The sequence below is a fragment of the Camellia sinensis genome, chromosome 13 (genome assembly GCF_055761805.1).
Source record: "Camellia sinensis isolate YWXY chromosome 13, ASM5576180v1, whole genome shotgun sequence".
Taxonomy (NCBI): domain Eukaryota; kingdom Viridiplantae; phylum Streptophyta; class Magnoliopsida; order Ericales; family Theaceae; genus Camellia; species Camellia sinensis.
In genome coordinates, this window is record NC_138973.1 from 55086798 (window position 1) to 55158886 (window position 72089).

The window sequence follows — 72089 nt, forward strand, 5'->3', positions numbered from 1 at the left end:
CCAGCAGGCTATGGGCGCTTTAGCTCGAGAGATAGCAGGGGCATTCAGGGAGTCAGTAGGCATTCTCAGAGCTGAGAATCAAGCTCAGGTTGTTGCTGCTGATGCAGGACCTTCCTTTCTAAAGAGGGAGTTCTTCCGGTCTAATCCGGATGAATTTGTGGGTGATCCTAAAGAGCCGCTTAAGGCAGATGAGTGGCTCGAACAGACAACGAAGACGTTTGAGATGCTTGGCATCGAAGACGAGGGGTTGAAAGTGACCTTGGCATCTTTCCAGTTGAAGGGGGATGCAGGTCAGTGGTGGAAATTTATTAAGGGGCGTATAGGAGGTACGTGGGAGGCGTTTGTTAATGCTTTCCCGGAGAAGTTCTTATCTCCAGCAGTCAGGGAGAAGCTGCGGGACCAGTTTTGTCAGCATAAGCAGGCGAGTTCTTCAGTGGCCGAGTTTGAGGCTGCATTTACTAGCTTGTCCAGGTTTGCACCTGAGTTGGTGGCGTTTGAGGAACGCCGCTGTATTGAGTTTGAGAAGAAGTTGAGGCGTGGCCTCAAGCTGAGAGTTGGGGGAACTATGATTCGGGATTATGGGCGTATGGTTGATGCTGCAGCCCATATGGAGATCATGATGCAGGAGGAGGAGGAAAGGCAGAAGGGCTCCAAGAGGAGTCAGCATAGTCAGAGTGATGGTAGGAGACAGAAAGGTTTTAATCCCCAGCAGTCTCAGGGTAGCTTTTCGAGATCGACTTTTCCTGTACCGAGTGCTAGTTCGGGGAAAGGCAGTCAGGGAGACATTACCTGTTTCAAGTGTGGCCAGCTGGGCCACAAGTCTCCAGTTTGTCCTCAGAGGGGAGGAGTGCAGAGAGCAGCATCATCTTCGGCTCGATCTCAGAGCCAGAGTCAGGGTAGAGGTCAGCCACTCTCATGTTATCAGTGTGGTCAGCCAGGGCACATGAAGAGGTATTGCCCACAGTTGGGTGGCACACCTGGTGCATCTGGTTTGAGGCCGATTCAGGGTCAGCAGCCAGCTCAGTCGGGTCAGGCCTTGAGGGCTAATCAGGGGGCTTCATCGTCCCAGACAGTGCAGCAATCTTATGCTCCTAGGGGTGAGCAGGTTGATCAGAGGTCGTCTGGGCGCGTGTGCGCTGTTACCGCGCAGGATCTTGTACCGACTCCATCAGTTGTGAGAGGTACCTTCTTGTTTTGCAACTCGGTTGCTAATGTTTTGATTGATACGGGTGCATCTCATTCCTTTGTGTCTGCTGTATTTGCATCTGTTTTGGAATTGGAGTTAGCACAGTTAGCATCTCCTATACGTGTAGTGTCACCTCTTGGGGGTGAATTGATTTTGAAACAAGGTGTTAGGGGTTGTGATATAGAGGTTGATTATCATAGAATCCCATTTTCCTTTGTCGTTATGCCTATGAGGGGTTTTGATGTTATTTTGGGTATGGACTGGTTATCGTCATACCGGGCAGTTATTGATTGCCACCGCCAGAGGGTCACTTGTTGTACCGTGAGCGGAGAGTATTTTCATTTTCTGGGGGACCGGGTTGGTGATGTGTTGCCACCGGGGTATGTTCGGCGGGGAAGGAGTGAGCTTAGTGGGCTACTAGCTAACCTTTTGATTAGTGAGGATAATGAGACTCAGATTGTGTTGCCAAGGGTGGTTTGTGAGTACTCGGATGTCTTTCCCGAGGATCTTGTAGGTTTGCCACCGCATCGGGAGATTGAGTTCTCTATTGACCTAGTGCCCGACACGGCGCCGATTTCCATGGCACCTTATCGTTTTGCCCCAGCCGAGTTAGTTGAGTTGAAGATCCAACTCCAGGAGTTACTAGACAAGGGTTTTATACGCCCTAGTGTTTCGCCGTGTGGAGCACCGGCCCTCTTTGTTAAAAAGAAAGGTGCTGCTTTGAGACTTTGTATAGATTATCGGAAATTGAATCGGGCTACGGTTAAGAATAAGTACCCTATGCCTCGTATCGATGACCTGTTTGACCAGTTGAAGGGTTCCCGTTGTTTCTCTAAGATAGACTTGAGATCGGGTTACCACCAGTTGAGGGTCAGGGAAGAGGATATTCCGAAGACGGCATTCCGTACGCGGTATGGCCATTATGAGTTTTTGGTGATGCCATTCGGGCTCACCAATGCACCGGCAGTCTTTATGGACTTGATGAACCGGATCTTCCGGGAATTCTTGGATCGGTTTGTAGTCGTTTTTGTGGACGACATCCTTATCTATTCGCCTTCTGAGGAGGAGCACGAGGCACACTTGAGGGTGGTGCTTGAGTTACTTAGAGCCCATAGGCTGTATGCCAAGTTTGGGAAGTGTGAGTTCTGGCTGAGAGAAGTCAAATTCTTAGGCCATGTGGTATCCAGTGAATGAGTGTCTGTTGATACATCCAAGGTAGAGGCAGTGCAGGATTGGGCACAGCCTAAGAGTGTATTTGAGATCCGCAGTTTTCTGGGATTAGCTGGGTATTACCGTCGGTTTGTGAAAGATTTCTCCAGGTTAGCATCACCGTTGACTAGACTGACTCGGAAGGGAGTCAAATTTGTATGGAGTGAGACTTGTGAAAAGTCGTTTCAGGAGTTGAAAGTTAGACTGACTACCGCTCCAGTATTGATTATTCCAGAGAGAGGGTTGGGTTATGCAGTCTATTGTGACGCCTCACGAGAGGGTCTGGGTTGTGTATTAATGCAAGAAGGGAAAGTAGTTGCCTATGGTTCACGTCAGTTGAAAATTCACGAGCAGAATTACCCTACGCATGATCTAGAGTTAGCAGCTGTGATATTTGCCTTGAAGATTTGGAGGCATTATCTTTATGGTGAGAAATTCGAGGTATTCTCGGATCATAAGAGTCTGAAATATTTGTTTACACAGAAAGACTTGAACTTGAGGCAGAGGAGGTGGATGGAGTTCATAGAGGATTATGATTTTGAATTGCATTATCATCCGGGAAAGGCCAATGTGGTGGCCGATGCCCTTAGCAGGAAACCTGTTGGTGACATAGCTAGTATAGCCATCCGAGAATGGGAGATGTTGGGTGCACTTGGGGAGTTTGATTTACTTCTGGGCGAATCCGTTGAGGCTGCGGCCTTGTTTTCTGTTGTTGCACGGCCTACACTTGTGACTCGAGTGTTAGAGGCTCAGAGGGGTGACCTTGAGGTAGAATCTCTCCGTGAGAAGATTTCCGGTGGGAAAGTTGAGAAGGGTTTGACGGTGTATTCCGACCTGAGTGTGAGATACCGAGACCGTCCGTTTGTGCCGGAGTCTTGCCGAGAGGAGGTACTCCGAGAGTTTCATCATTCACGCCTTGCGGTGCATCCGGGAGGCACTAAGATGTACCGGGATTTGGGTCGTCAGTTCTGGTGGCGGGGTATGAAGAGAGATGTGGCAGCTTTCGTATCTAAGTGCCTTACTTGTCAGCAAGTGAAGGCTGAACATCAGAGTCCAACGGGTTTGTTGCAACCCTTGCCTATTGCTGAGTGGAAGTGGGAACACGTCACTATGGACTTCGTTGTGGGTCTTCTGAGGACTCAGCGGGGTAGTGATGCTATTTGGGTGGTTGTAGACCGGTTGACTAAGTCGGCGCACTTTATTCCTATGCGCGTGAGAGATTCGCTAGATCATCTTGCCGACTTGTATATTCGGGACATAGTGAGGTTACACGGGGTTCCAGTGACGATCGTCTCAGATAGAGATCCTCGTTTTACTGCCAGGTTGTGGCAGAGTTTGCAGAGTGCCTTAGGCACTAGGTTGACCTTTAGCACGGCTTACCATCCTCAGACTAATGGGCAGTCCGAGCGTACTATTCAGATCCTTGAGAGGATTGGCGAGGCTGCTTATCGTTTAGCTTTGCCGCCGCAGTTGTCCGGAGTACATGACGTGTTTCATGTGAGTATGCTTCGTAAGTATGAGCCAGATCCATCACATGTGTTGGATTGGACCGATTTAGTGGTTGATGAGGATGTCTCGTATGAGGAGAGACCGGTTCGGGTCTTGGATAGGCGGGATCAAGTTTTGCGAGGCAAGACCATCCCTTTGGTAAAAGTTTTGTGGAAACATCATGGAGTGGAGGAAGCCACTTGGGAACGTGAATTGGAAGTCCGCGACAAATACCCGGACGTGTTTAATAATTTGTAATCTTGTATTTAGATTTTGTAATATTGTTGAACTTAAGAGCTTTACATATGTCTTAAGTTGTGAAACATTGAGTATGTTTTGGTAAATGGGTGCATTTTGAAACTTGCTTCACTATAGAAGTTTAGTGTAACATTGCATATGTTGATTGCATTGTTAAATGTGTTGTATATATCGTGCAATTGAATATGGTATGGAAAGTGCTAATATTGAAAGGGATAATGCATAATAGTGATGCAGGCTGAAATATGTGTTGTTTATATATATTGTGAGGTGCCTCTTGATAAAGAGTTGAAGTGACCAGTAATGGGTCAACTTGTTTATTATTGTTCTATAATATTTTTGGGAATTGAGAAAAAAAAACCTGTTTTCAAAAAAAAATTTATGCTTAATTTCGGGGACGAAATTCTTTGAAGGGGGGGAGGTTATAGCGACCCCGGTCTTTTCCCATTTGATTATTGTATCCGGACTTAGGTTCCGTAGATTCTGTCATTGAATAATTGTTGTTGTTGTCCTTTATTTTCTCATTTGGAATTATAGGATGTGTTGGGCAGGTTTGTTTCAGGTTGGTTGGGTTTAGAAACCAAGTGTTGCTGTCCAGGATTTTGGTTCTTCGCTCGAGCGAGGAGTTGGTCGCTCGAGCGAGAGATGGCGTCCAGTTTTGACCTGTAGCTCTGCATTCTTAGCTCGAGCGAGATTTTCTTTGCTCGAGCGAGTTAGTTTGTTCTTCGCTCGAGCGATGGTTCCTTCGCTCGAGCGTGAGTCTGTTTACAGACCTGAGGTTTTGAGTTCTTCGCTCGATCGAGCTTTCTTTCGCTCGAGCGAGCTTTTGGGTTATTGGCTCGAGCAAGGTTTCCTTGGCTCGAGCGTAGCTTTTCTGTGTCTGGTCGCTCGAGCGACAAAGGCTTCGCTCGAGCGAGCCTGTCCAGTATATATTTACAGCAGCGGGTTTTGATCAGTCCTTTTCATCTTCTTTTTGATTCCAAACCCTAGGTCCGACTTTTCTCTCTCCCTACTCACCTTCTCTCTTAGATTTGATCCACTTAGGGAGTGTTTCTACCCTAGATCCTTCATTAAAAAGATAGAGTGGGTCGAGGGCTTCCATTTAATCTGAACATTTGGCAATTTGGAGCACTTTGGTATTTGGGCACTCATCTCTGTCTTCACCATTTGGGTTGTTTTCTGTAAGGTAGGGATTTCCTACTCCATTTTATAAGTTTTGTTCTAAGTTTTGGTATTTTGATATGTTGGGGATACTTTGGTAAATTATGGGAAAAGCCCTAGTTGTATTATTAAATTAATTTGTATAATTAATTCATGGAGTTGGGAAAAGATGGTTTAATTCATGGAATTAGGGAATTCATTGATTAAATGGCGTAGTTGGTTAATTTGAATTATTTGTCTATTGAATTGTTGACATAGTTATTTTCAGTTTAGAAATAACTGTTTTGGGCTATCGGTGGAGGATAGTCGTGATTGTTGTAGACATTGCATGTGGATTAGGAATAACTGAAACTAATCACATTGGTTAAGTCATTAATTTTGACTGTGGCATTGATACAGAAAATACGTGTATTGATTGAGCATTGCATTTGCATACATTGTTTGTGTGTGGGAAGAGATAGGGGATGTACTCCACGGTTTAGGGGAAGATAGGGGATGGACCTCTAAACCGGATTTTGTTTGGGAGGAGATAGGGGATGGACTCCATTAGCATCACTTTTATGTGTGCTTATTTATATAGAAGTGTTTTATTGATACAGCACTAAAATGTGTATCAATCTGGAAGTATGAAGTGTTTGATTTGAGCTTGAGTCTCATTTGTTGTTAATATTGGAAGGATGTGAATATGATATATGTGATTCACTGTTATAAGTTTGGCCAGGTTCTGAGCCATGTTGATAAAACTGGAAAGTAAAACGTATCTTTGGCAATAATGTCATGAGTCTGTAAAATGAAGTAATTGATTATTTTGGTTAACCATCTGTTGAATGCTATTGCTTTATTCATTGCTTATATGTGGTTTAGTATATTCCTACTGGGCTGTGGCTCACCCTATATGGGAACATCATTTTCAGGTTCAGGTGATAAACTACCTCCAAGGAATTAGCTTGGGAGGGTTTGGCTTCTGGATTGAAGAAGACTACTTTTAGTTAACTGTCTTAAATTATTAGTACATGTAAACATTCAAGCCTAGGGCTTTTCTTGTATTGAGTTAGAACTCATATTTTTGTATCCAAGTGTTGGCTTGGAAAGATGTAAGCCAGTAGGGCATTTTATTCGATGATACATGTAATGCTTTATTTTGTAATACTCTGATGAATGAATTAATAGAATGTCAACTAAAAGTATCATCGAATGTGTATCAATCTGGAAGTATGAAGTGTTTGATTTGAGCTTGAGTCTCATTTGTTTGTTGATATTGGAAGGATGTGAATATGATATATGTGATTCACTGTTGTAAGTTTGGCCAGGTTCTGAGCCATGTTGATAAAATTGGAAAGTAAAACGTATCTTAGAAAATAGTGTCATGAGACTGTAAAATGAAGTAATTGATTATCTTGGTTAACCATCTGTTGAATGCTATTGCTTTATTCATTGCTTATATGTGGTTTAGTATATTTCTACTGGGCTGTGGCTCACCCTTTATGGGAACATCATTTTCAGGTTCAGGTGATAAACTACCTCCAAGGACTTAGCTTGGGAGGGTTTGGTTTCTGGATTGAAGAAGACTACCTTTAGTTAATTGTCTTTAATTATTAGTACATGTAAACATTCAAGCCTAGGGCTTTTCTTGTATTGAGTTAGAACTCATATTCTTGTATCCAAGTGTTGGCTTGGAAAGATGTAAGCCTGTAGGGCATTTTATTCGATGATACATGTAATGCTTTATTTAGTAATACTCTGATGAATGAATTAATAAATTGTCTTCTTTAAATAATGCATGTCGATGATATATAATGGGTTAATTTTGAGGGCGTTACATATCACGTTTGCGCGGTGGCCGGTTGGTCGGCAGAAGAAGGGGCGAAGCCAGGGTCGCCGCTGATCGTCTCTTGGGGGTAGTGAAAGATGCGGCCGTGCAGTCGATGGCGCGATTCACGGAGGCCGACCTCCTGAGAGGGTTCTACTTAGAACAGATGGAGGCGATGACCTTGGCGGCAGCCTTGCTGATTAAGGCGGAGAGCGCGAAGGTGGAGGTAGAGGCGCTAAAAACCCAGCTGGAATGGGTGAAAGCGTAGTTGCAAAACCTAAGGGTTGAGACGGCGGGCTGGAGAAAAGCCGCGTAGAGTGTCTGTGCAAAGGGCCTAGAGTATGCGCAAAGGGCTAAGAAGATAAAAATACTGGCAGTGGTGTAGAGCTACTTGGCAGAACGAGCTGCCTCCGAGCTCGCCGTGACCAAATCAGAGATGGAAGTGGTGCGCCACAAGGCAGTATCGCTGGAGTTTGAGTTAGCGGGTGAGCAGAAGAAGGTAGGCGAAGTCCAAGAAGCCTGCACCACTGCCATGGAAAGGTTGGAAGAGACCCTCGCTAACAACGAAGATCTGCGCAACTAGGCGCTTAAAGACAAGGAAGAAGCAGATGGGCGTATTGCGGAGTTAGAGAAGACGTTAGAAGAAGATAGGGCCAAAATGGCCTCTGAGAGGGCGGCATACCCCGACCTATGTGTGGCGGCTGTGGAGCAATTTAAGGGGTCTGCCAAATTCCAGATGGCCATTGATACGGCGGTCGCCAGGAGCTTGGTTAAGGAGGGGAAAAGGGGTGCTGGGCCATCGGGAGTAGCCGCTGGAGGTAGGAACGAAGAAGAAGTGATTCAAAGCTTTTAGCGGTCAGACTTCTATAAGCACGAGATGAGCCAGTACTAGGAAAACGGCTGGATGAGCTTCAAGTATAAAGCGCAAGAGTTGTTCTCAGATGTGGACTTTAATTTAGTGAAAGTAGGAGAAGACGACATTACCCAGACTCCCTTGGACGAGGGGGTAGAAGAGGAAGATCTCGCGTCAAGCGAAGGGGATGAAGGGCAGGGTATTTTGTTTTTTTTTTTTTTTGAAATAAATGTAATTTCTGTAATGAAGTGTACAATGGTGCAAATTGTTAATAAAACTACTAGTTCTGTTATTGTCGTTGTTGTTGTTGTTGTTTTTTTTTTTTTTTTTTGATTGGTAAAGTTTAAATGGTAAAAATGGATGAGTAAAATTGGATAAGTAAAGTGAATAAGTAAAATTTTGGAATGTGAAATTGGACAAGTAACCTAACTTATATAAAAGGTAAAAAATGGGCAAGTAGATTAACTTGTATGAATGAGAAAAATAGATGAGCATGAACTGAGATTTAACTAAGTCTGGCTGAGACTAATTGTGACTAATTGTAACTGCATGCTTTGTCTAGATGAGACTAGTTTTGACTCAGGTTGGCTGAGCTCTTCATACTCTGTCTGACGGAGATTTGGAGGGATTAGTCGGGCCGAGGTTTTGGTTAACTCAGTCTGGCCGAGCTCTTCATGCTCAGTCTAGCTGAGACTTGGAGGACTCAATCGGGCTGAGGCTTTGGTTAACTCATTCTGGCTGAGCTCTTCATGCTCAGTCTGGCTGAGACTTGAAGGACTCAATTGGGCTGACGCTTCGGTTAACTCAGTCTGGCTGAGCTCTTCATGCTAAGTTTGGCTGAGGCTTGGAGGGCTCAGTCGAGCTGAGGCTTTGGTTAACTCAGTCTGGCTGAGCTTTTCATGCTCAGTCTGGTAGAGGCTTGGAAGGCTCAGTCAGGCTGAGGCTTCGATTAACTCAGTCTGGCTGAGCTCTTCATGCTCAGTCTGGCTGAGACTTGGAGGGCTCAATCGGGCTGAGGCTTTGGTTAACTCAGTCTGGCTGAGCTTTTCATACTCAATCTGGCTGAAACTTGGAGGGCTCAGTCGGGCAGAGGTTTTGGTTAGCTCAGCATAATCTGTCGATCACAACTTTACATCATGTATGGAAAGGGCAAAAATGAACAAGTGCGTAGATCGGCAATAGAGAACGGACAGCAACTGAATGATACAAAAAAACAGGAGACGCCATTTTACTGGTAATAACGCTTCAAGTGCTTGGCATTCCATGGATGTGGGAGGCCTCTGCCTTCCATATCTTAAAAACGGTAAGTCCCCGGGCGAGGTCTGCCCTTGACAATATAAGGTCTTTCCCATTTGGTTGCTAGCTTGCCCTCGGTCGAATTTTTAGTGGCGAGGGTTGCTTCGCACAAGACTAGGTCTCCCACTGTGAACTCTCGAGGTCGGACTTTGCGGTTATAATGTGTTCTCATTTTTTGCTGATATGATGCCCGTCTGACAGCAGTTGCCTCTTGGAGCTCTTTAATTAGGTCTAGGTCAGTTCGACGCAACTCTTCGTTAGTTCTGGATTCGAGTGTAGAACTCGAGGGGTCAGCAGGCCGACTTCCACTAAGATGACTGCCTCGACACCGTATGTTAAGCGAAAAGGGGTCTCCCTAGTAGGGGTTCGAGCGGTCGTCCTATAAGCCCAAAGTACGTTCGGTAATTCCTCAGCCCATAGTCCTTTAGCGGCTTCCAACTTGGTCTTGATGATCTTCAAAAGGGAGCAATTGGTGACTTCGACTTGGCCATTAGCTTGGGGATGGCCCGGGGAAGAGAAGCATGGTCTAATGTTGAGCTCTTCACAGAATTTTCTAAATTTGGCATTGTCGAATTATTTGCCATTGTCTGAAATGATGGCCTAGGGGATTCCGAATCGGCATACGATCGACTGCCAGATGAACCTTGTAGTGTATCGCTCAGTGATTGTAGCAAAGGATTCTGCTTCCACCCATTTGGTGAAGTAGTCAATGGCAACCACAGTGAACTTGGTTTGGCCCCAACCAATGGGCAAAGGAACAACTAAGTCGATTCCCCACTTAGCGAATGGGTAGAGACTACTAAGTGTAATTAGTTCTGTTGGTGGAGCATGGGGGATGTTGGCAAAACGCTAGCATTTATCACACTTAAGCACAAATTCGCTGGCATCTTAATTGAGAGTAGGCCAGAAGTAGTCGGTACGGAGGATTTTATGGGCCAGATATCTTCCAGCTGAATGATTACCACAAATGCCCTCGTAGACTTCTCTCATCACATAGGTCGCTTGATTAGGACTGAGACACCTGAGATATGAGCGCGAGAATCCTCGTTTGTACAGTAGGCCGTTGATGAGGATGTAATTTGACGATCGGGCTCTAACTTTGGCGGCCTGCTGTTTATCGTCTGGCAACTCCCCTCGTGTCAATAACGGAAGGATGTCTGTAGCCCATGGGATAGGTTCGTTTTGAAGGCAGTGAACCTCCTGTGGGTTTGGCGAAGTAGTCGGATGGGTCAGGTATTTAATGCGGATGCCATGGCTAAAGTCTGACTAGTCGGCCGAGGCTAATTGGGCTATTTCGTCTGCCTTGGAGTTTTCTGACCTAAGGGTGTATCTAATCTGGAAAGTGTTGAAGAGGCGAACAAGAGGAAGGACAATGTCCCTGTATGCCCGCATCGTCTCTTCCTTTGCGTCGAACTCCCCAGTAATCTTCCCGGCAATCAATTGGGAATCGCTGAATACTTGGATATAGCTTACACCAATGTCTCTGGCCAGTCGAAGACCTACTATCAAGGCCTCATATTCGGCCTCATTATTGCTTGCGTCGAATAGGAAATGGAGGGCACACTTGAAATACTCACCCTCTGGGGTGGTAAAGATTAGACCGGCTCCACTGCCCTCTTTGCGGGATGAACCATCAACACTAAGGGTCTAGGAGTGGGGGTCTTCTGCATCAGTGGTGAAGTGCGCTGGCGGAGGGGGCACGTTCGGAGTGAGATTAGGAAATTCCAAGACAAAATCGGCGACAGCCTAACCTTTGATCGTTGTTCGAGGTCGGTAGGAGATTTCAAATTGACTTAGCTCGATGGACCATTGCATAAGTCTGCGTGACGATTCTAGTTGTTACATGACCTTTTTCAAACGCTGGTCAGTGAGGACCACTATGGAGTGAGCTTGGAAATAAGGTCAGAGGCACCTGGAGGCTATGACCAAGGCGAGGCCATTTTTTTTAGCAGAGGGTAGTTCTGTTCTGCCTCCCTAAGAGCGCGGCTAATGTAGTAGACTGGACGTTGTACTGAGCCATCTTCCCTGATGAGGGCGACACTGACTGCAGTGTTTGACACAGCTAAGTAGAGGAAAAGGGTTTCGCCTGGGAGCGCTTGAAAGAGGAGGGGGGTTGGCCATGTACTACTTCAGTTGTTGAAAAGCCTCCTCGGATTCGGTGCTCCACTCGAACGCCTGTCGGAGGACTTTAAAAAAAAGAAGACATTTGTCTGTTGCCCAAGAAATAAAGCGGTTGAGGGCGGCAACTCTGCCCATGTTGAACCTCCTTAACCGTTTTGGGAGACCACATTTCTATCAAGGCCTTGATCTTTTTGGGGTTAGCCGCAATGCCCCGTTGGCTGACCATGAAGCCCAAGAACTTCCCAGATCCTACGCCGAATGTGCACTTCTCGAGATTCAGTTTCATCTGATATTTGCGTAAGGTTTCGAAAGTCTCTCGCAGGTTTGCTAAATGATCGGAGGAGAGTTTACTCTTGACTAGCATGTCATCGACGTAGACTTCCATATTCCAACCTGTTTGGTGTTGAAAGACTGCATTAACTAGGCGTTGGTAAGTTGCTCCGGTATTTTTTAAGCCGAATGGCATAACACGATAGTGATAAGTTCCTCTATCTGTGATGAAGGAGGTGTATTCCTGATCGACCGGGTGCATCAGGATTTAATTGTAGCCGGAGAAGGCATCCATGAAGCTAAGCATCTGATGCCCGATAGTTGTATCGACCAACAGATGTATCTTGGGGAGGGGATAACTATCTTTGGGGCAAGCCCGATTAAGGTCAGAATAGTCGACGTAGAGTCGCCATTTACCATTATTTTTGCAGACCAAGACTACATTGGACAGCCACCTGGGGTAGTCCACATTTTTTATGAACTGCGCTTTCAGTAGTTTGTTTACCTTAGAGGCGATAAGGGTATTGCGTTCCGGGTAGAAGATACGCTGCCTCTGTCGGAAAGGTCAGAAGTGGGGCTCAATACTAAGATGATGAGTGATGAAAGAGAGATCGATGCCCAGCATGTCTGAATGGGTCCAGGAAAAAACATCGTTGTGCTCGGCTAAGAGAGCTGTGAGGTCGGCCTTGGCCTGAGAGGATAGTTGGTTGCCAATCTTGGCTATTTTGGCTGAGTTGGTGGAATTGATAGGCACTTCGACAAGTTCCTCCATTGGTTCCCCTTTTACTAACTCTTCCTCGTCTCTAACATCGAGACCTTCGATGATCATAGCCTCCTTCAGCTTGACCCCCTTTAGTGAGGCGACGTAGCATTCTTTGGCCATTGTCTGCTCGCCCCTTATGGTGCCGACCCCAAGGTCGGTAAGGAATTTCATGGCTAGATCGTATGTAGAGGTGATAGTTTGGAAAGCGTTGAGAGCCGTGCATCCAAGGATTATGTTATAAGCAGAAGGACAATCGACGATGAGGAAAGTGAGTAGCTTGATGGTCTGCCATGGATATTCTCTGATGGTGATGAGAAGATCGATGGAGCCTATAGAGGTCACCTAATCGCCAGTGAAGCCGACTAGCGGGGTTTGGAGAGGGGACAACTTTTCTTCTCCGACTTGGAGTTGGCGATAGGCGTTCAGGAAGATGATGTCTGAAGAACTGTCGTTGTTGACAAGCACCTATTTGACTTTGTAATTAGATAGGAGAGTGGAGATGACGAGGGGGTCGTCGTGGGGGTAACGAATGCCTCTACAGTCGGCCTCCGTAAAGGTGATGGGTTCAAACCATTACTTGGGTTGTTTGAAGGGGGCAATCTAATGTCGTGACTTCTTTGTCGGAGCCTTGTTTAATTTTTCTGAGCTCGGCTCACTGGGCCGAACGGGATATACCTCTGCATGCGAGGCCGCCAGCAATGACTCTGATCTCCCCGACAAGGGGGGCAGGGTTGCCTTGTGCTCGGGGTTATGGTGGAGGCCGATCATTGTCTCGCTTAGGTTGTGCGGGTTGTCTAGGAGAGGTATGTTGGTGGTGGTTCCTCGGCGGGGCAGTCCTTGGTCGTTGCTGGGGATGAGCTGCCGTGAATTGACTGAGGCGCCCCTGGTGTATCAAATCATCTACCTGGTCTTTAAGGTTAACATATTCCTTTGTGTTGTGGCCGTGGTCCTGCTGGAAACGGCAGTACTTGGATTGATCTTGCTGGTTGAAGGGAGACTGTGATGGTTAGGACCATTTCAGGTTGTAATCTCGTTGGATCTGGTTCAAGACTTGCTCCATGGGAAAATTGAGGGGGATGTATCGCTTGAACTGACCGAGCGGTCTGGTATGGCCCAGTCGGTCGGTCGGTCGGTTCGAGCGAGACAATTAGTATATTGAGAGGATCTGGTTTCGAATTCCTTTATTTTGTCCTTAGGGGTTGGATTTTTAGGTGTAGTATCTTGGCAAGCTGCCAAAGAGTCTTCGGCATTCATATATTTTTAGGCTTTGGAAATGAGGGTGGCTATGGTGGTCAAAGGGTTTTTAGAAAGGGAGAAGAGGAAATCGGATGGTCGTAAGCCGGCCGTGAAGGCTGTGAGGATGACCTTGTCGTCGTTTTCCGCCACTTGTCAGGCCTCATTGTTGAAACGGGTGACAAAACTACGTAGTGACTCCCCTTCCTTCTATCAGATATTAAGCAGTTGGGTTGCCGAGCGCCGCTGGCACTAAGCACCAATGAAATGGCTCAGGAAGGAATCACTTAGGTGTTGGAAAGTAGAGACAGAATCCGGCGGTAGCTGACTAAACAATAGTCGAGCCGACCCCTTAAGCGTCACGGGGAAAGCTCGACACATGATCTCGTCAGGAAAAGCATTGAGGATCATGAGGGTTCTGTAGGTCTCCAAATGGTTAACTGGATCCGTTGTGCCGTTGAAGGAGTCGATCAAGGGCATTTTGAACTTGGGGGGTAGGGGTTTGTCCCTGATGGAGGCGACAAACGGGGAGTTAGCTGTTGTAGAGGGTTTATTCGGTATGTTCTGCATAACTCCTTGAAGCTGGAGTTTCATGGCTCGGAGTTTCATATCCCAAATAGAAACATTGTCCACTCCAGAGTGCAGTGAGGGCTAAACACTTCTAGCCTCTCCTTCAAGGGCAGGCGCTTGAATTGATGGATGTAAACCCCAAGGTGGCGGGTTCATGTCTCGAGGTGGGGCTTGCGGACCCTCTAAGTTCGAGAGGTGGACTTGTTGAAAAGGATGGCTCGAGGTCCGTTCTCGATTATGAGGGATATCTTTTGGTGGTTGAGAAGGTATAGGGAGGTTTTGCTGGAGCAAAGCGTTGATCAAAGCCTGGTTTTGCTCGGCCAAGCGGTTAATGCTGTTGGTGAGCTCTGTGAAGTACTAAGGTGGGTTATTTGGGTTGTTTGGGTTGGAAGGGTCTGCTTGGGGGTCGACGACGTTGTGTTGAGAAGCCATGGATCTCGTTGTAACCATCCACCTCGATGGCAGGTGAAGAGAAATTATCGAGAACGGGTCACCGGCAACAATGAGCATAACAGTTACCCGGAGTAATGTTCCCACAGATGGCGCCAAATGATGATACTGTTGATCCCTGATGAGTGTGCGAGTCGGGTCGACCCACCCTTCCAATACCTTTCGCCTGTCTCGGAGCTCATTGGTGGTGCCTGCAAAAAGGTCCAACGGGGAATAGGAGTCCCCCAGCGGACCCGCCAACGACCAAGTTAGAAGAGATGAGATTTACTGTGCAGAGAGAGAGAATAATGGAGAACTTAACCTTTGATGTGTCTTAGAAACCTCCTTATACCCTTTTTCCATCATTTCCTTGTCTATTCCAACCTGTCGTGTTGGCCCAAAGTCTATACTCCAGCTTACATTGTTCATGGTGAGGCTGCCTATTCCGACGTAAAGGGGTTATCGCATTTAACACTGTGGGAGCCTCATTAATGGCTGATGTGTGGTGCAATAACTCTGCAGGATCTTTGTCTACTCACGTGGCTAGTTCTCTACTTGACATGTGTTCAGATGCCAATGGTTCCTAGTTCAATACTGGATTCTCAAGGGTGTTCGGCTTTAGTGCTTGAACTGTGAATTGGGCTCTAAGTGATGAGCCAAAACCTTTTGTGGGCCCAACGATGTCAAAGTGATTACATGAAGTGAAAGGATTATTTACTATGATGTATGCAGTTATTAATAAATGTTTTGAGTTGTATTTATTATATTATTTTGAGAGCGTTAAAACACCTAATCAAATAAATACAACTTTTCAAAACAAAAATGATTAATTTGTTCATAAGAAATTCTTAGAACTAAATGAATCAACATTCCACTATATGGGATTTATGGATAAATTTTCCTTTACAAAACTACATAAAAATTGTCATTATCTTAAATTAAATTTTATTATTTTTATAAAATGAGAACAAAATTATCTTTTCACTTTCAAAATTTGTAATCTCAACTCAACCCCTCATAGAAATACTAATCCAACACACCATGGAGGCTAAACAAACATGACAAGCCTTAGAAGATGATGCAAACCTTGTGTATGCACCACATGTTATTCGTGGCTTGCATGTTAGTCCAAGCGTTGGGTGGTCGTTTGACCAAGTTTTTTTCCATAAAATATCAAGTAAGAATTAGATCTTGTTAACCACCGCCATAAGGGTGTTAGTTAAGAATATAATTTTTACCATTAAAAATATAATTTGACCACTAAAAATATACTTGGAATCTATAAACTTATGACTTAATGTGACGATTATTTGTTAAATCTTACTGATAAAATAATACCCCTTTTACATGTTTTATTCATTTTTCAACCTTAACCAACACCCTAAAGGCAGTGGTTTGCATTCTCAATAAGAATTTTATAGGCAAGTCTAATCACAAAAGACAAAAGAATTTGTCAAAATTTTAACTGTAACTAAGTTTCCTATTTTACATATAATTTCTACACTACTTTGTTTTATGTGTGCTTGGGTCTCATACCATGTTTTGTGCATCACTAGAACAAACAAACTACCATTGCAACATTTTTGTCTTCCTCCACACATTTTAACGCCACAGCAACAAGTATTTGCATCCTAGGCACATCATATTTGCCACTTATCATAGGATCTACAATTTCTTCAATCCAAGACTCTATTGCTGCACCTGTACTCACATTCTCTCTCACCCATTTAACCAACCTCCTCTGCTCCATCTCACCAGCTGATGTTGGACTCTTTCCAGTCACCATCTCCAACATCATTACTCTGTAGCTATAAACATCGACTTTCGATGTAATGGGTAGATTAAAAATCCACTCTGAAGCCATGTAACCTCTCGTTCCTCTTATTTTTGAAAAGCTTGAATTATTACCATCACTGCTACTACCGCCACCACCTCTATTCAGTAGTTTGGAAAGTCCGAAATCCGTAACTTTTGGCTGGTAATTGGAGTCCAGCAATACATTTTGAGGTTTTATATCACAGTGTAGAACCCATTCCAAGCACTCTTCATGTAAATAAGCAAGGCCTTTTGCAGTACCCACAGCAATCTGAAACCTCGTGTCTCAATCAAGTGTTTTGGACTTCAAGTTATCTGACAAGGACCCGTTTGCCATGTACTCATAAACCAAAAGTTTATGCTTTCCCTCAGCACAGTATCCCCAAATCTCTATCAAGTTCATGTGGTTAAGCCTGCCAATGGTGCTTACCTCCGCTAGGAACTCTACCTCTCCTTGATTAGCTTCTCTGAGTCGCTTGATTGCCGCCACTCGACAATCTAGCAATACCCTTTATACACCACCCCACCACCTCCTCTTCCCACCTCATCACGAAAACCCCTCGTCACTTGCTTTAGCTCATTATAAGTGAATCTTTTGAATCCAATCGCAGCAAATATGTACCAACCACCCATGTCTGGATGGGTTCCATTTCTATTCAAGAAACACCAGACCAAACAAATGGTGACCACCCATGCCTTGTGCCGTCTTTCATAAACTCTGTCAAGCTGCTGCACCATATTAGCAGTCCCTGAGCAATCTAACTTATTCAAGAAGTCTTTGTTTAAAGCTGTTTGAGGCACTTTCACAAACAGGTCTCCTGCAAGACTCGGAGACCAGGGTTGTGAGGTGTAAGTTGTAATCTCCCTCCGGGATAATTCTATAGTGGATATTACTCCCGTGGACGTAGGCAATTGCCAAACCACGTAAATCTCTTTGTGTTATTGTGTGTGATTGATTTTTGGTGTCCCATAGTCCTAACAAGTGGTATCAGAGTCAAATCGGTTGCATTTCGGAACAAAAACAGAACGTTTTTCGAAACTACCCAGAAATTAAATTGCTCGAAATCAGGTTTTGAGTATACCAGGAGCAAGGTCTCGTCGAGAGGAGTCCCGAACTGCAAAGAAAAGCTCCGAAAAATGCAACACGTGCTCTCACGCGTGTCCCAAAGAAAGAGCGTCAGTCTCATGCTCCAACACGCACCTCACGCGCCAATCAGAAGAGCCGGCGCGTCAGACCACTCTTGCCACGCGCTCCACGCGTTTCTTAAGGAGGAAGAAGAGTGAGTGCGCGTGTTTGTGACTTCACATGCCATGTCACTGTCCGTGTGGCTACACGTCAGTGCCACGTCACTGATACGAGGCTAACACATCATCGCCAAGTCACTGCCACGTGTTTGACACGAAAGCGCCATCTCACTAACACACGTCTGCCACGTCAGCCAAAGCCAGGGCCACGTGGCTGACCACATCAGCACCCCCGTTGACCAGTCAACCTGGAGGCAGAGAGTTATCTACTACTGTGCGGCTATGGTACACCTGCAGATCTGAACTATCCAAACTATTTTGGCATGATATGAACCATTCTGAGTCCATTTTTGACAATCCAATAGTGGTTTTCAACTATTTGGAGTATTTTGGACACATCCGTATGATCAGATTTTTCATTCGAAGTTTTCTGTAAAAGGAAAGAATACGATGGAGAAATCCACATCAACTTTAGGATCTATGTTCAAGTTGAGTTCTTCCAATTATGCAATTTTGAAGTCACAGATGGAAGACATCCTGTTTTATAAAAACTTGTTTGACCCTATTTTTATAAAGGGGGTTAAACCTCAAGAAGTGAAAGATGATGACTGGATAAAGATGAATCGCAAGACTATCGGTTGTATAAGACAATGGATAGTCCATGGTGTGTACCATCATGTCGTCGAGGAGACAGATGCCTATTCTCTATAGACAATGTTAGACGACATGTACCAGTCAAAGACCGCTGGGAACAAAGCCTTGGTGATGAGAAGGCTTGTCAATTTGATGTTGAAGAATGGAATGTCTGTCGCCGAGCACACTAGTGAATTCAAAAATTCAGTGAATCAGCTTGCAACCGTCAAGATGCACTTAGACGATGAAATGCAAGCCGTACTACTGCTCAGTTCTTTACCAGACAGCTGCGAGACGTTGGTGGTTTCTTTCAGCAACTCTGCACGAGAAGGGAAGCTGATCATGAGCATGGTCACAGATGCCATGTACAATGAAGAGACAAGAAGGAAAGACATGGGAAGTAATCAGTCCTATGCTCTTGTCACAGAAGATAGAGGCAGAGAAAGAGGTAAAGGAAGAGGTAGAGGAAGAAGCAAGAGTAGAGGCAGCTGGAACAACAGGAGTAAATCCAGGGACAACAAAGGTCGAGGTAACTCCAACTTCACTTGTTTTCACTATGGCCAGGAGGGTCACATAAGGAGAAACTGCCCGAGCCGAAAAGAGAAAGGCCAAAGCAGTAAGTCAAAAGGAGACGAGAACACAACAGCCACAACAACTGATGAAATACTTCTTGCAGTTGGTGAAGAGGAAGATTACCTTCACGTGGCTGACCACAGCTACACAGAATGGGTGATGGACACAGCTGCATCCTATCACGCCACTTCTTACGGAGAACTCTTTAACTTGTACAACGTTGGAGATTTTGGCACTGTTCGAATGAGGAATTCTAGCTATTCGAAGATTGTGGGTATTGGCGACATTAGCATTCAGACTAATGTCGGGAACAAGTTGGTTCTAAAAAATGTGAGGCATGTACCAGATTTGCGCCTCAATCTTATCTCTGGAAGCGCCCTGGACTGACAGGGCTATACAAGTACATTCAGAAATAGCTGTTGGAAGCTGACAGGAGGAGCTTTGATAATCGCCAGAGGAGAGATATCTTTAACACTGTATAAGACTCAAACGAAAATCTGTCTGGAAAGTCTTAATGCAACAAAAGATAAGGAGTCACCAGACTTATGGCACAGAAGACTGGCTCACATGAGTGAGAAGGGATTGCATCTATTGGCGAAACAATCTAGAATACCCTTATCCAAAAGGAGTGCCTTGAAGCCGTGTGATCATTGCCTTTATGGCAAGCAACATCGAGTATCATTCAGTTCAACGAGTAGGAGGAAAACAGAAGTGCTCAATATGGCATACTCGGATGTTTGTGGCCCAATCGAAGTGGAGTCATATGGCGGCCACAAGTATTTTCTGACTTTCATTGATGATACATCAAGGAAGTTATGGGTGTATTTCTTGAAAACAAAGGATGAGGTATTTCAGCACTTTCAGGAGTTCCATGCAATGGTGGAAAGAGAGACTGGGAAGAAGTTGAAGTCTCTTCGCACAGACAATGGAGGCGAGTACATTTCCAATGCTTTTGCAGCATACTGTGCCAGCAGAGGTATCTGGCACGAGACAATAGTTCCCGGCACCCCACAACACAATGGTGTGGCAGAAAGGATAAACTGCACTATTATTGAAAGAGTCAGATGTATGCTCAAAATGGCAAAGTTACCAAAGTCATTTTGGGCTGAAGCCACTCGTACAACCTGTTTTCTCATCAACAGGTTGCCTTTAGTCCCGTTGAATTTTGCGATACCTAAGGAAGCCTGGTCCAAAAGGAAGGTATCATATTCTTACTTGAGAGTCTTCGGGTGTAAGGCTTTTGCACACATCTCCAAGGAAAATAGACAGAAGCTTAATGACAAGTCCACTCCATGTATATTTGTGGGCTATTTAGATGTAGCATTTGGGTACAAGGTGTGGACCCAGTGAACAAGAAGATGTTCAGGAGCAGAGATGTTGTGTTCTAGGAAAACCAGAAAGTAGTGGATTTTGAGAAATCTGCAAAGTCTAAAGATGTCATCACTCTAGACTTGTTTCCATCTCTCGAGCCATTACAAAATGCTAGATGTGATGATGTGCAACAAGAAGTGCCAGAGTTACAGGATCCTATGCCAGAAATTGAGGATCATGAGGAAAGAAATGAAGACCCAGATGAAGAGGGTGTTGAGTAGGGGGAGCAACCCTCTCAACCAGTGGCAACTGGGTCTCAATTGCGGAGATCTGGAAGAGCTGCCGTGCCATCAACCAAATATCCCGCTTCTTAGTGTATTCTGATTATTGATGAGGGGGAGCCCGAGAGTTTTTCGGAAGCCAAAAGTCATACAGAGAAAGACTGTTGGATGCAAGCCATGAAGGAGGATTTGAGTTCTTTGCAGAAGAACCACACTTATGAGCTTGTTCCACTTCCAAGAGACATGAGAGCCTTGAAGAACAAATGGGTGTATAAGTTGAAGAAAGATGGAAACGATAAACTACTACAGCATAAAACTCGTTTGGTGGTCAAAGGCTTTGGGCAGAAGAAAGGAATTGATTTTGATGAGATTTTCTCCTTAGTTGTGAAGATGACTTCCATTCGAGTAGCTCTAGGATTAATAGCTCGCTTGAATCTGGAAGTAGAACAAATGGATGTCAAGATTGCCTTTCTTCATGGTGATTTGGAGGAAGAGATCTACATGAAGTAACTAGAAGGATTTGAAGTTAAAGGAAAACAGAATCTAGTCTGCAAACTGAAAAAGAGTCTCAACGGCCTGAAACAGGCGCCGAGACAATGATACAAGAAGTTTGATTCATTTATGGTGGATCACGAGGACACAAGAACGGTAGCAGACTAGTGTGTATATTTCCGAAGGTTTTCGGATAGAAACTTCATTATCATATTGTTGTATGTCGATAATATGCTGATCATTGGACAGGATACTACTATGATCACCAAGTTGAAAAAGGACTTGTCTCAGTATTTTGACATGAAGAATTTAGGCCCAGCACAACAGATTTTGGGCATGAAGATTGTTCGTGACAGAAAAGCCAAGAAGATATGGCTGTCATAGGAGAAATATGTTGAACGGGTGATTGAAAGGTTTAACATGAAAGATGCTGAGCCAGTCAGCACACCACTAGCCAACCATTTCAATGTGACAAAATGTTTGTGTCCCACGACCGGCTCTGAAAGGAAAGAAATGGAGGCAATCCCTTATTCTTCCGCAGAAGGAAGTTTGATGTATGCAATGGTATGTACCCGGCCAGATATAACTCACGCAGTTGGCGTTGTGAGCAGATTCCTCGCCAATCCAAGAAAGGAGCATTGGGAGGTGGTCAAATAGATTATTCGGTACTTGAAGGGAACTTCAAAGATGTGTTTATGTTTCGGAGGAGCTGAACCAATTTTGGAGGGTTTTACAGATGCCGATATGACAAGTGATCTTGATGGTAGAAAGTCTACATCAAGATTTCTGTTCACCTTTGTATGGGGAGCCATCTCATGGCAGTCCAAACTACAAAAGTGTGTTTCTCTATTTACAACAGAGGCAGAGTACATTGTTACCGCAGATGCTGGAAATGAAATATTGTGGTTAAAGCGGTTTCTCCAAGAATTGGGTCTACAGCAGAAAGAATACAAGGTACATTGTGATAGTCAGAGTGCAATTGATCTGAGCAAGAATTCCATGTACCATTCACGTACAAAACACATTGATGTTTGGTATCATTGGATACGAGAAGTGATGGAAAAACAACTGATGAAGCTAGTGAAGATTCACACGGACAAGAATCCTTCTGACATGATGACCAAGGGTGTCACCAGAGACTAACTGGAAGTTTGCAAGAAGCTGACTGGGATGGACTTCAAGTGAGAAGTCAGTTATCCATGTGGGCGTGGAGAGGGAGAATTGTAGCTTCTAGCCCACACTCCACATGGTGTGGATGGCACCATATGCTAAAGAAAGGTGGTGGGGGCAACACCAACTCACTAAAGGAAGATAGTGAGGGTGGCACCACCTTGGCCAATTATGACTGTCCCTTCACCCACTCCTCTTCTCTCGGTTATAAATTGAGATGAGTGAGGAGGGGTTGTATATGGGAGCGACACATAGAGCTGAAGAAAGCAAACACAGAGTGTATAATCTGTGAGTGAGAGTGCATTCCATAGAGGGTTATGAAGTGCGAGTTGTAATCTCCCTCCGGGATAATTCTATAGTGGATATCACTCCCATAGACATAGACAATTGTCGAACCACATAAATTTCTTGTGTTATTGTGTATGATTGATTTCTGGTGTCCCATAGTCCTAGCATGTGGTGGAACCCTTTACAATCGCACGAGTCCAAGCACGTCTTCAAGCATCTCTGCAAAGTTTAGTTTAGCAAAATTTGGATGTCATAGCCATAGAAATCAACATTTGGGACCTTAAAAAAAGTGAAATTCTCCTCACTTTGATTGCAGGAAAGGTTGAATTCAGGTTCACATCTGCGAGACCAGTCAGTAGGATCTCTGATTCTGAACCCAGGTAAACACGAGCAATCTTGTCCAAACCCAGCACTATATCTACACGCTTTCGACTTAGTTTTAATACATTTATAATGAACACAATAAACTAAAGCAATATTATGAACTTTTTCTTTCATATTAGTAAATGAACCATTTAATTGAATATTCAAAGTTAATGCATCTAAAATATGTGGATCACAAAGACTAAGTGTAAAATCAGGAAAACAATTAAAATGTACTGGTCCTTTGTGGAGACCAGTTTCCATCATACCCATTAAACTATCATTATAATCAAGAAAACGTGCATCTCTTAAACATAATAAAACAGAAGTATTTCTACCTTGTGGAGTTAATTGTTTTATTCCAACTTGAATTAATTCTAAATGAATAAAATTATGACCAGTTTTTAAATGACGTTTAATTGTTTGAGCATCAAATAATTGACATGTTTCTTGAGGTTTAGCCAAGGCATAAACTTGTTCTAATGTTTTAACATGCAGATTCATATGAAAAGTATTTTGTATAAACGTAGTCTTATAAATTTCTTTGACAGATAATTTTGGTATATTCCAACTTAAATCAATTTTATCATTTTGTATTTCAACATCTTCTTCATTAATTACTAATCCTTAATTAGGTATTGTAGGTAAAGTTGCTGACCTAGAATTGACTGACGAGTTACTTCTAAATAATCGACTCATTTTTCTATTAATTAATTTGTTTTACAGGAATCTTAATACATTGTCTAAATTTATCATATTTTCACATACGTTGTGTTCATACATTCCCTATTCGAATGACCCATAAAATCCGACACTGCCTAAGCCAAAGGACTTACAAAGGATAGGGACGAAAGTGGGTGACTAGTAACAACGTGAAAAGACACAGATAGAATTTTGAACAGATTAAGATGACTGAAAACAGATTAATAGATAGAAAAGAGAGAAGGATTATACAGAATTAACCAGATAGTAAGTAATAATTATTCATATTTTACTTAGGCCAAGTTTGGGAAGACTAAATAAGTGCACTTTTTGTCTTTTTGGACTAAAAAATTGAGATTGAAAATATGGATGTTTGGGTTAACTTTTTGACTTTTATGGAAAAATGTGTAATAAAAAATTGTAAAAATTGGTTTGTAGAGGAAAATTTGAATTGGGAGTTGTGCAGCCGTAATTGTTGACTTTTGGTGAATAGTGTTAACTTTTTCACTTTTTGAGTAACTTTTTGACTTTTTGACTTATTTGAGACTTCCCAAACTTAACCTTAGTTTCATATATTTTTTTTTTTTTCTCTTTTAAAATTTCTTATCAAATCGCTCAATTAAAGGCAGGGTAAGGAGCACAATCCCAACAAAGATAAGATGACCGGTAATAATTGTGAACGAAGTAGCCAACGTACCAGAAATGAATGAATAGAAATTGTATTTTCAAGTCCATTCCCATAAAGTCAGTCTTGACTTTGGTTGCAATGCATTTAAAGCAAGAGACAGATTTTCTAAACATGTGGCGGGTATGATTAATCTAATTAACCTTCTTGTCAAGGCACAAGATCCTCTACATCCAAAATTTCAATTTCTTTGTAAATTAAGTCTCTTAAGTACCCTTGAGTTGTAATTTATAAGTCGGTTTTCAGGGTTAGATTCTACCCAAGAGATTTGCATAAATTAAATAAATAAATAAACTGAAAACTGAGTGAGTTCTAACAATTTGTATCATTCACAAGTTTTCAATTTGAATTTTAGGATATTAAGGCCTGGTTTGGGGTGTATCAAAAAAGTTAAAAAATTAAAAAGTCAAAAAAAAAGTAAAAAAGTTATCATTATTCACAAATTGAAAATATTAAAAAATTACTATACATAATATTTTGATCAAACAAAATTTATACAATTTTCGGGGCTAAATTGACCCTGTACTACCGTGAGAGGGAAAAAAAAAAAGAATTATATATATAAAATCACTAAGTTTGACGAAAATGTTGGGTCGTGGGAGCCCACTACGGGTCCTATTTTGATAATCTGAACCGTCAAATATGTAAAACTCGTCCAAAACTATATGCCTATAAAAAATCACGTTGATCGAAAATCAGTAATTATATGATCAAATTTTGTATAAAAAATAGATGGTGTTATAGTTAACAGTTAACAAGAAAAACTAACACAATCAGATAGCTATTGATATTCAATCAACGTAATTTTTTACAAGCATATAGTACTCGACGACTTCTACACATTGAACTGTCCCGATTAGTAAAATGGAACTCGTGGTGGGCCCCATGGGCTGAACAGCACCATCCAATTTATGCCCAAAAAAGAGAGAACCAATCTCCTACACTATACCCTCTGTCACGCTGGCCCATGCGTGTACTACCGTATGAGTTATTCCATCTACAACTTCTCCTATACACTTATTTATACAATTTTTTAATACACATTTTTTCATAAAAAGTCAAAAAATTAACCCAAACATCCATATTTTTTTCCAGAAAAATGACTTGGACCTCCATAAGGGGGCACCCCTATGACCCCCTCTCTCTTTGATTGGTCAGTTTTTCTTTTTTTTTTCCTTCTCCTCTAATCACCAGCCCCCACGTGTGTGTGGGAGTGGTGGGGGTGGTGATTGGAGGGAGTCTCAATTACTTCTTATTTTTTCTCTTAATTTTTTAATCTAAAAATATAAAAAGTACACTTATTTAAAACACTCTAAACAATTCCTAAAAGGCTTGGAAGATGCAACAGTAAATCCCCCGGGAAACCTTATTTCCTCGTGCACCACATGTTAGGGCCCATCTTGCATGTTAGTCAGAGTGGTAGGTAATCCTTTGAGCAAGTTTAGTTAGGTTAGTTAACCCTGTTAGTTTTTATAAATTAAAAAGTACTTTTTATTCAAATTTATTAAAGAGATTGTTCGATAATTCTCTTTTCTTTTCTTTTTTTTTAAATAAATAAATAGTTGTACCGTTTGTAAGTTATAAATGGGTTATGAGAAAAGTTAGGGATTATGAAAATTTTTTCATAAAAATGATCATGAAAAATTTATGATCTTTGGATTATCTTGATTAGTGTGTGGTGTTTTATTCTAAGTACAATCTAAGCGTCACAAAGTTTTCATGATTATTTTCATGGAAGATTTTTCATGATACCTAACATTGCTGATGTGTTATTATACATGTGCCAGCATGGTATTTCCATAACATATTGCAAGTTTCCAGACTGGCCATTTTTTTTCTTAAAAGGGTCAATCTCTTAATTTTCATAGTGTGTCTAGAATAACTGAACTCAAATATTGACATAGTTACAAAATGCAAATAATTATTTTACAACATTACATTATTGAAATACCTTCACAAGGCTCTAAATGTCTATGCAATTTAAAAGATGAGTAGTTCCAGAGTCCAAGCTGAGCCCTTCCCTGAGCAGCCTTTCCTTTCTTAGGCCATCATGGCATGGAGCGAAAAACTCGTGCCACAGCGCTTCCTCTGCACTTATCCTCGATCTCGGGTTCACCGTCAGGCACTTCTCCACAAGATCAAATAGTGATCCTGGAATAAACTCCAAGAATTCTGGTCTTTTTGTGTTCTGTTTGCACCAATCTCGCAATCTTGTGGATGTCAAAAATTTCACATCAAAAAGATCCTGTGACAGAACTGAAAGTCTAAATAAAATAGTCAACTAACATTATAGTACACTTGATTAGTTTATAATTCAAGTGATGAATACCACTGGAAATGAAGATTCACTGTCATGTAGCTTTGCCACTTCCCAGAGATCTTCACTGCCCTTTAACTTTACAATTTCCTTTATGTTCCTGCAAATGACAGCAATAATGTTGGCGAGATGGATAATGAGGATGTAAATCAGGGTGTGAGTTTAGTTTTCTTCGATGAATAGCAAGGATTCTCACTGTTCAGGTTCACCAGTAAATGGTGTTCTTCCAATCATCAAGTAAAGTCAGGTGACCCCAGCAGACCAGATGTCAACTTTGTGGCCTTGATGTGGTGACCTGAACAATACCTGCATAACTACTCAATATTATATACTAAATGATGAAAGTATAGCTTACAAAGCTTACAATCAGACTCAGCAGCAGCAACAGTCCAAACAGGTTCAAGTTCTGCAGCAGTTCAAACAGTCTTCATCAGCCACATCCAAGTGTGAGAAGCTACAAGCCGAGTCCAGTGATAACATTCCATATCCATTATAATATCTGTTAGATGTTGTTGTAACAGAATTAGTTCTACAGTTAGTTAGTTAGAGTTGCAGTTAGTTAGTTAGAGTTAGAGTTAGTATGATTAGTTAGAGTTAACTCATCATGGTTAGTCTTGGATAATTGTTGTATAAATACTCTGTATTCATCTGTAAAAGAGTACTGAAAATAAGATCTCAAATCTTCTTTATGGTATCAGAGCCAATATTGCTCTCATGAGTTTGAAGGTCCATCAATGGCGACCTTACCTTCTTCTCAGCTTCCCTCAAATCTTTCACTTCTTATCTCCAATCTAAATTCATTTGTTACTGTCAAGCTTGATTCTTCCAATTTCATTATCTGGAAAAACCAATTTCACAACATTCTCAGAGCTACTGGTTTGCTCTGTTATGTTGATGGCTCTACTGCACCTCCTCCTCAATACATCAGAGAGGTACCGAATGATGCATACACTCAATGGATGCTTGTTGATTCACATCTTCTGAGCTGTATTACAGCTACGTTATCCTCAACAGTGTTCACCACAGTGTTTCATTGCAAGACTAGTTATGAAGTCTGGAGTACACTTGAGAAACGTTTTACTTCTCTCTCAAGGTCTCATATTCATCAGCTCAAGAACATGCTTCATAATGTTGTCAAAACATCCTGTTCAATGGAAGAATATCTCTCTCAGATTAAAGCTTTGTCTGATCAATTGGCTATGGCTGGTTCACCAGTGGAAGATGAAGATCTGGTCCTTCTCACATTGAATGGCCTTCCTGCTGAATATAATGCTTTTAAAACCACAATTCGAGCAAGATCTGAAGCCATCTCCATGGAAAATCTGTCATCACTGCTTTGTTCAGAGGCAATTCATGTAGAATCTGTTTCCAAACAGAATTCTACTAATCTGCATGTGGCTTATTCAACTCAAGGTTCTTCTCAGAAAAATTCTACTTCGTCTCGAAATTTGTTTGGACATTCTCAATTTAGCAGAGGCCATAAATCTGGTGGTCGATATTTCTCACGAGGAAGAAGAGGTCGAGGTTCCTATGGCTATCAACATTCCTCTGGTTCTAACAACAATGCTTCTGGTTATATTTTCAATGACAAATCTTCTGTGGTTTGTCAAATCTGCGGCAAACATAATCATGTTGCTCTCGATTGCTGGTACCGAATGGATACTTCCTATCAATCTACCAACACTAAGACTTCTCCTATTGCATCTGACTTTCAGAATACTTACCAGGATAAGGCTTACCTTGCTTCTGGTTCTTCTCCATCAGACAATTGGTTTTTAGACTCTGCAGCCACTAGTCATGTCACTCATAATCTGCAAAATTTACAATCCTATAAGCCATATCAAGGTTCAGATCAGATTATGGTTGGAGATGGTAATGCCTTGCCTATTCAGCATAAAGGTACTGGTATTTTACCAACTCCTTCTAAACAATTTGCTCTTACACAGCTTCTTCATGTTCCTAAAATTTCTGCAAATCTCATCTCAGTTCATCAATTTGTGTCTGATAATCATTGTTCTATTACTTTTGATTCTTCTGGTTTTGTGATTCAGGACAAGAGTAACAAAGCTATTCTTTATAGAGGTTCTAGCTCTCATGGCCTCTATCATCTTCCAGCTGTTCTTCCTAGGTTTTCTTCTCATCCAGTTTGCCTCAACACCACTACTGCTTCTTCCACTTGGCATGCTAGCTTAGGCCATCCTTCTTTACATAAAATGAAATTGATTTGTAATAAACTGAAACTACCTCAGACTGTTTCTAGTTCTTCATTTCCTTGTAAGCATTGTTGTATGGCCAAAAGCCATCGATTACCATTTAGTTTGTCTACAACTTCTGTTAATAAGCCATTGGCTCTTATTCATAGTGATGTATGGGGGCCATTTCATTCTACTTCTTCCATTAAATACTATGTTTTGTTTGTTGATGATTTCAGCAAATTTACTTGGCTTTATCCTTTACATTTTAAAAGTGAAGTTTTTACAAAATTCATTGAATTCAAAGCTTTTGTTGAAAATCAATTTACTGTTAAGTTGCAAATTCTTCGCACTGATAATGGCACTGAATATCTGGGACTTAAATTTCAAGAATTTCTTCGCACTCATGGTATAGATCATCAATTGTCTTGTCCCTATACACCACCACAGAATGGTGTTGCCGAAAGGAAACATAGACACATTATAGAAACCACCATTGCATTGCTTCAGCAGTCTGGTGTTCCTCTTGCTTATTGGTTTGACATTGTTGCCACTGCTGTATATCTTATCAATCGCATGCCCAGCTCTAAGCTTCACAATCAGTCTCCTTTTGAAATGTTGTTTCATCAATTACCTGACTATCATTTTCTTAAACATTTCGGTTGTCTGTGTTTCCCTTGGCTCAAGCCATATGCTCATCACAAGCTTCAGCCCCGATCTATTGCTTGTGTTTTTCTTGGCTATATACCTTCAGTCAAAGGATATAGGTGTCTTGATTCCAGCACTGGTCACATTTATGTTTCTAGGCATGTTGTTTTTCATGAGAATACCTTTCCTTTTCTTGATTCCTCTAGCCAGGTTCCTTCTTCTTCCTTGTCTCAGTATAAATCTTTCTTTTGGCCATCTTGTTCTCATTCCACATCAGCTATACCTTCTCCTCCTCCATCAGCTACACCAGCACCAGTTCTTTCTCCTATTTCTTTATCCACTGCACCAGCAGTAGCACCTGTTTCTTCCACATCTCCATTGCCTGGTTCTTCTCCATTATCTTCTTCCTCTTCACCTGCTATTCCTATTGATTCTTTGGTTGTTGATCTTCAGTCCTATTCTCTTCCTTCTTCTCCTATTGCTCCTTCTCTTAATATTCATCCAATGGTTACTCGGTCTAAGGCAGCTCATCCTATCTTATCTGCCATTACTTCTACTGCTTCTACTGATTCTGAACCAAGTTCCTATAAAGAGGCTGCTTTGTCTTCTGCCTGGATCAAGGCCATGAATGAAGAGTTTGCAGCTCTTCAATCACAGTCCACTTGGACCTTGGTTCCTCTACCTCCTACTAAACAGGCTATTGGATGCAAGTGGGTATTTCGTCTCAAACGTAATTCGGATGGTACCATTGCTCGCCATAAAGCTCGTCTTGTAGCTAAAGGCTATCTTCAAGAAGCAGGTTTAGACTATCATGAGACATTCAGTCCCGTTGCTAAACAGCCCACAATCCGTATTTTACTTTGCTTGGCTCTTCATTACAATTGGCTGATTAAACAACTTGACATCTCAAATGCATTCTTGCATGGTGTCTTGGATGAAGAAGTTTATATGACTCAACCTCAAGGTTTTGTTGACAAGTCTAAACCGCAATTTGTCTGTAAGTTGACTAAAGCATTGTATGGTCTTAAACAGGCACCTCGTGCTTGGTATTCTACTTTTTCCAGCTATCTTCTTACAAATGGATTTGTTGTTAGTTCATCTGATTCTTCTCTGTTTATTCAACACACTGCCACTACCATGACTGTGTTACTCGTTTACGTTGATGATATCCTTATTACTGGAAATAATTCTGCTCATATTGCCTCTCTCATTGCCCATATGCACTCTGCTTTTTCAATGAAAGAATTGGGTCTTATCAACTATTTTTTGGGTGTATCTGTGACTTCTTCTTCATCTGGCTATTTTCTTTCTCAATCTAAATATACTGCGGAAATTCTTACTAAGGCTGGCATGGCTGACTGTAAATCAGCCCCTTCTCCCATGTCTGTCAAGTCCTCTTCTCTGTCTTCTGCAACTATGGCTTATTCCAATCCCTCTCTCTATCGTAGTATTGTTGGTGCACTTCAGTATTTGACAATTACTCGTCCAGATATCTCCTTTGCTGTTAATCATGCTTGCCAAACTATGCATGCTCCTACTGAGGCTGATTTTGCATCTGTCAAACACTTGTTGCGGTATCTTAAAGGCACCCTTCATCAGGGTCTGTCCTTTACTCCTGGTCCTCTTGAGCTTCATGCTTTCTCTGACTCCGATTGGGCAGGTAGTGTCCATGATCGTCGCTCTACTACTGGCTACTGTGTCTTTTTAGGTCCTAACCTTATCTCTTGGTCTGCCAAGAAGCAACCTACAGTGTCTCGTTCATCCACTGAGGCTGAGTATCGAGCTCTTGCTCAGGCCGCAGCTGAGTTGAGTTGGCTTCAAATGGTTCTTACTGATTTACACATTGCTCATCCATGTCCACTTCTCTGGTGTGATAACTTGTCTGCTATTTCCTTGAGTTCCAATCCTGTTTTCCATTCTCGGTCTAAACACATTGCTGTTGACTATCATTATATCCGTGAACGAGTTGCATCCAAACAAATTTTTGTCAAGCATGTTGCCTCCTCTGATCAACTTGCTGATCTGTTTACCAAAGCTTTACCCGTCTCTCGCTTTCATTTTCTTCGTGACAAGCTCATGGTGCTCTCTTCCCCTATGAGCTTGCCGGGGGGTGATGAAAGTATAGCTTACAAAGCTTACAATCAGACTCAGCAGCAGCAACAGTCCAAACAGGTTCAAGTTCTGCAGCAGTTCAAACAGTCTTCATCAGCCACATCCAAGTGTGAGAAGCTACAAGCCGAGTCCAGTGATAACATTCCATATCCATTATAATATCTGTTAGATGTTGTTGTAACAGAATTAGTTCTACAGTTAGTTAGTTAGAGTTGCAGTTAGTTAGTTAGAGTTAGAGTTAGTATGATTAGTTAGAGTTAACTCATCATGGTTAGTCTTGGATAATTGTTGTATAAATACTCTGTATTCATCTGTAAAAGAGTGCTGAAAATAAGATCTCAAATCTTCTTTACTAAAAAAGTCTAACAGTGAAATCCCAAGACGAGACGAGCATTAAATGTTGTACGAAACTTTCAGGATATAAATTTGCCTCGAGGAATCAAAACAAATTGTCAAGGGAAAAGAAAATTCTACATTTTTTTAAGGGTAGAAAATATTATTTCCATTCCTGAATTTAGGTTGCTTCTTGTAATTTCCTTTCAATTCCTAGGCTCTTAGCACAAAGTTAAACAGAAAATCATTGCTTAGAAAAATTGAACAAAATTTCTGTTTGGGTATGACAATGTTGCTAAAGTGGAAAGGGCGAGTGTGTTTTGCAAAATTGTGTCAATAATGAAAGTGGAGTTCGTTAAACGATTCCGAAGCTGAAATTAGACCAAGTCCAGTTGTGGTACAAGTGAGTGGGTAATAATTTAACTCTACAAACATTGATTTTCTCAACAGCCAAGTTCTTAAGCCAAACATTGGATTCCTAGCTAAAGAGAAGGATGATAATTTTTTTAGGTGTTACACCAAAACTGCACTCCAAGATAAAATAAAAAATTCACTCAAATGATACATGCAGTAATACTTTTATTTATCTTCACACCCAAGTAGAATTTGACCAACTGAAGGTAAGACACTTGAATCTTCTTACCAACACCGCTAGACTTATTTATTTTGATGATTTATTTAATTATATTTTAATTTATTTGGAAGAAAAAAATAGAATCAAAATTTATTTTGATAATTTATTTGAAAGAGAAAAATATAATCAATATTTATTTTGATGATTTTATGTTTTAATAAAATCAAAATTTATTTTATCCCAGTATTTCTCACATAAACCTTTATCCTAAATATTGTTAGAATGTATTTAATATTTGATTAAATCAGGAGTTCAAACAGCCCAAAAACAGAGGTTCAAACAACCCAGCACAACAGCAGTTTAAAAGGTTCAAAAGGTTCAAGTGAAAGATATTCAAATTTGTAATAATGGAGTGAAAGATATTCAAATTAGTAATGATGGAGTACAACGGCTATAAACAACTATAAATTCAAATGACTACAACGGCTATAAACGGCTATAAATTCAAATGAATACAACGACTATAAACGGTTATAAATTCAAATAAATACAACCGCTATAAACGACTATAATTTTCATTACATATACCAAAGCCTCTAATGTAAACAAGTTACAAAAACCTGAAAATATTATTTGATCTATAATCACTCACATCTATTCTCAGAAATTATACACTGAGCCTTATAGCTTTAAGCCCATCTTTCTTGTGTGAGGTTTACAAAAAAATCAGAGCTTTATTTTTATATCTATCTTTGAGAGATAGTTCTTGTAGCTTTCTGTGAAAGTAAAAACACATTCTTTTCAACCTTGTAAGAGTGTAGTACACTCAGTGTTCTTGACTTAGAAAGTCAGTATAAAATCTGTGGAGGATTGCTCCATCTGTGAAAAAGTTGCTAGCACCCTGTGAAGTTAGAGTATAGGGAAAAATCTCAAGTAAAACTTAAGGAGTGGACGTAGGCCGAGTTGAAGCCGAACCACTATAAATTTGTTTGTCTCTCTCTCTCTCCCTTATCTCTTTGTTTTATTTTAAATTGCCATAACTATATTTCACATGTTTACTGTGCTAAAATCATTAACTAACATAGTTGTTAAGACACTTGTTTTAATTATTTTTATTTCATTAATTATATTTATTTATTGTGCTAGTCATAATTTTTATTAGGGTATTATTATTTTAATTATAAAAACCTAATTTACCCCCCTCTTAGGTTGTCTTTTGGGTAACAATTGGTATCAGAGCCTAGACTCTTGCTTTAGATTTAACCATCTAAGAGTTTCAGTCCATGGCAATCTTAGCTAACACCAGCACTACTGAAGGACAAGCCACCAATAGGCCACCATTATTTGACGGAAACAACTATAGTCATTAGTAAGATAAGATGACCCTATACCTACAAGCCACTGATTATGTTATATGGATTATTGTCACCAAAGGTCCAAAAATTCCTACCAAACTAGTAGACAATATTAGTGTACCTAAAACTAAAGATGAATGTGATGAGAGGGATCACAAATTATTGCAAGTCAATGCTAAAGCCAAACTCACCCTTTTTTGTGGATTAGACTTTAAGAAGTATAATAGAATTTCAAATTGTGATTCGTCAAAAGAAATTTGGGACAAACTTGAAGCAACTTATGAAGGTATAAACCAAGTAAAGGAATCTCGTATTGATATGCTTGTTCATAGTTATGAATTGTTTAAAATGAATTCTGATGAATCTACTTCAAGTATGTTTACTAGATTTACTGAAATTGTAAACTCTTTGAAATCTCTTGGCAAAACTTATATTAACAGTGAGTTGGTAAGAAAAATTCTTAGGTGTTTACCAAAGAATTGAGAAGCAAAGATCACCGCCATTATAGAAGCCAAAGATCTCTCCACAGTTGGATTGGATGAGCTTATGGGTTCCCTTATGACTCATGAGAACATTATGAAAGGACATGAGGATGTTGAAAACAAAAAGAAAAGTGGAATTGCATTTAAAGTCTCATCAAATGAAGAAGAACATGAAAATGTCAATGAGGATAAAAGCTATTCCATGTTTAGTAGAAATCTCAAAAAGCACTTCAAGAAAAACAATTATGGAGGAAGAAAACCTTTTAAGAAAGAGTACAACAAAGATAACAAGAAAGATTTGCTATGAGTGAAAAAATCATGGACATATGATGAAGATGGATTGTCCAAAATTGAAGAATCATGGAAAATACTACAAAAGAAACAAAAAGGCCATGGTAGCAGCTTGGGGAGAAAGTGAAGATGAAAGCTTAACTGATGAAATTGTAAATGAAGTAGTCAACTTATGTCTCATGGCTCTTGAAGATGAAGACTCTACTCAAGATGAGGTAACTACTCTTTATGAATAACTTGAAAGTGCATTTCATGAACTATCAAATAAATTTAAAAAAGTTTGTGCCAAAAATAATGTGTTGAAGAAATCTGTTGCATCTTTATCTATTAATGTAGAAGTATTAAAGAAAGAAAAAATTATTTTGAAAAATGATTTTGATATTATCTCTAATGAGAAAACTACTTTAAAAAACAATGTTGATGATTTAACAAAAACACTTGAAAATTTTGTAAAAGGTAGAGATAATCTCAACATGCTTCTTGGAAATCAAAGATGTGTTTTTGATAAAGCGGGTATTGGATATGACCCTATTAAGAAACAAAAGAATCTCAATTCAATTTTTGAAAATGCACCTCTCATGACACACCCTCATGTTACTTGTCATTATTGTAGAAAGAAAGGCCATTATATATCTTATTGTCCATTCAAAAAGAATATGAACATAAGAATTAAAAAGATTTGGATTATTAAGGGATCTAACAAAACTAACCAAGAAGGATCCAAGAAACTATGGGTACCAAAAACCAACACTTGATTGTCATCTTGTAGGTTTGCTTTAGGTCTAAAGCTAAAGAAGGAAAGTGGTACCTTGATAGTGAATGTTCCATACACATGATCGGAGATAAATCATTCTTTACTAAACTATCATCGAAAGATGGAGGATTTGTTACTTTTGGAGACAACAAGAAAGGAAAAATCATCGGTATTGGTAGCATCGGTATTTCTCCTAACCCTTCTATTGAAAATGTTTTACTTGTTAATAGACTTAAGCATAACCTACTTAGTATTAGTCAATTATGTAATAAAGGTAATCGAGTTATTTTTTATATATCACATTGCACAATTGAAAATACAAATGATCATAAAGCTTTATTCGTTGGTAATTACCATGATAATGTTTATGTTTTTCATCTTAATGATCTCTATGCTAGTGATATTAAATGTTTATATGTTAATAATGAAAATAGTTGGTTATGGCATAGAAGACTTGGTCATGATCATATGGATTTAATTGCCAAACTTTTGAGAAAGGAATTGGTCATTGGACTTCCAAAAATTAAATTTGAAAAAGATCATCTTTGTAGTGTTTGTCAACAAGGAAAACAAACTAAAACATCATTTAAATCAAAATCTCATATTTCCACAACTAGACCTTTACAACTATTGCATTTGGATTTATTTGGTCCCTCAAGGACATCTAGTCTGGGTGGTAAACGTTATTGTCTTGTTATTGTTGATGATTATTCAAGATTTACACGGGTTATGTTTTTAGCACACAAAGATGAAACATTTTATTCTTTCATAAAACTCTGTCGTAGAATTCAAAATGAAAAAGGCTTTCTTATTACTAATATTCGAACCGACCATGGTAGAGAACTTAAAAATGAGAAATTTGAATTGTTTTGTGATGAGCATGGTATTGGACATAATTTTTCAGCACCTAGAACCCCTCAACAAAATGGTGTAGTAGAAAGGAAGAATAGAACTTTAGAAGAGATGAGTAGAACAATGCTTTGCGAAAATAATCTTCCTAAATATTTTTGGGCCGAAACCGTTCACACCGCATGCTATATTTTAAATCGTGTATTAATTAGACCTATTCTAAAAAAGACTTCTTATGAACTTTGGCATGATAGAAAACCCAACATTAGTCACTTGCATGTTTTTTGTTGTAAATGTTTTGTGCATAATAATGGTAAGGATAACTTAGGTAAATTTGATTCAAAATCTGATGAAGTATTTTTTTTTGGTTATTCATTAACTAGCAAAGTTTATCGTGTTTTTAATAAAAGAACTCTTGTTGTGGAAGAATCTATACATGTAGCATTTGATGAAACTAACATCTCTGCTTAAAAGCAAATTGTTAGTGATAATATAGATTTGGAACCAAATGTTGAAGATTCAAGTATCTACAAAGAAGAGAACCCACCATGTAGGTTGAACAAAGAGATTGAACAGCCTATTCTCCCACCTCAAGAAGAAGGAGGAAACAATGATGATTTGCGAAGAGAATGGAAGTTTGTTCATAATCACCCTAAGGATTTAATCCTAGGTGACCTTGCAAAAGGTATTGAAACTCGCTCTTCATTTAGAAATATTTGTAGTAACTTGACTTTTCTCTCATAGATTGAGCCTAGAAACTTTCGAGAAGCCGAATTCGATGAACATTGGATGATAGCTATGCATGAAGAGCTTAACCAATTTGAGAGAAACAAAGTGTGGGAACTTGTGCCAAAACCTAAAGATCATACCATTATCGGTACCAAATGGATCTTTCGAAACAAACTTGATGAATCCGGCACAATTATAAGAAACAAGGCTAGACTTGTTGCACAATGATACAATCAAGAAGAATGTATTGATTTCGATGAAACCTTTGCTCCGGTTGCTAGATTAGAAGCCATTCGCATGTTACTTGCATTTGCATGTTTTAGAGATTTCAAACTTTATCAAATGGATGTAAAAAGTGTCTTTCTTAATGGTTTTATAAATGAGGAAGTTTATATTAAACAACCCCCAGGTTTTGAAGATCATGCTTTTCCAAATCATGTTTTTAAACTATCAAAAGCTTTATATAGTTTGAAACAAGCACCTCGTGCATGGTATGAACGATTAAGTAAATTTTTGATTGAAAATAATTTTTCTAGAGGAACAATTGACACAACACTTTTTGTTAAAACTAAAAATAATGATTTACTTATTGTGCAAATATATGTGGATGACATTATATTTGGTGCTACTAATGAAACCTTGTGTAAGGAATTTGCTAAGTGTATACAAGATGAGTTTGAGGTGAGCATGATGGGGGAGTTAAATTATTTCCTTGGGCTTCATATCAAACAATGTAAGGAAGGAATTTTTATCAACCAAGCTAAGTACACAAAAGAACTACTCAAAAATTTTGGTATGGATGACTCAAAAATAGTTGGAACACCTATGAGCACATCCATTAAGCTAGACAAGGATGAAAAAAGTAAGTCCATTGATCAAACAAAATATCGAGGTATGATCGGCTCACTTCTTTATTTAACTACAAGTAGACTCGATATTATGTTTAGTGTTTGTACGTGTGCTAGATATCAATCAAATCCTAAGGAATCACATCTCAGTGCTGTTAAAAGAATTTTTAGATATCTTGTTGGCACTCAAAATTTGGGACTGTTTTATCCTAGAGATGTTGCATTTGATTTAATTAGTTACTCGGATGCCGACTTTGCCGGATGCAAACTTGATAGAAAAAGCACCAGTAACACTTGTCACTTTCTTAGTAACTCATTAGTATCTTGGTTTTAGCAAAAAGCAAAATTCGGTTGCTTTATCAACGGCCGAAGCTGAATATATAGCTTCCAGAAGTTGTCATGCTCAAATACTTTGGATGAAACAACAATTGGAGGACTTTGATTTGCATTATGATCATATCCCTATTAAATGTGATAATACTAGTGCCATCAATTTAAGCAAAAATCCGGTTCAACACTCACGAACAAAACATATTGAAATTCGACATCATTTTTTAAGAGATCATGTTCAAAAAGGGGATATTATACTTGAATTTGTAAACACCGACAAGCAATTGGCGGATATTTTCACAAAAACCCTAAGCGAGGATCGCTTCAATTTTATTCGTGACGAGTTTGGAATGTCGATTTCTACTTAAAAAGTTTTGTTATGACTGTGAAACTTGAATTTTTGTTAAAATGATATATGTGTATTGCTACATTGATATGGAAACATTTATATCAGTTGAATGTTCTCAAGTCCTTCATACATTTATTCTCTTTAACAGTTTGTTATTCTCAACTGTGTAATTTTTTTCTTTTTTTTTTGTTCTGCATCTTGAGATAAAGTTAACTTTGCATACATTGATTTTTTTTAAACCCCCATGGTATTTTTTTGCATTACCATTCCAGCAACACCAACATCCCATTAAGTTTAATTTCTGCTGGTATTATTTTTTTTTTTATTTTGCTATTAGGCTAAATTTCTTTTATTTTTATTTTTATTTTTCTCATTATTATTTTTTGTTTGGACTTAATTTTCTTATTTTTTTTTCTGCTTTTTAATTTCATTTTTCAGTACTTAAACATAAAAACAAAAACAAATCAAAATACAAATATTTACATAAAAAAAACACCATTCATTTTTTTTACGGCCATACGCCGATCAAAATAAACATACAACAAAAAAAAAAAAACCTTCATTTTTTTTTTGCCATACGCTGATCTTACTTCCTCGCCTCTTCCATCGTTTTCTTCTTCTTTTTATTACCTCGGGTGACCCTTGACGCCCCTGCCCCCGTGCTTTCATCAAGAGCGACGACTCCCCACTGACTATCAAAGGCCAAGAACGACATTGCTCCAAATCAGGCCATGGAGGTGGTCTTCCGTTTAAGCTCTTTATTTTCGGCCTTCAGTGCGCCTATTTTTGCTCACACATCCTTGTACATGCGCTGGAGGAGAGAGAGTTGGGTGTTAACCTGATGGAGCTCACTTGTCCTGTTCTGTAATCGGTGAGCCAATTTTGTGACTGCCGTCACCGTCTCCATACAGGACGTTAGTGTGAAATGATTGGCTTCTATGTCAGATTGAGCTGCCATGATTTGCTCAATCGACATCATAGGAAGGTTAGATAGAGGAATGACAGAAAGAGTAGGAGTAGAAGCACTCGGTCCAGCAGAGCTTATGGTATCATTCAAGTCCGGAAGTAGAGTGAGGGGATGGGATGAGGAAGCCATGGTTTAGAGGTGAGAGGTATAAAAGAAATGAGTTGTAGAGAAATAGAAGAGAATAGACTGAGGTTGGCCTCCTCCGCTCAGTTTATTTTTTTTTTGTCTCTCGATGAGGAAAAAGAACAAAAGATAGCGGTGAAGAAGAGATAGAAGAGAGTGAGGTGAAGAAGAAGAAATAGACGAGTGTGATTAAGAAGAAGGCTAAAGAGAACAGGCTGAAGAGAAGGAGGGAGAGATAGCCAAGGCAAGCGGCAATCAAGGAGAACTGCTTTTGTCGGTCGGCCAACGCAAAAGTGAGGCCGCGTGTTCGATGCGATTTTCAACGAAAAAGAGGGGCGCGGGTGATTCATATATATATATATATATATATGTTTTGATTATCTATTTTTTGATGCCATTTATCACTATCATTTTCCTCCTCCTCCTCTTCCTCTAGATTCTGACCCATGATTTCCTTTTGATAATGTCACAGGGGAGAAATTATATTATGTTATGTATTATGGTATTATTTTCAAATTATGGTATTATTTGAAAACTAATATGATATGGTATTATTTTCAAATTATGATATTATTTGAAAACTAATCTGATGATTATGTATTTATCGTTTGATATCTTAATCTTATATCATGTTGTTGATTAAAGCTTATTTATTACACATGTGCTAACATATGTATTTAGAAATCAAATCAGGGAGCATGACTTGAGGGGGAGCCTTTCTTACTCCCAAATCAAATCAAAACATCATTGTGTGCCATCATCAAAAAAGGGAGAGATTGTTAGACTTATTTATTTTGATGACTTATTTAATTATGTTTTAATTTATTTGGAAGAGAAAAATAAAATCAAAATTTATTTTGATGGTTTATTTGAAAGAGAAAAATATAATCAAAATTTATTTTGATAACTTATTTGAAAGAGAAAAATAGAATCAACATTTATTTTGATGATTTTATGTTTTAATAAAATCAAAATTTATTTTATCCCATTATTTCTCACCTAAACCTTTATCCTAAATGTTGTTAGAATGTATTTAATATTTGATTAAATCAGGAGTTCAAACAGCCCAAAAACAGAGGTTCAAACAGCCCAGCACAACAGCAGATCAAAAGATTCAAAAGGTTCAAGTGAAAGATATTCAAATTTATAATAATGGAGTGGAAGATATTCAAATTAGTAATAATGGAGTACAACGGCTATAAACAGCTATAAATTCAAATGACTACAACGCTATAAACGGCTATAAATTCAAATGAATACAACCGCTATAAACGGCTATAATTTTCATTACATATACCAAAGCCTCTAATGTAAACAAGTTACAAAAACCTGAAAATATTCTTTGATCTATAATTAGTCACATCTATTCTCAAAAATTATATACTGAGTCTTATAGCTTTAAGCTCATCTTTCCTGAGTGAGGTTTACAGAAAAATCAGAGCTTCATTTTTATATCTATCTTTGAGAGATAGTTCTTGTAGCTTTCTGTGAAAGCAAAAACACATTCTTTTCACTTTGTAAGAGTGTAGTACACTCAGTATTCTTGACTTAGAAAGTCAGTGTAAAATCTGTGGAGGATTTGCTCCATTTGTGAAAAGGTTGCTAGCACCCTGTGAAGCTAGAGTATAGTGGAAAATCTCGAGTGAAGCTTGAGTGGACGTAGGCCGAGTTGAAGCTGAACCACTATAAATTTGTTTGTCTCTCTCTCCCTTATCTCTTTATTTTATTTTAAATTGTTATAGCGATCCCGGGTTTACCTTTGTTGTACAGTGATCCGGACATGCGTCCGTGGATGTTAGTAGTTGATTATTATCTTGGTTACATCCTTTTTACTTCGTATTTGAGTTATAGGATGTGTTGGGCAGGTTTGTTACAGGTTGGTTGAGTTTAGAAAACAAAACTAGTTGCCCAGATTTTGACCTGTCCGCTCGAGCGGGGGTTTTGGCGCTCGAGCGGGAATTGCACCCATCCAGTATTTCCTGTGCAGTGTTGGACGCTCGAGCGGGGTATTGGCCGCTCGAGCGGGGTTGTGTGAGTGCCGCTCGAGCGGGGAGTTGGAAGCTCGAGCGGAGACCTGGTTCTATAAAAGTTCTGGGAGTGTGTATCCGCCGCTCGAGCGGGATTGTTGACGCTCGAGCGGGAGTCTGTGAGTGACGCTCGAGTGAGGTGTTTGATGCTCGAGCGGGGCGACTGGGTTTAAGTTCCGTGTTTTGACTTTTCAAATCACTTTTTCACTTTCTCTTCTCTCTCCTACTTTTCCAAAAACACCATTGTTGAGCCTCTCACTCTAGAACTCTACATTCTGTCTAGGTTTTGATCTAGTAGGAGTGATTTGCTCATCTTTGGCCTTTACAAAAAAGTTGTTGATCGTCGAGGGCTACATTTTATCTGAAAATTTCGAGATTTGGAGCACGTTGGGTTTTGTCATCTTCTCCCTTGGAGCTCCGAATTTGAGGTAGGGATATCCTACTCCTCTCTATGGATTTTGTCTTTAAATTTTGGTATTTTGAGATGTTGGGGTTGGTTTGGTAAATTTGTGAAGGTTTGGGGCTTTTGTGTTATTTTACAAAGGTTGGGGTTTTATTTATAATAAACCTAGATGCATGTTTGGTATAGAGAAATGGAATAGATGTTGAATCATTGATGAAAATGGGACCCAAGGGTTGTAATGGTAATTACGGAAAATGACCTAATTACATTGTTTGATTAATTGAGATAATTAATTATGAGAAATAAGGAAATGAAATGGAATTGTTGAGATTGGGAATGTATGGGGTAAAAGGGTGTAGTTGAATTATTTATCACTCACCGAATTGAAATGTCGATTGAATATCCATTGTGCATTTATTTTCTGTTTAGAGATAACTGCTTTGGGCTATCGGTGGAGAATAGTCGTGATTGTTGTAGACAATGCATGATGATTAGGCAAATGAAAACTAATCAATGGAATGTGTCATGGAATTTGACGGTTGATAGAATACATTAACTGTATGTATTGAGTGATTGTATATAGAACCAATGTGTTTGTATACGTTATGTGTAGAGGAGGAGATGTGGGATGTACTCCGCGGTTTAGGGGAAGATGGGGGATGTACCTCTAAACCGGATAGTATTGGGAGAAGATAGGGGATGAACTCCGTAGATACAGCTCATATGCTTGTCTAGAGAAGTGAAGATAGAGCTCTTATGCTTATCTTTGTGAAGTGTGGATATAGCTTATATGCTTATCTGTGAATGTGGGATATTGTTATTATACATATCTGTTGAGAATGTGGATATAGCTTATATGCTTATCTGTGAATGTGGGATATAATTTTTATACATATCTATTGAGATGATGATAGAGCTAATATGCTTATCTGTTGAAAAAGGGAAAATGAAAAGTAACTTGGACTCATAAGTCGTATGACATAAATATGTGATTTATGTGAATGTATCAGTGTTGGCCATCTATCAATTGCTAATCTTTTAGTCATTGTTCATGGTTGGTTTAGTGTATTTCTACTGGGCTGTGGCTCACCCTATATGGGAATATCATTTTCAGGTACAGGTAGCATGCCACCTCCAAGGACATAGCTTGGAAGGCTAGAGGCGGACATACTTTTGTCGTTTTATTTTTGATGTATTACATGTAAATTCAAGCCAAGGGCTAAATATGTAAATGAGTTAGTACTCTTTTGTTGTAACCAAGTGTTAACTTGGAAAGCTGTAAGCCCATAGGGCATTTGCTTTTGTTGTTTACATGTAATACTTTTGTAATGAAACTCTGATGAATAGAAGAGTGTGGTTATTTCATATGTCAATGAATGTCTTATTTTATGGGTTTAATGTTATTATTTTGAGGGCGTTACAATTTGGTATCAGAGCGTACCGGGCTCGAATACTTTGGGTACGTGGGAAGTGATTAGGATCACAATGGGTTTGTCTCGCTTGATAGAGACTTAGATGTAGTGTCATATGCTATGTGCTTAATTGATAACATGCTTATGTGACTATGTGGGTATGAGATTTAATTTCTAGGATGTTGATTGGATTCTTGGGTTTCTGGGAGTCTTGTTGGAAAAGCACTTGATCAATGCTGTTTCTAACCGGAACTCTAGTAACGCCTCGGGACTATCATTATCCGGAAATGAAATTCGTAAGTGCTTATGTGTTTATGTGCTTACGTGAAGTGAATTACAGTTGTCCATGCATTAGGACGTGAGTGTTTAGTTTGGGCACATTTGTGAATGTGCTAATGTTCTGTATTACCTCTATTAGGATGTCAGGACGAAGAAGAGGTGCTAGGCGTGGTAGGCCTGCGAGACAGGAGGTACCGTTACCGGAGGAGGTTCCGGCAGTGCAGGAGGGAGTTGGTCAGGCCAATGTGGCCGAGCCAGTGGGTCAGCAGGTGCCTTGGCCAGAGAGATAGCAGGAGCTTTGGGTATTCTTAGAGCTGGGAATCAGGCAGCTGAGGCAGGGCCTTCTTTCTTGAAGAGGGAGTTTTTCCGGTCTAATCCGGATGAGTTTATCGGGGATCCGAATGAGCCACTGAAGGCTGATGAGTGGCTAGAGCAAACGAGTAAGACGTTCGAGATGCTTGGCATCGAGGACGGAGCACTGAAAGTGACCTTGGCATCCTTCCAGCTGAAGGGAGATGCGGGTCAATGGTGGAAGTATGAGAAGGCTCGTGTTGGTGGTACTTGGGAGGCGTTTGTGAATGCTTTTCAGGAGAGGTTTTTGTCTGCAGCAGCTAGGGAGAAGCTGAGGGATCAGTTTAGCCGGCTTAAATAGCAGGGCTTGTCAGTGGCCGAGTTTGAGGCTACTTTTACCAGTCTGTCCAGGTTTGCACCTGAACTGGTGGCATCTAAGGAACGCCGTTGCTATGAGTTTGAGCGGAAGTTGAGGCGGGGCCTTAAGTTGAGAGTTGGTGGGTCTTACATCCGAGAGTATAGGCACCTGGTAGATGTCGTTGCTCATATGGAGATTATGATGCAGGAAGAGGAGGAAGAGTAGAGGGGCTCCAAGAGGAGCCAGGATGGTCAGGGTGATGGCAGGAGACAGAGGGGTTATAACCCTCAGCAGCCTCAGGGTGCAGTTTCTAGATCGACCTTTCCAGTGCCGAGTGCAGGCTCGGGGAGAGGCAATCAGGGGGAGTTTTCTTGTTACAAGTGTGGCCAGCTGGGTCACAAGGTTTCAATTTGCCCGCAGAAGGGTGGGGGTCAGAGAGCTGCTTCTTCTTCAGCTAGACCGCAGAGTCAGAGCTTGGGCAGGGGGCAGCCCTTGTCTTGTTATCAGTGTGGACAGCCTGGGCACCTGAAGAGGTTTTGCCCGCAGTTGAGTGCCACTTCGGGAGCGTCTGGTTCCAGGCAGACGCAGGGTTTTCAGCCAGCTCAGTCTGTGCAGGCCTCGAGGGCCAATCCGGGGGCTTCGTCGTCCCAGTCAGTGCAACAGTCGTATGCTCCTAGAGGTGAGCAGGTAGACCAGGGGCCTACAGGGCGCGTGTATGCTGTTACCGCGCAGGATTTAGTATCGGCTCCATTGGTAGTGAGAGGTACTTTTCTGTTTTGCAACTCGGTTGCTAGTGTGTTGATTGACACGGGTGCATCTCATTCTTTTGTATCTGCTACATTTGCATCTGTTTTGGAATTGGAGTTAGCACAGTTAGCATCTCCTATTTGTGTAGTGTCACCTCTTGGTGGTGAGTTGATCCTGAAACAGGGTGTTAGAGGTTGTGATATAGAGGTCGCCGACCATAGGCTTCCTTTTCCGTTTGTTGTCATGCCCATGAAGGGTTTTGATGTTATTTTGGGTATGGACTGGCTATCGTCATACCGGGCTGTTATCGATTGCTACCGCCAGAGGGTCACGTTATGTACCTTGAGCGGGGAGTGGTTCCATTTCTTGGGAGACCGGGTTGGTTGTGCTTTACCACCGGGGTATGATTCGCGAGGGCGAAGTGAGCTTAGCGGTCTACTTGCTAGCTTTGAGAGTGGTGAGTGTGATGAGACCCATGTTGTATTGCCGAGGGTGGTTTGTGAGTATTCGGATGTCTTTCCCGAAGATCTTGTTAGTTTGCCACCTCACCGAGAGATAGAGTTCTCTATTGATCTAGTGCCCGGCACGGCGCCGATTTCTATGGCACCTTACCGTTTTGCTCCAGCAGAGTTGGTTGAGTTGAAAGTTCAGCTCCAGGAATTGCTAGATAAGGGTTTTGTTCGCCCTAGTGTTTCACCGTGGGGAGCACCGGCCCTCTTTGCTAAAAAGAAAGATGGTGCCTTGAGATTGTGTATAAACTACCGGAAGTTGAATCGGGCTACGGTTAAGAATAAGTACCCTATGCCCCGTATAGATGATTTGTTTGACCAGTTGAAGGGTTCCTGTTGTTTCTCTAAAATAGACTTGAGATCGGGTTACCACCAGTTGAGGGTCAGGGAGGAGGATATTCCTAAGACGGCATTCCGTACGCGGTATGGCCACTATGAGTTTCTGGTGATGCCATTCGGGCTTACCAATGCACCGGCAGTCTTTATGGACTTGATGAACCGGATCTTCCGGGGATTCTTGGATCGATTTGTAGTCGTTTTCGTGGACGACATTCTTATCTATTCGCCTTCTGAGAAGGAGCACGAGGAACACTTGAGAGTGGTGCTTGAGTTACTTAGAGCCCATAGGCTGTATGCCAAGTTTGGGAAGTGTGAGTTCTGGCTGAGGGAAGTCAAATTCTTAGGCCACGTGGTATCCGGGGAAGGGGTGTCTGTTGATGCATCCAAGGTTGAGGCAGTGCAAGATTGGGCACAACCTAAGAGTGTGTTTGAGATCCGCAATTTTCTGGGATTGGCTGGGTATTACCGTCGGTTTGTGAAAGATTTCTCCAGGCTAGCGTCACCGTTGACTAGACTGACTCGGAAAGGAGTCAAGTTGGTGTGGAGTGAGACTTGTGAAAAGTCGTTCCAAGAGTTGAAAGTTAGATTGACCACCGCTCCAGTGTTGATTATTCCGGAGAGAGGGTTGGGTTATGCGGTTTATTGTGATGCCTCACGAGAGGGTTTGGGTTGTGTGTTGATGCAAGAGGGGAAAGTGGTAGCTTATGGCTCACGTTAGTTGAAAATACACGAGAAGAATTACCCTACACATGACCTAGAGTTAGCAGCAGTGATCTTTGCCTTGAAAATCTGGAGGCATTACCTTTATGGTGAGAGGTTCGAGGTGTTCTCGGACCACAAGAGTTTGAAGTATCTGTTTACACAGAGAGACTTGAATTTGAGGCAGAGAAGGTGGATGGAGTTCATTGAGGATTATGATTTTGAGTTGCATTATCATCCGGGAAAGGCCAATGTTGTGGCCGATGCCCTTAGTAGGAAATCCATTAGTGATGTAGCTAGTATAGCCATCCGAGAATGGGAGATGTTGGGAGCACTTGGGGAGTTTGATTTACTTCTGAGTGAATCCGTTGAGGCTGCGGCCTTGTTTTTTGTTGTTGCGCAGCCTACACTTGTGACACGAGTGTTAGAGGCACAGAGAGGTGACCCTGAGGTAGAATCCCTCCGAGAGAAGATCTCTAGTGGGAAGGTAGAGAAGGGTCTGACGGTGTATCCCGACCTGAGTGTGAGATACTGAGACCGTTTGTTTGTGCCGGAGTCTTGCCGAGAGGAAGTACTCCGAGAGTTTCACCATTCGCGCCTTGCGGTGCATCCGGGAGGTACTAAGATGTATCAGGATTTGGGTCGCCAGTTTTGGTGGCGGGGTATGAAGAGAGATGTGGCTGTTTTCGTACCGAAGTGCCTTACTTGCCAGCAAGTGAAGGCCGAGCATCAGAGGCCAGCGGGTTTGTTGCAATCCTTGCCTATTGCGGTGTGGAAGTGGGAGCATGTCACTATGGACTTCGTTGTAGGTCTTCCGAGGACTCAGCGGGGTAGTGATGCTATTTGGGTGGTTGTAGACCGGTTGACTAAGTCGGCGCACTTCATTCCTATGCGCGTGAGAGATTCGGTAGATCATCTGGCCGACTTGTATATTCGGGACATAGTGAGATTGCACGAGGTCCCAGTGACGATCGTCTCAGATAGAGATCCTCGTTTTACTGCTAGGTTGTGGCAGAGTTTGCAGAGTGCCTTGGGCACTAAGTTGACCTTTAGTACGGCTTATCATCCTCAGACTGACGGGCAGTCCAAGCGTACTATTCAGATCCTCGAGGATATGCTTCGGGGTTGTGTCCTGGACTTCAGTGGGACGTGGGAGAGGCACTTACCCTTGGTAGAGTTTGCCTACAACAACAGCTTTCAGTCTAGCATCGGTGTGGCACCGTTTGAGGCCTTGTATGGCCGACCGTGTAGGTCTCCAGTGTGTTGGGCCGAGGTGGGTGATGCACCTTTGTTGGGTCCGGAGTTGGTTAGGGAGACGACGGAGAAAATTGAGCTTATCCGTAGGAGGCTTGTTACAGCCCAGAGTCGTCAGAAATCTTATGCCGACCGTAGGAGGAGGCCTTTGGCGTTTGAGGTAGGTGATCATGTCTTTCTGAAGATATCACCTAGGCGAGGCTTGATGAGGTTTGGGAAGAGTGGGAAGTTATCCCCTCGGTTTATTGGTCCTTTTGAGATCCTTGAGAGGATTGGCGAGGTTGCTTATCGGTTAGCCTTACCGCCGCAGTTGTCCGGAGTGCATGATGTGTTTCATGTGAGTATGCTTCGGAAGTATGAGCCAGATCCATCACATGTATTGGATTGGACCGACTTAGAGGTAGATGAGGATGCCTCGTATGAGGAGAGACCGGTTCGGGTCTTGGATAGGCGGGATCAGGTCCTGCGTGGCAAGACCATTCCTTTGGTGAAAGTCTTGTGGAGACATCACGGAGTGGAGGAAGCCACTTGGGAACGTGAGTTGGAAGTCCGCGAGAAATATCCGGACTTGTTTGTTGATATGTAATCTTGTATCTAAATTTTGAACTATTGTTGAACTTAAGAGCTTTTATATATGTCTTAAGTTGTGAAACATTGAAAATGTTTGGTTTATTGGAAGTGTGTTTTGGGAACTTGCCTCATATGGAAGTTGAATGTAACATTATATAGGTTGAATATATTGTTGAAATTGGAAAGGAAATGCGTAATGTTAATGCATGTTGAAAGTACATATGTTGTTTACATATTGTGAAATGCCTCTTGTTAGAGGGATGAGATGACTGGTAATGGGTCGAATTGTTGAATGTTAAAATGTAACATTGTTTAAAATGGAGGAAAACCTATTTTTGAAAATTTGTGCTTAATTTCGGGGACGAAATTCTTTAAGGGAGGGAGGTTATAGCGATCCCGGGTTTACCCTTGTTGTACAGTGATCCGGACATGTGTCCGTGGATGTTAGTAGTTGATTATTATCTTGGTTACATCCTTTTTACTTCGTATTTGAGTTATAGGATGTGTTGGGCAGGTTTGTTACAAGTTGGTTGAGTTTAGAAACCAAAACTAGTTGCCCAGATTTTGACCTGTCCGCTCGAGCGGGGGTTTTGGCGCTCGAGCAGGAATTGCACCCATCCAGTATTTCCTGTGCAGTGTTGGACGCTCGAGCGTGGTATTGGCCGCTCGAGCGGGGTTGTGTGAGTGCCGCTCGAGCGGGGAGTTGGAAGCTCGAGCGGAGACCTAGTTCTATAAAAGTTCTGGGAGTGTGTATCCGCCGCTCGAGCGGGATTGTTGACGCTCGAGCGGGAGTCTGTGAGTGACGCTCGAGCGGGGTGTTTGACGCTCGAACGGGGCGACTGGGTTTAAGTTCCGTGTTTTGACTTTTCAAATCACTTTTTCACTTTCTCTTCTCTCTCCTACTTTTCTAAAAACACCATTGTTGAGCCTCTCACTCTAGAACTCTACCTTCTCTCTAGGTTTTGATCTAGTAGGAGTGATTTGCTCATCTTTGGCCTTTACAAAAAGTTGTTGATCGTCGAGGGCTACATTTTAATCTGAAAATTTCGAGATTTGGAGCACGTTGGGTTTTGTCATCTTCTCCCTTGGAGCTCCGAATTTGAGGTAGGGATATCCTACTCCTCTCTATGGATTTTGTCTTTAAATTTTGGTATTTTGAGATGTTGGGGTTGGTTTGGTAAATTTGTGAAGGTTTGGGGCTTTTGTGTTATTTTACAAAGGTTGGGGTTTTATTTATAATAAACCTAGATGCATGTTTGGTATAGAGAAATGGAATAGATGTTGAATCATTGATGAAAATGGGACCCAAGGGTTGTAATGGTAATTACGAAAAATGACCTAATTACATTGTTTGATTAATTGAGATAATTAATTGTGAGAAATGAGGAAATGAAATGGAATTGTTGAGATTGGGAATGTATGGGGTAAAAGGGTGTAGTTGAATTATTTATCACTCACCGAATTGAAATGTCGATTGAATATCCATTGTGCATTTATTTTCTGTTTAGAGATAACTGCTTTGGGCTATCGGTGGAGGATAGTCGTGATTGTTGTAGACAATGCATGATGATTAGGCAAATGAAAACTAATCAATGGAATGTGTCATGAAATTTGACGGTTGATAGAATACATTAACTGTATGTATTGAGTGATTGTATATAGAACCAATGTGTTTGTATACGTTATGTGTAGAGGAGAAGATGGGGGATGTACTCCGCGGTTTAGGGGAAAATGGGGGATGTACCTCTAAACCGGATAGTATTGGGAGAAGATGGGGGATGTACTCCGCGGTTTAGGGAAAAATGGGGGATGAACTCCGTAGATACAGCTCATATGCTTGTCTAGAGAAGTGAAGATAGAGCTCTTATGCTTATCTTTGTGAAGTGTGGATATAGCTTATATGCTTATCTGTGAATGTGGGATATTGTTATTATACATATCTGTTGAGAATGTGGATATAACTTATATGCTTATCTATGAATGTGGGATATAATTTTTATACATATCTATTGAGATGATGATAGAGCTAATATGCTTATCTGTTGAAAAAGGGAAAATGAAAAGTAACTTGGACTCATAAGTCGTATGACATAAATATGTGATTTATGTGAATGTATCAGTGTTGGCCATTTATCAATTGCTAATCTTTTAGTCATTGTTCATGGTTGGTTTAGTGTATTTTTACTGGGCTGTGGCTCACCCTATATGGGAATATCATTTTCAGGTACGGTAGCATGCCACCTCCAAGGACATAGCTTGGGAGGCTAGAGGCGGACATACTTTTGTCGTTTTATTTTTGATGTATTACATGTAAATTCAAGCCAAGGGCTAAATATGTAAATGAGTTAGTACTCTTTTGTTGTAACCAAGTGTTAACTTGGAAAGCTGTAAGCTCATAGGGCATTTGCTTTTGTTATTAACATGTAATACTTTTGTAATGAAACTCTGATGAATAGAAGAGTGTGGCTATTTCATATGTCAATGAATGTCTTATTTGATGGGTTTAATGTTATTATTTTGAGGGCGTTGCAATTGTCATAGCTATATTTCACATTTTTACTGTGCTAAAATCATTAACTAACATAGTTGTTAAGACACTTGTTTTAATTATTTTTATTTCATTAATTATATTTAACTATTGTATTAGTCATAATTTTTATTAGGGTATTATTAATTTTAATTATAAAAACCTAATTCACCCCTCTTAGGTTGTCTTTTGGGTAACAAACACATAAACCTTGAGGTTCGAAACTTCAAAGTTTTTGCTACATGATGCAGTTTTCCTTTCCTCTATTGCCCTCCTACCAATTGTAAAATAAATTAAATAAAATTTCAAGGTTCTTCTTAATAATCCACCACAAAGATGAGAAAGATGAGAACCTCATTATTAAGGGATGCACAAGCTGAAATCCATCGAGTAGGTGCACACACGTCATTAAATTCACATACAGCTAGACAGATTTAATGATCACCTGATCTCCATAAAGTTAAAATTTTGTGAATAGAAATTTGCTACTATTCAAGGGCGGTACTTCTTACAAATTCTCACAAGATTAAAACAATATGTGGAAAGTGTTTTCCATTATTAAATGTCCGGGTAACATTATAGCATGAGTTGCAACTCTTGCTCCTGCATTCAAGTTTCTTATTCTTTCCAATTTTAATTTTTTTGCTGCAACAATTTTATGGAAAGACTTGATTTATAATGAACTGAAGATAACAACAATTCCCCACCTCTGGAGCCCGAAAGCCCTTGGTTCCAACACAAGGGCCTTCTCTCTTTTGCTTCCCATTCCCTACGAACAAGCAATGTGAGCAATCTTGGTAACAATTTAAAAGATTGTCATATCAAGTCATCCAAGTCAACTAACATAGTCAGCACACCTTTGTTTTTCAGCAGGCCAGCACCAGCAACAGCAATGCCAGCAGAGTGCGCTGGCATTGGAGTAAGGTAAACAAGTTTTCTATCTACTTTTCCCGGAAGTGCGACGACCTTCTTTCTCTTAGGAGCTGGAACACTAAGTGCTTCATAATTTGGACCCTGCATTGCTTTATGCACCAGGCTGATCAACTCCTTCCTACCTTGGCATGGAATCGGTTCCCTCAACCTTTCCGCTGAAGGAGTTCTTGTGCTTGTTGCATCCTTAGCTGAAGTTATTCCAGAGCCATCTGCACCTTGGCTTTTCAACACATTCCTACTGCCTAATTCAGAAAAGGCATTTGTTTGGTCTACGGCCTTCTTTTTCAGGTTTTTGGGTGACAAAAGTGGCTTGGACCTTTTTCCTGTCTGCTTGTTGATTGCTTCCAAAGATTTACTGACCAGAAACTTCTGATTGGTAGGAGGAAGAGATTTGGTGTGGGCGGGAGGAACATGATTAAAACTCACATCATGGCCCACCTTTGATTTGTCTCTGAAATTGTGCAAAGTATTTCCATTAATCCAGTTTTTCAATTATATTCCAGTGAGATCAGATAAACTTCACAGCATGAGGAAAGAAATATAGGAAACACACTCAAGTAGTCTGTCTTACTAGCAAAACTACAAAAATGTTTTATTTGTAGTGACAAGATTGTGAGCAATCTTAGTAAGAATTTAAAAGATTGTTGTATCAAATCATCCAATTCACCTACCATAGCCAACACACCTTTGTTTTTCAGTAACATCAAATTCTTCAGGTTAAAACTCACAGTTTTTGCATTGAATCTACAAAAAACAAACCCCATTTTTATGGCATAAGGAACCAAATAGAATGGAAGAGTTCTGGCCTTTGGCTCAAGTGCTAATGTGGTAATGTGATGGTCGGGCTTGGACTAGATCTTAGGTCATTTATTGCCTAGCAAATAATAGAAAAATAAAGAAGCAACAGCTTACCAATAGCTCCATACTTCTGATGCATATCCTATGTAGAAAAAGGTAAAGAAAAAAGTTATTAAAATAAGAAATTTCTGGAACAATTTGAATGCCAAAGTAAAAATCCCAAGACAAGTAGTATTTCTCACCATAGCAAGGTTAAAATCAATGAGATATCCTTTATTGACCTTACGAGAGAAAAGGAAGTTGCCAGGTTTAACATCTCTATGAACTATTCCCTGAAGTGAAAAAAGAAACACAAAGCTCCATTAGCTCTGGAGAAATCATAACCACCCAAGTAGAACATATTTATCGGTTAGTGTAGTATCCCACCTGCTTATGTAAACCTGCAAGTGCTCTGAACATACAATAGCCACACCACTGGAGCTGGAAAACATCTATTTCTCTCTTCAAGACCTAAACATTTAAAATAAAAACTGAAATCAGAGGAAGAATAGACAAAAAAACAGCCTCTAAAGTTCCATATAGTTACCTGGGGTCTGTCGTGATGAACATGCTCTAAAACAAGGCACTCAGAATTCCCACTCTTGAAAGAGCCTTCATATTTTATGACAAAGTTCTTACCCCTGAATTAGGTGTGAGATTTTTTACATGTTTTTTATTTCTAAATCATGTAATGAATCGATGTGCCATATATAGCCTTTTAAATTGTCAATATTAAACTTTTAAAAAATAGAGTTTGTGATTGATTATAACCCTATCCTATAGATTATAAATAAAATAAAATAAAAAATTGTATCTTTTATTAATTTTATACACGCAGTCCTTAAAAGTCAATAATTATATTTTACAAAATTTTCAGTTTCAATTTTCTTCAGTGAATATTTAATTTATCAATTAGTGTGTTTCTTAGGGATAAAGTATATTCTGATCTATATCTATATGTATACTATTACCGAGCAAAAGAAATTTTTGATCTAAGAGATTCTAAGAATTTCAAAGCATTAATATAAAATTTTAAAATTTAAGAAATACAAATGACATACAACTATTGACGGATTTAACCGTATCTATAATTTTAAATTTAAAAAATATATTTATATATAGAAAGTCAAATAAATAAAGTTAATCATAACTAAGCCACATCTACTTTGATATTTAAAATCCTTAAAAAGAAATTCTAAATTTAAATTTAGTATTATATATTTAAAATTATAAAAATATTTACTTCATTTACTGCAAAATATTATTCATTTTTTAAATATTTGAATCTAAAAAATAAATAAAATTTAAAACTATTGATATATCTAACCATATCTAATTTTCAAATTCAAATTTAAAGTCAATGAAAAAAATGTATATAAAATGTCAAAAAATAATTTTAACTATATCTTTTTGGTCAGATAGTAATTTTATTAGATATATGTCTAAGTTATATTTAATTTTAAATTTAAAAATAAAGTCCAAAAAAAATTTGAATCATATATAATTTTAAAATATTTAAATTATTTTTTCAAACGTGATACGTAGCCCGAAATTGTCGAGCTCAAATTTGGCCCGAATCCAAAACGACGACGTTTTGGAATTTTTTTTATTTTTTTTTCCTTTTCTTTCTTCTTTCTCATCGTTTTGAAGATGAAGATGAAGAAGAAGAAGAAGGAGAAGAAAAGAGAAGAGGAACAACATCATCATCAACACATCATCAATAGCCAACAATTTTTTTTTTTTCCCTCCTTCATCTTCAGATCAAATCCACTAGAAAAAAAAAAAAAAAAATCAACAACATCTTCATCAATATCATCATCATCAACACATCATCATCATGCAAACGAAAAAAAAAGAATCAGATCCGATTCAGATTCAACTCCAGCTCCGACCGCCATCACCATCGATCTTCCTCCTCCGCCATCACCGTCTTCTTCTTTTCCTCCTCCTTCTCCCCATCTTTTCTCCTTCTTCTCTCTTCTCTTCTCTTCTCTTCTCTCTCTCGCCTCTGTCTATGTTCAAAAACAATAAAAGGAAGAAAAAAAAAAAAAAAAAAAAGGAAGAAAAGGAAGAAACAGAAAAAATATAAAAAAATGAAACCCAAAATGACGTCGTTTTGGATTTCGAGCTAATTCGAGTCAACGATTCCGAGCCCTCAAACAATTTCCTTATTTTTTAGTTGTTAATCATAATTTATCAAATGGTCAAAAATGTCAAGTACACATGCCATAATCTTATTGAAAAAAAATATATATTATATTGAAAAGTTTAAAATTTTTAAGTATTAACTTTAAATTAATAAATTTGACATAAAATTTCACTTGACTACCAAAAAAAATATTCAAAAATAAAAATAATGGTCTACATCTATTGTGAGTGAATGTCACATCTCAATAACTCTAAATTTGTGTCATTCGCTCACTCTTAGGATAAATTTTTATGGTCTATTGCATTTTTAATGCTAAAAACATAGTCCATGAGCTAGCCTAGTATAATCTTTGATGACATGTATTTTTTATTAAAAACTTAGAACATATAGAATAAAAACTCTCACTTATGTGTACCTTTGATAAAAATGAATAAAATCTAATTAATTATAAATTATTTTTATTACATATTTTAGATAAATTTTATATTATTATTTAAATTTAAAGACTAATTTTTCATTAGGGTGAATTACACTAAAGGTCAATATAACTTGGGTTTTGTGTCACTTTGGTAGACTTTTCAATTGTGACACATTTGACCCTGAATTTTGAATTTTGTTTCAAATAAGGACAATTGAAAATAACATTGCTCAATTTCAAGGGCAAAATCATCAATTTAATAAAATATAAATTAATTTGACAAAAATAAATGTCAAAAAAATATTTTTGAATTTCTAAAATTATTTCTATCTACTAAAGATGAAATTATGTAAAATTGATAAATTTTTTAGACATTTATTTATTTATTTATTTTACCAAATTAATTTTTATTATATGTTTGGATGATGATCATGTAACGGGTGGCTATTTTTATTTTCATTAAATTAGCTTCTATTTTTTCAAAAGTTAAATATGGCGACAACTTTGATATCTTTATTAAACTAATCCATTAAATCAAAAAATTTAAAACTAAAAATATTTCATATATTAAGTATATTGATCCCACATTAAAAGCCTAACAATCACTGATTACATGATCATCATCCAAATGCATAATAAAAATTAATTTGGTAAAATAAATAAATAAATGTCTAAAAGATTTATCAATTTTACATAATTTTATCTTTGGTGGGTAGAAATTATTTTTAAAAATTCAAAAATATATTTTTAACATTTATTTTTATCAAATTAGTTTATATGTTATCAAATTGATGACTTTGCCCTTAAAATTGAGCAATAGTATCTTCAATTGTCCTTATTTGGAACAAGTTTCAAAATTTAGGGTCCATATGTTACAATTGAAAAATCAGGGACCAAAATAACACGATTTTCAAACTATAAAGATTATTAGTATAATTTGCCCTTTTAATTATTTATTTATACCCGTACATAACACAAGTAATATGCTAATATATGTTATGCTATAATAAAAGCACATTATCTATAAAAATAGTCAAAAAAAATTGTTTCTAAATTTTTTTAGTATTGAGGTGTTGGTGATGGTTGTTGATTTATAAGACAAGTTGACCATAATGGCTACTCTCTTTTATTTTTATTTTTTTTAAAAATCCCAATATGATGGTATCAATTAACTCACAGCCAACAAAAGATAGTAAACAACATAGAACAGTTACTTTAATTATCAAAGTCGATTGCTTCCCTTCGATCCATTGATAATAAAAGCAAAAAATCAACAAAATTGAGCCGATTATGCCCATAATAGGAAGTGAAAACAACAGCACACATTAAATAAAAAGTATTTGTGGTGATGTGAATTTGGAAATACTTCTTCAATTTAGTGAAACCCTTGAGATCCTTGTGATGTTACCTGAAATAGAAATGAACGCTTCAGTCGGTAGTGCTGGAATTAGTACTCTGACGAGCAAGTTAGCTTCTTGAACAGACTTGCGTTTTCTTATTTCTTAAAGGTATAAGTTAATTATTTTACCTCTCCTTTTCCTGAGCTCTTCTTCACCTTTTATAGTTTCGTCCTCGAATCTCATTCCACATAACCTAGCCTCTCATCATTGCCCTCTAGGGCCTATTTTCATACTATACTTTTAAATGGAAATCGTCATCCCACTAAATGGGCCCCTTGCTGATCTGTACTATTCAAACTTCATTGTACACCAAAAATATCTTCAACGTTCCTACCCACTATGCTCACTCGACGTTTGATGATTACCCAGCCCAACGAGCTTAGGCCTTGTTCGGCCCATATTGGATGGGCTGGGCTATTAGATGTCATGTAAGATATAATTTGAATTTGGCTCTCAGAGTATTAAATAGAAAAATATTAAGAAAATATAAAAATATCAAATCATTAGATTTGTTAATTTAGGCAACGCCAATATCAGTTACCATTTTTAATTTATAGTTGCTTTAATCATCAAAATCGACTGTTTCCCTTCGATCAATTGATAATAAAAATAAAATAAAATAAATCAACAAAATTGAGCCGATTACGCCCATAATAAGAAGTGAAAACAACAGCAGAGTATTAAATAGAAAAATACTATATTAAGAAAATGTAAAAATATCAAATGGTTGGATTTGTTAATTTAGGCTTTGCCAATGTCAGTTACCATTTTTAATTTGAGTTAATTATACGATTGGTTCCTAAAGTATACTTATGTCACACTCTAGTCCCCGATCTTTAATTGTTCCACTTTGATCCCTAAGTATGTGATTGTCACACTTTAGTCCCTATTATCAACACTATTTGAAATCAGTAACGGGAAGAGAAGGGCTATTTTTAGAATATTACCAAAAAAATGTAACAAAATTAAAATATTGGGAATAAAAGTGCAAGAAAATGCATATCTTGGAAATTAAAATGAAACAAACTGAATATTATAGGAACCAAAATGCTATAAAATGCATACTTTGTGACCATATATGTATTTGGTCATTTTGATTTTTTTTTTTGTAAAATTTCAAATGGAGAACATCAAAAAAAGTGGAGAGTGAAAAATATTATAAAATGATGAAGGTACAAATGATTTATGCATTAAATTTTGCAAATAAATCTTGTAGCTTCATTAATTGGGGGAAGAAAAAAAAAATCATTCTCTACTTTTTTAAAATTCCCCCATTTCAAAACACCCCTTCTCCCCATTACTGATTTTGAACGGCGTTAATATCAGAGATTAAAGTGTAGTAAATTACACATCCTGAAGACAAAAATGAACAAACGAAGAATTAGAGTGTAATAGAACACATACTTTGGGGACTACTAGTGTAATTTTACCCTTTTGATTTTCTTTCTTTGCTTCTTTTAATGCTAATAATTGAGGGTGATTGCCAGATTTAGTGAATATATATAGTAGGTGTTTAGAAAGTTACTATTTTAGTAGGTTATTTTAATTTTTAGCTATTTTAGTATTATTCATTTTAGTAAGTTAAAATTTTTGTATTTGAGAAAATAGTTAAATTTTTTTTTTAGTTGGATGTGATGTTTGTGAGAGAAAAGTGAAATAATTATGGATGTGATGTGACATTTTATTTTATTAACTATTTTAGCCTATTTTATCTTTTTGTAAATTTTAGCTAAAAAAATAAAAATAAATTAAAATCCAACTTGCCGAACACTCATTGGACCAACTTTATCGACGGAGAAAGACTCAATTGTTTATGGCCAATTACAACTTACATCATAGTTGGTTTCGGCATAAAAATTGGGCCTATTGTTAGATAATGTTTCAATGGGATTACATAATTAAATGTGGTGTTATCATTTATAAGAAGCCTATAATTTAAGTGATTCAATTTAGTTAATAGGCTTAAGGGTATATGTGTTATGGACCTAATGTGTAGATACTAGTTGTATAATTTCTATTTCTATGAGGGGCAGAAATAGAAATTAAAACATATTGGTTAAAGTTGGTTTTCATTCCTTTTGAACTTCCACAACCTTTCAGTTTTGAAAACCAATAAATAGAAATTAAAACCAATAATGGTTAAGGTTGGTTTTCATTCCTTTTGAACTTCCACAACCTGTCAGTTTTGAAAACTAATTACAACTTTTAAAAGGTTATGGTCCATATTCCTTCCCAAGTAAAAAAAATAAGAACACTGCCATTTTTTTTTCTCTAAATCCTCTCAAGGAGAAACATAAGGCACCAAAGGGGAAAGGATTAGAAGGCAATAACATAATCAATAATAAAGAGTTCATTGATAATCACGCTTCCGTTTAACCGTTCATCAATGGATTCAGGTATGTCATTTTGTCTTGATTTCTTGATGATACACATGGTAAATGATCTAAAGTGTAAGGTTTATGTTCTGAAATTTATGTTGACAATTGGTATCAGAGCATGCATATCATGTGTCTTATCAGAATTGATATGCTTTATTCATTCTATTTAGTTTTCTGGAATCAGATTCTGAATTTTCTTATGGATATAAATTCTGTTTTTTTCCTGTTTTGTTCTGTGAAAATGGCAATCTGTTTTCTGGAATTGTAAAATGATTCGGTGGGCAGTTTTTGGACCCGTCAATTCTATTTATATATGTATATATATAATTGGAATTGCTGCAGATTATATAACATATACGGGGTCACAAATTTAGAAATCTTTAAATTTAATGTAATTTCATACAACGTCTACAGAAATTTAATTTTCTAACATTCTCAATATAAGTCAATTCAAACAAGATGTCACAAAAGTGATCTCTCTTGTCTAGATTATTTTATATGGAATGTTTTGAAGTTCATGTCTGTGTATCTCATGCGGGTATTTATCGGTCCAAAGACATGATTAAGACTTGGCAGAATTACACACACATTTTGTGGTGATGCTCTGATACCAATTGTCAAGAAAACCTAATGTGAATAATAAATCCATCAAAAGATAGATTTGTTATTTGACATAACTTATTGTCAATGTTTGATCATTACAACAAGAATACCACTTACAGTTAATATCACTACCCAAAGGCTTGGTATTAATGTTGTGCTAGGTATCTTGAGATGTTGTCATTAAATTAATTTATTTAGAGATACAACCTCAACCTCAAGAATTTGTGCCATTAAGGCGATCCACCAGAGAAATGAGATTTGCATTTTCAGATGATTATATTGTATATCTCCAGGAACATGAGGTAGAAAATGGAATGTCGAAAGATGATCCAATCAACTTTCGTCAAGCCATGGAAAGTTCCAACTCTCATAAGTGGATAGAAGCCATGAATGAAGAATATAAGTCTATGCAAGACAATAAAGTTTGGGAACTTGTCTCATTACCAGTTGGTGCGAAGCCCGTAGGTTGTAAATGGATATTTAAAACCAAAAGGGATTCAAATGGTAATGTGGAGAGGTATAAGGCACTGCAAGACCACTTAAGTTATATTGTGACAATAAGTCTGCAGTTTTATATTCCAATAACAACAGGAGCTCGACAAAATCAAAGCATATTGATATCAAGTTCCTAGTTGTAAAAGAAAGAGTGCAGAGTGGACAGATTTCCATAGAGCACATTGGGACAAACTCCATGATAGCGGATCCACTTACGAAGGGACTACCACCCAAGGTCTTTCATGAGCACACTGCTCAGATGGGTGTTGTTCTATTTGAGAACATTCTGGTTTAGTGAGAGTTTGTATTTATATTACTGCTTTATGTCCGCCTTGAGTTTTATCTATATAATTAGATTAATTTCTGCAGAAATGAAATATTCAGTTTATTACGCTCTGTTACGTATTGTGAAGTATTGATCTCAATAAAGTTAAGTAGGACCAGTTGGAAATAGGCATGTATGGATCACATCACATGTAATTTCCATGCTACGCATCCATGATTGATCTATGTCATTTAGCTGTATTAGTATACGTGACCATTTGTGGGTCGAGTTACGATTGATGTAACGAAGACCGCTTTGATCCTATATTAATATAGTTAATGGACAAGATTGTTTGGATACCCTCAAGTTATGATAACAAATTTCTGAGCTCACTAAAGTTAAGCACATTTTTCAGGATACATATGTGGTCCAGTGGGAGATTGTTAGATAATGTCTCAATGGGACCACATAATTAAATGTGGTGTTATCATTTATAAGAAGCCTACAATTTAAGTGATTCAATTTAGTTAATAGGCTTAAGGGTATATGTGTTATGGACCTAATGTGTAGATACTAGTTGTATAATTTCTATTTCTATGAGGGGCAGAAATAGAAATTAAAACATATTGGTTAAAGTTGGTTTTCATTCCTTTTCAACTTCCACAACCTTTCAGTTTTGAAAACCAATAAATAGAAATTAAAACCAATAATGGTTAAAGTTGGTTTTCATTCCTTTTGAACTTTCACAACCTTTCAGTTTTGAAAACCAATTACAACCTTTAAAAGGTTATGGTCCCTATTCCTTCCCAAGTAAAAAAAATAAGAACACTGCCATTTTTTTTTCTCTAAATCCTCTCAAGGAGAAACATAAGGCACCAAGGGGGAAAGGATTAGAAGACAATAACATAATCAATAACAAAGAGTTCATTGATAATCACGCTTCCGTTTAACCGTTCATCAATGGATTCAGGTATGTCATTTTGTCTTGATTTCTTGATGATGCACATGGTAAGTGATCCAAAGTGTAAGGTTTATGTTCTGAAATTTATGTTGACACCTATACATTATTTTCCATATATTTATCAATAAAAATGCTGTTTATGAAAAAAGAAAAACGAAAAAAGAAAAATTGCAACCACAACAGGTATTCAAAACCTTGAAAAAGGGACATTCATGACTAAATTATATTTAGCATTATTATTAAGATGAACAATAGTATTCAAAACCTTGAAAAAGGGACATCCATGACTAAATCATATTTAGCATTATTGTTTGGACGGACAATAATATAATTAGAGCATCATGGATTGGTGAGAAATTGAGGTTGAGGAGGGCAACTGCTCTCACAGTCTGAGTGATTGCTAAAACAAAATTTAAGCGGGAATACAGTTTGGCACCACCAACATTTGTATTTTCCACGAGGAAATGGTAAGCATAAGGATAAAGAAGACTAAACAGGATAGCAAACATACTTACCTTTATGGCCAACCAACAGGATAAAGAAGACTAAACAGAAGAGAACAAACTGACCAACGCTAGTAGCTGTCAAAGATAGAATTGTCTAATGATGGTTTCAGTTGGGACGCAAGGTTTTTTATAGGTAAGTTACAAGCCTTAATTTGACGATAAATGTTACGAGAAATGTTTAGAGGCCCCAAAATATCTATTAAATGTTTTACATGAATAGAAATTTTGATATTTCTAGCATTACTCAAATGTTACCAACCTCAAAATTTCTATAAAACAAGAAAACTGTTTGGTAACTTGAATTTGTGTGACTCGAATGAATTAAATGTATCAAGACGATGCTGTTTTATTCGAGCCATTCGGACAATGAAAATTCGAGCTACCAATCATTATTGATAAAATAATTAGTTTGGGTTCCACTCACACCCATTTCAGTGTTTGGTCAAATTTTTTATAATATTTTTTTGTATTCTTAACATTGTTCTAATTTGATAGGTGCCTTTTTGGACCATTACAATTTTAATTGTATGCGATTACAACTATTTAATTTAAAAATCTAAGAGATTGCTATAATTAATGTCAATTGATTATATTAGGTAAGCTTCTTTAATTGCCAACAATAATTCTTACCTACCATTTCCTGGCGAGCTTCTATATACACACACCAAACACCCTCAATACACACACTTAATGAAAGAGGTGTGTGAAAAATGTAGTGAGGAGAGATGTGTAGAGAGTGGATGTTGTGTGTGTAAATAGAAGCTCCCCATTTCCTGTACGTAACTTACCTTTTGTTTTTAAGTTTACCCCAAAATTATTATTTTTTAACGTGGTTGCTATTGCCAAAGAGTAGAATTTTTTAATTTCTTTTGTCCTGCTTTTTCTATAATACATAAACACTAGCACGAGGAGTGTAAAAAGAAAACCGGAAGAACCAAACTGTGCCTACAAAATTTCAATTTTGAGTCTATTTTTTACGAGAGGAGTGATGGAGACCCTCTCCAATCACCATCCTCACCACCCCATGCACATGTGGCAGGTGGTGATTGGAGGATAAGGAAAATAAAAAAAAGAAAAAGAAAATCCAACCAATAAGAGAGGGGGGTCAAAAAGAATAAGAAAAAAAAGGAAATCTTAGACATTTTTATTTTTACAATGTATGATCTATTTTGATATCATAAATTTTTATATTGATGCAAACTGAATCGAGCAGAATATAAAGTTTCTTTAATTGTCAACAATAATTGTTACCTACCCTTTCCTGTACGTAAGTTTTTGTTTTTAAGTTGACCCCAAAATTATTTGTTTTTAATGTGGTTGCCATTGCCAAAGACTAGAATTATTTATTTACTTACTTTCGCCCTGCTTTTTTTATAACACATAAACACTGGCAGTAACACTATCAATAGCACTACCACTAACTAGTTGCGTAAAAAAAATCCATAGAACCAAACGGAGCACGGAAAATTTTGATTTTGAAGCTATTTTTATAGCATATGGCCTATTTTATATACTAAATTTTTACATCAATACAAACTAAATTGACCAAAACATATGTTTGGGCAAACTTCACTTTTTACCCTCATCTGGTTTTGGTTATGTGCGGTTTACTTTCTTAACATTTGAAAATAACCACATAATCCTCTTGTGGTTTGTGGACTGAAGCGCATCATAAATATTCTGTCCAACTTAACAGCAAATGTGAAACATGTGACAGACATAAGAGAGGTTCAAGGGAATAAATTATATATGGAATAAAGCACAAGGGATTAAAGTGCACTTTACTTTCCAAATAAATGACAAAAATATAAGGATATTTTGGTCTTTTTTATTAAATTGTTAACGGCTTAACGGTGCACTTCAGTCCACGAACCACAAGGAGATTATGTAGTTATTGTTGGAACAATCTTTTGTGTAAAATAAATAACTAGAAACCAAATCAAACAAATAAAATAAATTACTTATAAAATTTATTTACCGACATGTATAAGTACAAAATTGATCAAGTCGAGTATGTGGTACTCTATCCTTAAATGGTGTCTATCTCCCAGGATACAATGATCTACATAGATTGTAATAGCACTCCAAACAATTTGTATGGCGAACTAGAACATGTGCTCTAAACTCTCAGAATTTTGTCTACAAAACCTAGTATGAAGAACAATGCATATAGAGAGAAAAAAAGGGAAGAGAATATGAATTTTCTGGATATGAAAATCTGCTGGAAGGGGGTCTCTATTTATAGCAAACTGGTGACCCTTTGGAAAGGTCGAATAGATAGGTTTTTAAATCGAACAGGTATGATTCAAACTGAACAAGAATGGTTTGAAATTGAACCTGTTCGGTGCACAGTTTGAATCTATCTACAAGACTGCTGGAATTGGATCGGAGGAGGCACTGTTTTAGACAGAAAATTGAACTCAAATTTGACGGAAAATTTGAATTAATTTCATTTAGAAAAAATAATTTTCCTGCAAGAAGTTTTTTGGAAAATAAATTTTGTCCAAAAAATTAATATTAGGACCGACCCAACCCGACCCAGCCCAACCCGCAACCCACAACCGCGCCCGGCACGGCCAGCCAGTCAGACGAACGACAGCGACAGAGCGCACGCGTGTGTGGTGGTTTGAGCTAAAACCCACTTTGTCCATAACTCCTCCCTTCTACAAACTTGGGGTGCCCCTTGGGGCCCAACCCAAGTATTCCCACCTAAAACTTATATACACACATAAGTTCTCTTTAAGTTTCAATATGGGACAATCCATTTCAAGAAAATCCACATTTTACTTCTTTAATTGTCCATTTCACGAACTCGAAAACGACATCAACTTCTCATTCACTCATAAATGGTTTTGATGAACCGTCTTCATCGTGTGACTTGCCATGCGGCAAGGAACACGTCACCTCCTTGAACCCATCCCAAAAGATATGTGGGACCCACTCAAATTTGGGCTCAAAGTTGGCCCAAAATAAGCCTATAAAAAATTATAATTTCAACAATCCCTCACATAAATAGAATTTGACGGAGAGAAAATGCAACAACATAATCTAATTACAAAGAGTACAGGAATCGGTGATATTCTACAAAGGATAGGTAACTTTTAGCTTTGAACCTTTCCTTGTGAGATACTATCGAATTTACTAGCTAACCAGTGAACATGATGTCTTGAACTGTTCAGCCATTTGTGTAAACCAAGACAATAGAACTCACATAGTATATTACCAAACATAGTTTAGTTCTCACTATTGTGTTCATTTTGGCTCTGAACAACCTGGCCTTTCATGAGTGCTCTAGAAAATTTTAACCCTTTACAAATCTTCATAGAACCAGCCCAGTTCACACTCGTATAGGTAATTCTTATGAAGAGTATCCTGCCATACTCCACTAGGTATTCCTAGATACAAGAATCATTAAAAGTATTACTTAACCTAAAGCGCTGCAAACATCACTATTTTATCATAGAAATGGGTAAGAGTTTGACTCCCTAGTGATCCTTATGAGTCATACACAACTCGGTTATCCCTTTGAACCTAGATCTTGGGATCTCCAGTCAACTAGGTTGGGTTGCCGTTATAGTAACTCTTATTTAATAAGCTTAAGTCACATTCCCCTCGATGAATTCTCAACTAACTCTCTTGCTAACCCTTTAGTTAGTAGATCCACTATGTTGTATTTAAACTTCACATATTCAATGGAAATAATTCCATTGGAGAGTAGTTGTCTCATGGTTTTATGTCAACAACGAATGTGTTGTGCATTACCATTATACATATGACCTTGTGCTCTACCAATTGCTGATTGACTATCACAATGTATGCATATAGCAGGCACTGGTTTTGGTCACATTGGAATATCTTCAAGGAAGTGGGAAAACCATTCTGCTTCTTTCCCAGCTTTATTTAAAGCTATAAATTCTGATTCCATAGTAGACCTAGCAATGCAAGTCTGTTTGGAAGATTTCCAAGATACAGCCACCCCACCAAAAGTAAAGACATAAACCACTGGTGGATTTTGAGTCTCTAGTATCCGATACCCAATTTGCATCACAATATCCTTCAAGTACTACTGGATATCTAGTATAATTTAGCCCAATGTTACAAGTAAATTTGAGGCATCTTAGAATCCTTATAATAGATTTCCAGTGTTCTACTCCTGGATTACTTGTATATCTACTTAATTTACTAACTGCATAAGCTATATCTGGGCGCGTGCAGTTCATCAAGTACATTAAGCTTTCAATAATTTGGGCATACTCTAATTGAGAAATATTTTCCTGTACATTTTTAGAAAGGAATAAATTAACATCCACAGGTGTTCCAGCAAGATGATCATCATCTTTACTGAATTTGTCAAGTATTTTCTCAATGTAATGTGATTGTGACACAGCATATCCTTCTGATGTTTTGGTAATTTTCATACCAAGAATTACATCGGCAATTCCTATGTCCTTCATATCAAAATGTTTATTCAACATTTTCTTGGTAGTAAATCATGTCATTATTACCACCTATGATGAGTATATCATCTACATAAAAACATACTATTACATAACCTTTGTCTGTGTTTTTAATATAAACACATTTGTCACATTCATTAATTTCCATTTGACATCATGGCCTTACCAAATTTCTCATGTCATTGCTTTAGCGCTTGTTTTAAACCATATAATGATTTAACCAATTTAAACAGTTTCTTTTCTTTTCTTGGAATAGAAAATCATTCTGGTTGTTCCATGTAAATTTCTTCATCTAACTCACCATTTAAGAAAGCTGTTTTCATATCCATTTGATGAATTTCTAGATTGTTCAAAGATGCAATGGCAGTTAGCATTCTAATGGATGTTATTCTAGTAACTAGTGAATATATGTCAAAGTAAACAAGACCTTCTTTTTGTCTATATCCTTTGACTACAAGTCTTTTCTTATATTTGTCAATTGATCCATCCGCTTTCATTTTTCTTTTGAAAATCCACTTGTACCCAAGAGGTTTACAACGTGGTGGCAAATCCACCAATTCCTAAGTGTGCTTTTGCAAGATGGATTCAACTTAACTATTTACAACCTTTTTTCCATAAATGAGCTTCAGAACTAGACATAGTTTCTTTGAAAGTTAAAGGCTCATTTTCTAACAAAAAAGTACAAAAATTTGGACCAAAAGATTTTGAGGCTCTAGCACATTTACTACGCTTAGGTTTCTCTTCCTCATTTTGATCTATCTCTTGCTTTTGTTCTTGATCTTCCCCTTGATCATAACTAGTAATAGCATCATAAGATCTTTTATTAGTACTAGTCTCTTGTCCAGTTTTATAAGGAAACACATGTTCAAAGAATGATGCATTCCGAGATTCTATAATTACCAAAAGGTGATTCATATTCACCACCTCTGTCACTTCTTAGTTTTTTAATTTTCTTACCAAGTTGATTTTCAACTTCATTCTTATATTGAATAAAAGTTTCCAAAGCTTCATCCTTCGTTCGAATTAAATAAACATAACTATATCTAGTATAGTCATCTATGAAACTGATAACATATTTTTTCCCACCTCTTCTTTAAATTGATTTAAAATCACAAATATCACTATGAATTAATTCAAATGGCTCCATACTTTGTTCAATTGAATGAAAAAGAGTTTTAGATAATTTTGCCTCGACACAAATTTCACATGTATGATTTAAATCAATGTCAAATTTAGGTAGACATTCCATATTAATCAATCTACGCAAAGATCCATAATTAACATGTCATAATCTACCATGCCACAAATTTGAAGACTCAAGCAAGTAAGAAGAAGATGTAATATTATTAATAACAAAGGGTATAACAGTCATTACATTTATTTTGAAAAGGCTATCTGATTTGGACGTCCTTGCATGCATACCTGATGATGAGTGTATTTGCTCGCCAAATGCTCGAAGTCCTCAGCGGAACGCCACACTTTTCAAGCCTTTCAAACCTTGCACACTTGTTGCCTCATTCTTGGACCAACCCTTGGTTTTCAAACCTGCAGCCTAGGCCACCCCTTTTAAGCTGCCGGCCATCACTTTTTGGTTGCTGGCCTGCTGCCGGCCACTGATGTGGCTTGCCGGCCACCAGTGATAGACGGCTGGCCACCATTGATGGTCGGCCGAGCACGAGTGTATTTTGAAAATATTTTATGCCAGTGGTGCCAACTGTTTGCAAAATGCATGAATCTGTCCCCACGTGTAGGGTTGGATCTCCTTGAGGGGATTCTATGTTTTCTATATATAGGGGGTCACCTCCCCTATTTTTGAGGGTTAGAATTTTTTAAACAAAAATTATCTCTCTCTCTCTCTACATTTCTCTTTCTCTCTTGTAATTTTTTGCACATTAGCCTATATACACTACACTTTTGCCTACACCTCCTTAATCGAAGTTGGTCACCTTTGGACTGAGGTTCCTTGTGGCCTTCTTGGAGCTCTTGAAGTTGGTTTTGGCTTGAATTGTTGCCTAGAATTGATCTTTGTTTCAAGAGGTATAATACTAGCTCTTTTACTTTGCTTAACATACTTGTTTTTCTATCTTTTTTCCACTATTTTTGGGCTGTAAAACCTCTGTTTTTGTGGGCTAAAATTTGTGGTTTTAGACCATTTAAGGTTAGGGGGTGGTTCACCCTTCTTTATTCCTTACTTGCAAGGCATTTCCACTTGTGTTTCTCACTTTTAAACCATCTTTTTTGGGGCTTTTTACCACCGAATTTCAGAGCTTTTTTAGTGGCCAAAATCTTATTTTGAAGTCCAAATTTGGAGGGGTTAGCCTCCCCTCCTTGTGTCTTGTTTGGTAGCCTAGTTAGTCCTATGTGTTAGCTTAATTTTCAAGCCTTTTGTAGCTTAATTCGAGCATATTTTAGCCTTTGATTTGGACTAATTAGTCTCTATTTTGGGTTGTTTAAGTCATTTGAGTCTTGTTTTGCATGGTTGTAGTGTAAGTGTCCTCACAAGCTTGGTGTTTTAGGCCTTTAAACACTTATTGTTTGAGTTGATTGCATGTTTTGATGTTTTTCTCACTTAATTTCAGCACTCATTAATCTCTGCAACCTCCCTTATTTCTTGACTCTTTATTTGCTTTGAGGGTTGTTTCAACCTTAGGATTATTTAAGATTGAGATTGAGATCCATGTTTAATGGTTTAATCATCTTTTAGGGGTTCATTATCAACGGCATGAAACCTCTCTCTTGCCTTAAACTACCCTTTGTTTAAAACTTCCTTCTCTTTTAGAGGACTTCTCACCAATGGACTTAATTGGTTAAAGAATGGAAGGGTAATTAAAATGAGTAACTAAAAGTTGATACTAAAATTGTGCAAGTTAAGAATTTGAATGTGTTTTTGGTGTGTTCAATTGGACATTAATTGAACACAAGGAAAATTTGGGCATTTCATACTTAAAGTGATGAAATGTGCCAAGTTTTCTAGGTCTCTATTGCCTTTGATCATGCATGATAGGGTGAAGGTTGAGAGTCTTATTTGAGAGCATTTATTAAACTTGTACTTTGGTCCATAAGCCATCATGCAACGAAATTGCTTGATTGATGGTTTGTGAACCAAATTTTGTCCCTTCTTTGATTTTTCCATGAAAATGAGAGGCAAAGTGTGCAAACAAACCCTTGAAATATCCTGTATATGCTCTATTTGTCCTTTGTTGCAGCAGGATGAACATGTGCAGCAGTGGCCGGCAGGCCACTTTCCATAGCCGGTAGACCACCATCTGTGGCCGGCAACCTTCAACCATGGTTGGTTGGTGGTCGGCAACCTTTACCAATTACCGGCCAGTCACTGATGCAAAACTCAGCAGAGTGTTGGTAAGTCAGAGCAAAGTGAGCAACAGTATTGGTATTCAACTGTGCAAACAAAGTCATTCGGAAGCAAAACAGTGGTCTTTTCGAGTGGAAACCAAGCATGCGCATGCACATCGCTCGTTTCCCGAGGCGTAGTAGTTAGTTGCTTAGTTTAATTACTTATCTTAATTGCACTTGCATTGTAATTATTTATTTAGTTAGTTAACTAGTTAATTCAAGTGTTGTAATTTAATTAGTTAGAATAGTTAATTAATTTGTTGTAATAATTAGTTAAGTTGCTTAGCCAGTTTATTTCATTTCAGTTTGTAATAATTGGTTAGCTTAATTAGCTTAGATTAGCTGAGCTTATCTTAGTTTATTTCATTTGGACTCTCCTTCGTGAGAGCGTAATGTTGTAATAATGTCTATGTCTTCCAACCCCACGTTTTTCTCCCTTTTATTTATCCGCTTTTGATGGTTAGATTAGGGGCATCACGTTTCAATTAGCATATCGCATGTTTGCATCCATCCATTTGTATTTCATGCACCGAGGCTCGGTTCATCATTTTAACTGCATTGTTGTTTCAATACTTCTATGAATACGTGCTTAGACCGCATGTTATCAAATCGATTCATATGTCATATTAGTAGCCGAGCCTATTTAATTTCATATCACATGTGTTGTATTAGTCATATTGCATAAGTTAGGAATCATACATTTTTTCTAACTCTTTTGTTTATTTTGGCTTGGAGTACTAGGTGAGTTTTTAGTGTTTTAGCATACTTGCATGAGTGTGAGTGACCGCCATATCTAGCATGCTTGACATGAGGCTAAATGTTTACTTGTTAAACTGTTTGAATGCCTGTAGATGAAGGCTAATTGCTTGAATTGGAATAATTTGAGTAATGTTTATATGCGATCACTTTTTCGAGTGGTACATATTTCGAAACAATTTTAAAAAACAAACATAACTCAAAATATTCCAATTCTTGCGATTTAGCCTATACTTGTTTGTGCGCATCATATAGTAATGCTAGCCTAATAAATCAGAACAAAAGCATATAATGTTGATAAAAATCATATCATGATTAGTAGAGGCCGATCTTTGATCAGGCGAGCGGGGGTGCTCAAATGTATTCATGACCTTTCCCCCTCAAGTTCCCGAGCCGAGACAATCTTGGTGATGACGGACACGTGACCTTTGGCACGAGTCATGGGTTTCCTAAATTTCTCAAAAATATTTATGTGGCGACTCTATATTTGGTAAAGCAATCCAATTTTGGCCTTTTTTATTCAAAATTGATTTTCTAAAAGATTTGTCGGATTTGAACTCTTTGGTGTTTATCAATTTTATATTGCAATTGTGAGATTAGATTCAGAACCACGAGAGTCTGAACTGTAGGGCTTATATTCGAAGCTTCCGAAAGGGGGCGCAAAAAAGTCAAGCTACAATTTCTAGTAACTCTGCTAGGGAATTTAGAGAACTTGACTCGAACTCATGATATGAAATTTTATCTGCACTTATGTGTTTCTTTGCATTTTCATTTGCATTGGTGCGCCTAAGTCACTGTGTTTGTTATCTGCTATTCCTGGACAGTTTACCGGATGCTTGCTTGAAAAAGCTTGCCAAAAGGCTGACCAGCCACGGGCTCTACCACGATGGGAACACAACCCTTGGATCTGGACTACCGCTGTACCGTTTGATCCTCCTTTTACTTCTTTGTGTTAGGTGTGAGAGGTATATTAAGTAGTCTTGTTGAGGTACCCTTTTGACCAATCAGGCTAGTTGCATATCGAAAGCCATAGAGACTGTTCTAAACTAGGACAGGTTGCTCACCCGAATGTGGGATTGTGTGAAACCACTTTGCTTGAATAATGAACCCTAGTTCCTGACGAACTTAGGACAAGGTAACCCTACCCCCTCTTAGGGGTGTTTTGGGAGAAAAAGTCAGTGTTGAGTGCAGTTTTATAGTTTTTTATTACAATTGTGTGTTGTTAACATCTGAGTTGAGGTGCTGTGCGGTTTCTGATTTCCATTTTTCTTTTTGCTTTATTTATTTTTGCAAGATAGTTTATCACAATAGCTTCAGTCAGTTCGGATACCCCCCAAGCACTATGGACCCGTGTAAGGAGACTTTACAGATCCAGAGATCTTGTTAGGGGACAACCTGTGTTTGCTTCGTTCCCACCGGTTACGAGACGGAGGAGAGTTAGGCATAATTCACCAGTTCAGCAATCACCTGCATCTAGTCAGGCTCAATCTTCTACATCTAGGCCAACAAGAGATCACTTGCCTATTCAGATGACTCAGTACCCTGCAGTCAGTATGGAGGACTTGATTCGTCATCTCCAACAAACAGTGGAAACCATGCAGCAAGATGCTACCCGCCAAGCTGAAGTTACAGCCTACCAAGCTGAAGTGATAAATAGGATGTAGCAACAGCAACCACAACCTGTAGCGGCTTCTACTTTCCATG

General features: G+C 38.7%; 2 pseudogenes across 1 annotated transcript; both read right to left on the minus strand.

Annotated features, from left to right (window-relative positions):
- Nucleotides 1–16199: 16199 nt before the first annotated feature.
- On the minus strand, nucleotides 16200–17200 carry LOC114279844 (putative receptor protein kinase ZmPK1; annotated as a pseudogene).
- A 5098-nt stretch (nucleotides 17201–22298) lies between these two features.
- On the minus strand, nucleotides 22299–53307 carry LOC114279842 (uncharacterized; annotated as a pseudogene). The gene is made up of 12 exons (XR_014347884.1): nucleotides 53191–53307; nucleotides 53031–53114; nucleotides 52847–52936; nucleotides 52719–52746; nucleotides 51731–52255; nucleotides 51581–51642; nucleotides 26719–26828; nucleotides 26535–26622; nucleotides 26192–26450; nucleotides 24735–24746; nucleotides 22761–22873; nucleotides 22299–22424 (listed from the first exon to the last, which is right to left on the minus strand). The product of XR_014347884.1 is annotated as an uncharacterized LOC114279842 (transcript).
- Between the last annotated feature and the right edge of the window lie 18782 nt (nucleotides 53308–72089).